The sequence below is a fragment of the Hypanus sabinus genome, chromosome 14, assembly GCF_030144855.1.
Source record: "Hypanus sabinus isolate sHypSab1 chromosome 14, sHypSab1.hap1, whole genome shotgun sequence".
Classification (NCBI taxonomy): Eukaryota; Metazoa; Chordata; class Chondrichthyes; order Myliobatiformes; family Dasyatidae; genus Hypanus; species Hypanus sabinus.
Genome location: NC_082719.1, coordinates 8,259,717 through 8,331,805, shown reverse-complemented (window position 1 = coordinate 8,331,805; position 72,089 = coordinate 8,259,717). Strand labels below are relative to the sequence as shown.

The 72,089-nt window shown below is 40.3% G+C and overlaps 1 protein-coding gene across 5 annotated transcripts; it reads right to left on the bottom strand.

Moving 5' to 3' along the window:
• Window positions 1-28,450: 28,450 nt before the first annotated feature.
• On the bottom strand, window positions 28,451-53,062 carry LOC132404546 (TNFAIP3-interacting protein 1-like). Of its 5 annotated transcripts, none has more exons than XM_059988746.1 (11): window positions 52,531-53,062; window positions 48,593-48,694; window positions 46,687-46,752; window positions 45,531-45,653; window positions 44,830-44,958; window positions 42,481-42,606; window positions 41,683-41,808; window positions 41,467-41,541; window positions 37,505-37,672; window positions 32,190-32,268; window positions 28,451-30,659 (listed from the first exon to the last, which is right to left on the bottom strand). In XM_059988746.1, exons 1-11 carry the CDS (start codon window positions 52,534-52,536, stop codon window positions 30,628-30,630), a joined length of 1,032 nt encoding a protein of 343 aa, XP_059844729.1. In that variant the 5' UTR covers window positions 52,537-53,062; the 3' UTR covers window positions 28,451-30,627. The 5 variants fall into 5 exon arrangements, with proteins under 5 accessions (XP_059844729.1, XP_059844727.1, XP_059844726.1 ...); XM_059988744.1 differs by lacking the exon at window positions 52,531-53,062 and adding an exon at window positions 52,217-52,395; XM_059988743.1 differs by lacking the exon at window positions 52,531-53,062 and adding an exon at window positions 50,224-52,155.
• Between the last annotated feature and the right edge of the window lie 19,027 nt (window positions 53,063-72,089).

The window sequence follows — 72,089 nt, the reverse complement described above, 5'->3', positions numbered from 1 at the left end:
GGGGACATTCATCCAGAATGACCACTCACCCAGGGATTGCCAGGGCCCTCGAGTGGTGGCCCAGAATGACAAAGGAAGCTCGACAGCACATGCAGGCATGTGTGCATCCAGAACCAGGAGCCCCATACCTGACCTCAAGGGTTTCTTCACCTCCTATTTGTTTCAGACAGACCATGGGTGCACATCTCCATGGACCTTGTCATGGGTCTTCTTCCTTCCATGGTAATTGTGGATCAATTTTTAAAGGTCTGTGTTAGGGAATTTCCTTTTCCACACAAGACTCAGACCCAGGTACTTGTTAGGAGACTCTTTATTTACGTGACTTGGAGAACTGTCTCTCCGGAGAGCAATGACTCCGCTTATGACCTCTTTTATGGCTAATCCTAGCAGGAATGGATTGTTCGACATTTCCATATTAGGTATTGTCCCAAGCAAGCAAGAGGGAAAAGCCTCGTGGTGTGCAGCTGCAAGCTAGAAGCCGATGCCACGTAATCTGAGGTCTAGAACAACAGGGGAGAGGGCAGCTCCACCATTTTCTGCTGATCCAGGCCTTAGGCAATACAGACACACAGTTCTGTAGTCCCACAAAAGGTACTTACCTGACCCAGTTTAACAAAGTCCTCCACAGCCTGCAAATTCAACACCTTGGACCGACTATTATCTGCGGCAGAGACGGCCGAAATTGTCCTGCACCAGGTCTCCAGGATCTACAGTCTTCTGTTAGATGTTGAGTCAGATCACAGTCTACAATTCACATCCCATTTCTGGAGGGCATGTTTCAAACTGATCGGGGCAACAGTGAGTATTCCTCTGGTTTTCACTGACAGCCCAACAGCCAGATGGAGCGGGAAACCAAGGTATGGAACCTACCCTAAGATGCCTGGCCTCTAAACAACCAAATGAATGCAGCAACAATTTGATGTCGCCCACAACACTTTATGGCATTCGGTGCACAGGATGCTCCCTTTCCAATGCCAATTTGGGTATTGTGCTCACTCTTCCCTGAACAAGAGGCCAAGTTTGTGCTTCCTGAGGCCGAAGATCTCATCTGACACTGCAAGGAGAGATGGTCTAGGGCAAGGGTAGATTGTGTTAGCTTCTACCCTGAAGGCTGAAGTAAAGGCTAACGACAAGGGAAGACTGAGACCAGTTTTGCAGCCTGGGCAACAAGTCTGGCTGTCAACTCAGAATTTCTCTCTCTGAGTGGAGTCCAGGAAATGGTGCCCAAGTTCATTGGACCCTTCAAGATTCTCAGGAAAGTAAACCTGGTGGCTTACACCGTGCAGCTTCCCAAGACCCTCAAGATCAATCCCACTTTCCATATTTCCAAGTGAAAGCCTGTGAACACCAGCCCTTTAGTCACACCACCAACGGTTCCATCATCACCTGAGTTTGTCGATGGGGAACAGGTTTTCACCGTGAGAAGAATTTTGGACTTCAGAATGTTTGGCAGGTCCTGGTGGACTGGGAGGGATTTGGACCCAAGCAACGGTGTTGGGTTCCTGAAAGGGACATCTTGGATCTGACTCTCATCCATGACTAAAATCATCGTCTCTCCGAGCTTCCAGGGCTGTCAGGAGTCAGCCATAGGGTAGGGGTTGTGTACGACACGCATGCCAGCTTCCGGGTTTAGACACTTTAACTCCCCGGTGTATGGAGAGTTGGCGTGGTCTTTTTACTAACTCAGGACAGTCCTTCTAACTGGCAATCATGTTTTGGGCACCAAGAACAGAGTATTTAAAGAGCACCTGAACTGAAGTTCAGTATTCAATCATAAGCCCTACAAGTGATTTTGCCTAGTGTTTGCTCAACTCTCGATCCAGTTTGATACTGAGTTTCGATCCTTGCTTTGGATACTGCAGCGGCTGGGTCCAGACCATCCTCATCAAAGACTCTCAGCTCACAAAGGAGACACGGCAAAAGTCATACTTCATTAGGAGTTTGAGAGGAATTATTACGTCATCAAAGACATTCACGAGTTTCTACAGCTGTGTGTTGGAGACCGTTCTCACTGGTTACATCACCGTCTGGTCTGGAGCGGCCACTGGAAAAGCTTCAGAAATCTGGAAGCTCAGCCAGCTCCATCAGAAGCTCACACCTCCCCAGCATCCAGGACACCTTCAAAAGGTGATGCCTCAAAAATGTGGCATCGATCATTAAAGACTCCCATCACCCCGGATAAGCCCTCTTCTCATTGCTACCATCAAGGAGGAAGTACAGGAAAATGAAGCCATACACACAATGTTTCAGGAACAGCTTTTTCCCTTCTGCCATTTTCTGAATGGAAAATGAACACTACCTTTTCTTTCTGCACTACCTAGTTAATTTATTTATATAGTAATTCATAGCTTTTACTATCATGTATTGCAACACACTGATGCCACAAAACAACAAATTTCCACAACATATGCCAGTTATATTGAACCTGACTCTGATTCTGATCTGATTATGATTCTGGCATTCCCATTAAAATAATAGTTGAGAAATGAAACATAAATATATTAAACATCTCTAAATATTGTTTGCACTATTTCTCCAAATTAATGTTTTGTTTACACTGAATTCTCAATCAAAAGTAGCTGATTGGCACATATATTTTAATCTGGAAAAGCGTCAGATGCTATGATTTATGAAGATGGAAAGCATACACTTTTACTAGTGAACACATAGTATTAAACTATAAAGGCCACAGCAGAACATTTCTGCCACCTGTCTAGATAGAGCTATTACAGAGTTATCGTGGGAACTTAATATTATGGTATTGTGGAACTTAATACCTATGGTATTAGGATTTCTACTTAGAAATGATGACAGGGAAGTTGCTGCTAAAATTAGAATACATTATAATGGTTAGATATGTCCTCCAATGTGCAAATGCAATTGGGAAATCTCAACAAGCAGTCCAAATAAATGAAAGTGACAAGTGTGGTGATATCATGTGCAATGATGTGCCAGTACAGGATTGGACAGAGCACTGAGCATGCACCGGATTACTAGAATGTTCCAGCACGTGGCTAGCTTAAGACGTGTTTGTTTATTAAGCAAATACATTGAAAAATATTTTGTAGATCAAAATCTGATTATTTTAATTTAATACTTACTAACAAGTTTGTTGTATGAAATAGTACCAAATTTTATGCTTTTATTAAGGTAATTTATTTTATGATAACAGATCATTGTTTGTGCATCTTTCATGGTTTTCTTTAATTAGTAAAACAATGACACTGTTTTTATTTTGGTGACTTTACTAAGATATCTCCTTTTTCTGAAGATTTCATATAATTTACAAGGTGAGGCACTGGACAACTTCAAGTAGCTGTGACACACAAGATATAATTTGCTAAATATCATCACTAGATTAATGGGGAAAACCTTTAACAAGCAGTTGTTAAAGCACGATAACACAAGAAGAATATCTCTTTCATGGAGTGATGACAATTACATTCCCATTTATTTTGTTGATGTAAGTTGAGGTTACCCACATCAAGTGCTTCCATTATATAGAAATAGAGCAGCCCGCTCAAACACACATACTGTACATCATTTAGCTGTTTGAAAAAAGGAATAGAAGACTGTTACTCTTCACAGACTAAAAGCTGTTCTTGTTCAATAGATTGCCGTAAATATGGTCACTGGTTTGTGCACTGTAAACATCAAACATCTTCATATTTTTACAGCTATTGAGCAAAATATCCAGGATAACATCACAGGTTTAAGACTTGTTGAGCTACAAACACACCTAGTGTCAAATTCTCTGCAATTGATTTTTGTGTTGAATCAGTTAGACCTGCAAGTCGGATGGTGCTGAAGAAATGTATCTACAGATTCAGCCTGGTCTTGGTACTGCCCACTCACCAGCCTTTCAGCAGAGACTCAGTTTCCTGTTTACAACAACATGTTTTTATTACCCAGTGACTCAGTGTCTAGCCCCCGCTTAATCTCTTCTTTGACAGATTATAACATACCAGTCTTGAATTAAGTAGAGAGGAAGTTGTGTTATGGTTTGCAGTTTGAAACCAGCCTTTTGCATAGCCCAGAACCATCTCAGTGTTATGATTCCATATAATTATTTTTCAGCAAGGAACAGGCGGCCAGCTGATGTGGGCAATAATGAAACAGTTCTTTATTTTATTGCCACTCCTTTGGATAAGAGTACAAAAGAAATGAAAGCAGGTCTAGACATGAGATGCCCTTTAGCTTACGGAGACAATAACGAGAAATAAAGGCTGGATCAGGCCATTTGGCCCCTCTTTCTGCCATTCTGTAGGATCATGATGGATATTTTACCACAGTACCACTTTTCTTTTTTTAACCCTATGTTCCTACTATTCAAAGAAGCCTACTTGGTGATTGGGTCTTCCGATGTCCACTCGAGGGGAGAATTCCAGAAATGCATTTTGTATTCCAAAGAAATTTATAATTTCTTGTCATGTAGTCCTAGGTGGCTGCCCCTTTAATTTTGGGAAGTGACCCCTGATTGCAGACATGAGAAGCATCAGTCCAGTATTTATTCTGTTGAGCTATATATGAATTACATAGGGATCAATGAGAAGACGTACAAGGCCGGACTGCTTAATCTCTCTTCCTCGGACAATTCTGCAATCCTCCCCCAACCCCCAGCACCATTCTCATGATGACGAGTGAATGACTCAGAACGAATAGCCGGCCAAATGGCAAGCTGCAGCAGTTGTTTCCTCAAACAGGTGATAACTGATTTTGGTCATATAATAACTGTTTTGTTTTAACTGAGTGCTGTCCTTAATCTCTGTAATTAGCCATGAATCTTTTGATTCCCCAAAAAAATTGTGCACTCAGTGGCCACTTTGTTAAGTACCTGCTATACCCATAAAGTATGATTGTGGTCTTCTACTGCTGTAGCCCATCCACTTCAAGGTTCGACATGTGTGTTCAGAGATGCTGGTCTGCACACCACTGTTGTTACATGTGGTTATTTGAGTTATTGTTATTCTGTCAGCTTGAACCATTCTGCCATTTTCCTCTGGCCTCTCTCATTAACAAGGCATTTGCACCCTGAGAACGGATGCTCACTGCATTTGCTTTTGGTTTTCTGCACTTTTCGCTGTAAACTGTGGTGCATGAAAATCTTAGATCAGCAGTTTCTAAGATACTCAAACCATCCTGTTTGGCACTGACAATCACTTCACGGTCAATGTCACTTTGATCACATTTCTTTCCCATTCTGATGCTTGGCCTGAACAACGACTGCATCTCTTGACTATGTCTGCATGCTTTTATGCATTGAGTTGCTGCCAATATTTGCATTAATGAGCAGGTGTACAGGTGTACCTAATAAAGTGGCCACTAAGTACAGTTTCCAACCAAGTGAAATATTTTAGTGGTTGCATTATCTATTTACTCACTGCACATAACCTAATTTCTCAACATCATTTACCCTAATGATCCATCACAGTTTTGCAGTTGTTCTTACTGAAATTGAAGGCACCATTTTCCAGCAGACTTGTGTTCTTTCTGAACTATACTGATTTTGACTCTTCCGCAGGTCTTGGGTTTTTTGAAGATGCATTTTCTTAAATAAACATCTTATCCATTTGAGTCCCTAAGAAGCTATAGACCTCTGGAAAGTGATTTGGATTATTTTATGAAATCGTATGTAAAGAAAACAACTGATTCGCCTGTTGATCCACTTTCAGGGTTGGAGACTAATACATTTAGAAATAAGAAATTATCGATTTTAATTAAAAACTTCTTTCATTATATCTTTATTCTTTCATTCATCTTCATGAATATTGCTGGAATCAAATTCCCAGATTTTGAAAGAATGTGTTTTGAATGGAATAATGTGTAATGTGAAGCAATGATCTTTTTACAGGTGGTATCAATTAATTTATGATTTTGAACTCCAGAACAGGCTTTTGTTCCTGTTATTACCCTGTGCTTGTAAATCCACAGGCATATACTCTAGTTGGAACAGTCCAGGTTTGAGTTAATTCTCTTTATTGTGTCACTATTTCAACTAAATATCAATAAAACCCCGTTTTGAATATAATGGAAATGAGCATCTTTGTGTATGGGGAAGAACAATTGAGAATGATTACTTGTCAATATTGCAGCGCTAGATTAGGGCATTTCCCAGACAGGTAAATTGTTGTTGTTTTTCTACAACAATTTCTATTAGGGTGGGAAAAACACAAGCAGCTTACTTGCAGAATGGTGCCAGAAATCATTCTAAAAGGAGACATTTCTCCTTGAGGAGCTTTTGACCTTGGCGCTTGCTGGAAACAAACACTTGGAAAAATGCACAAGGGAACCATTGGCAAGTGAAATATTCTCCATTACATATTGTCAGCATACTTCCTCAAAGTTCCTGTTTTATTGCCCAATGTTTGAATTAACAAATTTACCTAGTATTGTTCAGTTTTCAAGTTACCAGCTTTTCTCCATTTCAGTCCTTGATCTACTTTCCTTGAGCATGTATTGAAGACAGAATTAGTTATGGTGGAAGCATACCCTGAAATGCCAATAATTCCATTCTGGACCGCCAGCATGCCTCTTCACAGGTCTCGCCGAATCTGGCATTGTTTAGAAAGGTGAAAGTCCTGAACTTTCCAGCTGTTTTCCCAGGTATTTTGCTGACAGCTTTTTGATGTTGGACCTCTCTTGGAGTAACAAACAATTAGTCTTCATACCAGAACGCCATGTCATTCTTTCCAGTGGAGTGGAGTAGCTGAACGGGACATAGTAACTGTTAAGTATTTAGCAGACTTTCTATTAATTGAGTTTACTTTAATATTTTTTATTGTGTAAATGTGTTTGCAGTTTAATCCTTAGTATGTTAGTTTTGTTCCTTTTTAACAAGACTGTGGATGAATACATTTAGGGTGTACTGGAATTTCTTGAAGTTTTAAACGTGACGGAAGATGTATCATTGGCTCCATCGTTGACTCCTGTCAAAAGTCCCCAGGACCTCCAGTGAGTTGGGCCAGAGAAGTACTGTACCCAAAGCCTACATGCCTCTCGGCCTAACTACACTTTGATGAATGCCTCCTGATAGCAGGGAGTCAATTCCATCATCCAAGAAAAGTAATAGGGGTAATGCTGGGAATTATAGTTCAATCAGTCTTACATCAGTGGTGGGCAAACTATTGGAGAGGATGCTTAGAGGCAGAATTTGTTAGCATTTAGTGACACATTGTCGTATTAGGGACGGTCACCATGACATTGTAAGCGGCAGGTCATGCCTCACAAAGATTATTGTGTTTTTTGAGGAGGTGACAAAACAAATTGATGAAGGTAGAGGGATGGGTGTAGTGTATATGGATTTTAGTAAGGTGCGTGACTAGGCTCCCCATAGTAGGTTCAGCCAGAAAGACATGAGACATGTGCATGGCTGCATGGATTCAGAATTGGCTTTCCCATAGAAGACAGAGTGTGGTAGTTGATGGGGCACATTCTGCCTGGAGGTTGGTGACTAGAGGTGTTCTGCAGTGATCTGTTCTTTGTGATCAGTTTTTTGTGATTTTGTAAATAACACGGATTAGGAAGTGGAGGGCTGTGTTAATAAGCTAAGATTCAGATTTGTATTTATTTATGATATAAACAGTGAAAGTTACAGTGAAATACATGAGTTGTATGAAGAGCCAACATACCCAAGGATATGCCTGGGGGCAACCCACAAGTGCTGCCTCACATTCTGCTGCCAATGTAGCATGACTACAATGTTCAGCAGAACAACACGAGCAGCAGCAACAACAACAGTAACAAAACAAGACAGTTACAGCTATTCTTTCCCACATTCCCACCCACTCACTCACATAGACAGGTGTCCAATCCCAGGAAAGGCAGCCTCCAGGCCTCTAATCCCAGGACAGGTCACCTCCAGGCCTCCAATCTCAAGATTGGCCACCACCAGGCATCCATTCCTAGGTTAAACTGCCACCAGGCCTTCAATCCCAGTTCAGGCCACCTTTGGACCTTTAATTTCAGTCAGGCCACCTCCAGGCCACCAATCACAGGTCAGGCACTGCCTCTGGGCCTCCAATCCCAGGACAGGCCACCTCCAGGCCTTCAATCCCAGGTCAGGCCACCTCTGGGCATCCTATCCCAGGTCAGACAATCTCTGGACTCCTAATCCCAGGGCAAGCTACTCTAGGCCTCCAATCCCAGGACAGGCCACCTCCAGGCCTTCAATCCCAGGTCAGGCCACCTCTGGGCATCCTATCCCAGGTCAGACAATCTAATCCCAGGGCAAGCTACTCTAGGCTTCCAATCCCAGGACAGGCCACTTCCAGGCCTTCAATCCCAGGTCAGGCCACCTCTGGACTCCTAATCCCAGGGCAAGCTACTCTAGGCCTCCAATCCCAGGACAGGCTACCTCTTGGGCCTCTAATCCCAAGGAAGACTGCCTCCAGGCCTCCAGTGCTTGCCCCTGGACTCTCAGACTTACAGACATTGGGCCTCCAAACTCCAGTCTCTGGCGCTACCTCGCAGACTTGCAGACCTCTGGATAAGGTGATCCAGAGGCTTTGACCTTAGTGCCTCCACCTCTGGACTCACTGAGCTCTAGACTTTGACCTTTAGCTTTGCCCTCTGGACTTCTCTGATCTCTGGGTATTGACCCCAGGACTGCTGATCATAGTATTCACCTCTGAGCCTCGATTCCGGAACTCGCTGACCACAGCTTTTACCTTCAGGCCTCGACTTCTAGAATCACATGGATCTCTGACTCTGGTGGCTGTGGGGGTGTTGGGATAGTCACCAGCTCTTGTGACTTTGGCCTGTACAAACCTCTGATCTTGGACTCACTGATTTGGGGATCGCTGATCTTTGTAGGGCCTGCAGACTCGGCCTCCAGGATCCACTCTGGACACTGAACATCGGTTCCTACCCTGACTCTTCACTTACTACCCCTGACCTCTAACCCTTCCTCATCCCTGTTTTTATACCCTAACCTGACCCCCAACTCCCCACACTGGTGCAAATACTGTCACTACAAGCCTCGAAAACAATGAAGTCTAAGCCATGACATCGACAGACCGATGCAGCTCTGTGCCATCTGTACCTGAACACCACTCCTGCCCCACCTCTCCTCTAACTCTCTCTTATCTCTGTCCTATCCCCAAAAGCATTGCCACAAACCTAAAAAATCAACCAAGTCTGAGCCTCAATATCGACGGACTTGGTGCCATCTTGACCGGAAGCTTGCCAGAGGGTTGGAGGTGCAGAGGGTTGCCGTGGGCTACAACAGGATATAGACAGGTTGCAAACTGAACTCAATCTAGAGAAGTGTGATTGATACACTTTGGAAGGTCCATCCTGAATGTAGTGTGCAGTGTTAATGTCAGGATTCGTAACTGTGTGGGGGAGCAGAGCAACAAAGGGTCTCTTTCTGTGCTGTAGAACTCTAAATCTGACACTCAAATAGTACGTCATTCTTAAAGCAATGATTGCAAATTCAGTAGCAATATCCCCAAAACTTTTCCTAGTTAACTCCAAATATACACACTTTCTGTGCGTTGTTGGATTGTATACTGTTTTAAGACTGTTCATTACACACGCACACACACAAAATGTATTTGTATTTCATGTGTACTAAAGATAATGTGTCACATTCTCTTCAACTTTTCAAAAGTAAATCAAGTCACACCATTTGTTGAAACAGTAACTATGATTGCATTCCAATGTACAAGAAAAAGCACTGGGGAGATTAGTATATGTCAGATGCAATTTCCAGGACACAGGAGAGTGAACTACAGAAAATAAATTGCACAAGACTGACTCCATTAGGCACACATGGGAGCGAGATCTCTTTGTGCCTGTCTAAAGGAAAGGTGTGAGAAGTTATACGATTGTCAGCTTATTCAATTTCCACCTGCAATAAAATCCTAGAAGTCCGAAGTGAGGTCATTTTCCAAGCACACTATCCCCTGCACTACACTCAGTTTACATTTTGGCTCATTCTGAAAAAAGATATGATAAGAAACTAAACATGCCTGTGTGTTTGCATTCTCAATCTGACCTAAAATTCATCACGATCAGACTCTGGCATTTTTAACACTACTACCTCCATCGATCTAATTCCTTTTATCATGGGCCTTTTGTGGAAGGGGATTCCTGATCTCTCACAAAATAAACTTTCCACATTTGTGCTGTGTGTGTGGTCCAGATGTCCCTGTTGTTTCAGTTGAAATACATGGAGGCTAGGCTTCACTGTTGGCATTGGTAGTGAATAAACACTTAATGAATGCATTTTAAACAACTGAGTCGAGGCTGCTGTGAAAATGCAGTGGAATGATGCCATTAAGTGCATTAAACGATCATCTACCATTATTGACAATAGCATTTTCTGGTCCATATTAAGTTCACAAGCTTCTCCTTTCCAGAAAAGTGCTTCTTGAAATCTCTCCAAATCACTCTGCATTGCCTCGTTTAAACATCTCCTTGATCAGGCTGTGGTATTTGTAGCTGATACTGGCATTTACTGATGAGAATATTCCACTAGACATCGATGTTTCCACAAAGTATTTTCCTGGGAAGGCTGTAGCCTCTGAATTTGATCTTAATCATGGCCAATTACGGAGCACGTTTTACTCTAACCCTGAATCGAGAGAAATGTCAAACTGATGGCAGATTCAATGTCACTGCTTTATGCTGTTTTACATTGTCCCACCTCTGGAACAACTTTATTTTACTGTTTGCTTAAACTTTCCAGCGACAGAAAGACTTTTCAGAATGATAACGACTTTTATTATTTGTGATAAAAACAGAAAATTCTGACAACACTCAGATCAGACAGGATCTGTGGAAAGATAACATTTCTGATTGAAGACCCCTGGTTCTGACGCAGAAATGAGAAGATTATGTCTCTTTCCACAATGTTTGTATCATTTTCCATTTTTCATTTTTAGAATTTTTTATTGGTATTTTTTTATATTTTTATATATATTTTATATTATATTTTTTTTATCTTCCACAGCTATAAAATGATATAAAACTTCAATAAATTAATATGTATACAGTTAATAAAGCTGAAGAAAAAAAAGCTGATCATAATATCATTTTCCATTTTTGTTTTGAATTTCCTGCAAATAGTTTTGTTTAATATTTTCTGTCTTCCTTTTTTGTGTTTGAGGCAGTTTCACAATTTCATTGGCATTAACTCATTACTGCAAAGAAGGTAGTTTTCCAATACTATGAGGGGTGATTGATAAGTTTGTGGCCTAAGGTAGAAGGAGTGAATTTTAGAAAACCTAGCACATTTATTTTTCAACATAGTCCCTCCTGCATGTACACACTTAGTCCAGTGGTCGTGGAGCATATGGATCTTCGACCTCCAGGAAGTGTCCACAGATGGGTGATTGTTAAGTTCTTGGCCTAAGGTAGAAGGAGATGAGTTATACAGCTCTCGGTACATGCACATGTAGGTCAACTCTTCAAGTGATTATGCAGAAAGTTTGAAGTTTGAAGTTGCCCTCTTTTGGAAGAGGACAGCGAGGCTTGAGAGGAAGTGCGACGGCGGCCATTTTCAAATTGTCCAATTGCTTCTCAGATCGGAGTTCTGAGAGGCGGGACTGCGCAGGCGCGTGAAGGAGGCCCAGGAAGGAGGGAAGATATATAAAGAACGCCGCCTTAAGAAGCGGGCAGCTTCGTTTGCGGGCAGCGGAGTGAGCCGGGAGCAGAGTATAGGGCTTGGGCTCAGAGGGCTTAGGCGGAAGAGGGTACAGTAGGCTTATCTTTTAGTTCTTGTATTTTCAGTTATTTGGGAGGTATGAGTGTGAGGGCAGCTTGTTGTTCTCGGTGTCGGATGTGGGAGATCCTGGAGTCTCTGAGCCTCCCGGACGTCCACATCTGTGCCAGGTGCGCCGAACTGCAGCTCCTGAGGGACCGAGTTAGGGAACGAGCTGCAGCTCGATGACCTTCGCCTGGTCAGGGAGAGTGAGATGATAGAGAGGAGTTACAGGCAGGTGGTCACTCCGTGACCACGGGAGGCAGATAGGTGGGTTACAGTCAGGAAGAGGCAGGTACTAGAGAGTACCCCAGTGGCTGTACCCCTTGACAATAAGTACTCATGTTTGAGTACTGTTGGGGGGGACAGCCTACCTGGTGGGAGTGACAGTGGCCGAGCCTCCGGCACAGAGGACGGCCCTGTAGCTCAGAAGGGTAGGGTTAGAAGAAAGAGGACCATAGTAATAGGGGACTCAATAGTCAGGGGCTCAGACAGGCGTTTCTGTGGAGGTGACCAGGAGTCCCGGATGGTAATTTGCCTCCCTGGTGCCAGGGTTCGGGACGTTTCTGATCGCGTCCAAGATATCCTGAAGTGGGAGGGTGAAGAGCCAGAGGTCGTGGTACATGTAGGTACCAATGACATAGGAAGGAAAGGGGAAGAGGTCCTGAAACGAGAGTATAGGGAGTTAGGAAGGCAGTTAAGAAGAAGGACCGCAAAGGTAGTAATCTCGGGATTACTGCCTGTGCCACGCGACAGTGAGAGTAGGAATGGAATTAGGTGGATGATGAATGCATGGCTGTGGGATTGGAGCAGGGGGCAGGGATTCAAGTTTCTGGATCATTGGGACCTCTTCTGGGGCAGGAGTGACCTGTTCAAGAAGGACGGGTTACACTTGAATCGTGGGGGGACCAATATCCTAGCGGGGAGGTTTGCTAGGGCTACAGGGCGGACTTTAAACTAGTAAGATGGGGGGGCGGGAGACTATTTGAGGAGACTATGGGAGAGGAGGTTAGTTCACCAGTGGAGCAAGTAAATAGACAGTGTGTGAGGGAGGAAAGGCAGGTGATGGAGAAGGGATGCACTCAGCCCGAAGATGTAGGGGAGAAGAAAGAAAAGGATAATAAATTTGAATGCATTGTTAGGGATGGAAAGAGAGGAGGAGATGGAGAGTATCTTAAATGTATCTATTTTAATGCTAGGAGCATTGTAAGAAAGGTGGATGAGCTTAAAGCGTGGATTGATACCTGGAATTATGATGTTGTAGCTATTAGTGAAACATGGTTGCAGGAAGGGTGTGATTGGCAACTAAATATTCCTGGATTTAGTTGCTTCAGGTGTGATAGAGTAGGAGGGGCCAGAGGAGGAGGTGTTGCATTGCTTGTCCGAGAAAATCTTATGGTGGTGCTTCGGAAGGATAGATTAGAGAGCTCCTCTAGGGAGACCATTTGGGTGGAATTGAAGAATGGGAAAGGTGCAGTAACACTGATAGGAGTGTATTATAGGCCACCTAATGGGGCGCGTGAGTTGGAAGAGCAAATGTGTAAGGAGATAGCAGATATTTGTAGTAAACACAAGGTGGTGATTGTGGGAGATTTTAATTTTCCACATGTAGACTGGGAAGCTCATTCTGTAAAAGGGCTGGATGGTTTAGAGTTTGTGAAATGTGTGCAGGATAGTTTTTTGCAACAATACATAGAAGTACCGACTAGAGATGGGGCAGTGTTGGATCTCCTGTTAGGGAATGCGATAGGTCAGCTGACAGATGTATGTGTTGGGGAGCACTTCGGGTCCAGTGATCACAATAGCATTAGCTTCAATATAATTATGGAGAAGGACAGGACTGGACCTAGGGTTGAGATTTTTGATTGGAGAAAGGCTAACTTTGAGGGGATGCGAAGGGATTTAGAGAGAGTGGATTGGGTCAAGTTGTTTTATGGGAAGGATGTAATAGAGAAATGGAGGTCATTTAAGGGTGAAATTATGAGGGTACAGAATCTTTATGTTCCTGTTAGGGTGAAAGGAAAGGTTAAAGGTTTGAGAGCACCATGGTTTTCAAGGGATATTAGAAATTTGGTTCAGAAAAAGAGGGATGTCTACAACAGATATAGGCAGCGTGGAGTAAAGGAATTGCTCGAGGAATATAAAGAATGTAAAAGGAATCTTAAGAAAGAGATTAGAAAAGCTAAAAGAAGATATGAGGTTGGTTTGGCAAATAAGGTGAAAGTAAATCCAAAAGGTTTCTACAGTTATATTAAAAGCAAGAGGATAGTGAGGGATAAAATTGGCCCCTTAGAGAATCAGAGGGGTCAGCTATGTGTGGAACCGAAGGAGATGGGAGAGATTTTGAATGATTTCTTCTCTTCGGTATTCACTAAGGAGAAGGATATTGAATTGTCTAAGGTGTGGGAAACAAGTAAGGAAGTTATGGAACCTATGACAATTAAAGAGGTGGAGGTACTGGCGCTTTTAAGAAATTTAAAAGTGGATAAATCTCCGGGTCCTGACAGGATATTCCCCAGGACCTTGAGAGAAGTTTGTGTAGAAATAGCAGGAGCTCTGATGGAGATCTTTAATATGTCATTAGAAACGGGGATTGTGCCGGAGGATTGGCTTATTGCTCATGTGGTTCCATTGTTTAAAAAGGGTTCTAGAAGGAAGCCTAGCAATTATAGACCTGTCAGTTTGACATCAGTGGTGGGTAAATTAATGGAAAGTATTCTTAGAAATAGTATTTATAATTATCTGGATAGACGGGATCTGATTAGAAGTAGCCAGCATGGATTTGTGCGTGGAAGGTCATGTTTGACAAACCTTATTGAATTTTTTGAAGAAGTTACGAGGAATGTTGACGAGGGTAAGGCAGTGGATGTAGTCTATATGGACTTCAGCAAAGCCTTTGACAAAGTTCCACATGGAAGGTTAGTTAAGAAGGCTCAGTCGTTAGGTATTAATGCTGGAGTAATAAAATGGATTGAACAGTGGCTAGATGGGAGATGCCAGAGAGTAGTGGTGGATAATTGTTTATCGGGATGGAGGCCGGTGACTAGCGGGGTGCCTCAGGGATCTGTTTTGGGCCCAATGTTGTTTGTAATATACATAAATGATCTGGATGATGGGGTGGTAAATTGGATTAGTAAGTATGCCGATGATACTAAGGTAGGAGGTGTTGTGGATAATGAGGTGGATTTTCAAAGCTTGCAGGGAGATTTATGCCAGTTAGAAGAATGGGCTGAACGTTGTCAGATGGAGTTTAATGCTGAGAAGTCTGAGGTTCTACATTTTGGCAGGAATAATCCAAATAGAACATACAGAGTAAATGGTAGGGCATTGAGGAATGCAGAGGAACAGAGAGATCTAGGAATAACTGTGCATAGTTCCCTGAAAGTGGAGTCTCATGTAGATAGGGTGGTGAAGAGGGCTTTTGGAATGCTGGCCTTTATAAATCAAAGCATTGAGTACAGAAGTTGGGATGTAATGCTAAAGTTGTACAAGGCATTGGTAAGGCCAAATTTGGAATATTGTGTGCAGTTCTGGTCACCGAATTATAGGAAAGATATCAATAAATTAGAGAGAGTGCAGAGACGATTTACTAGGATGTTACCTGGGTTTCAGCAATTAAGTTACAGAGAAAGGTTGAACAAGTTAGGTCTCTATTCATTGGAGCGTAGAAGGTTGAGGGGGATTTGATCGAGGTATTTAAAATTTTGAGAGGGATAGATAGAGTTGACGTGAACAGGCTGTTTCCATTGAGAGTAGGGGAGATTCAAACTAGAGGACATGATTTGAGAGTTAGGGGGCAGAAGTTTAAGGGAAACACGAGGGGGTATTTCTTTACTCAAAGAGTGATAGCTGTGTGGAATGAGCTTCCTGTAGAAGTAGTAGAGGCCAGTTCAGTTGTGTCATTTAAGGTAAAATTGGATAGGTATATGGACAGGAAAGGAGTGGAGGGTTATGGGCTGAGTGCGGGTAGGTGGGACTAGGTGAGATTAAGGGTTCGGCATGGACTAGGAGGGCCAAGATGGCCTGCTTCCGTGCTGTGATTGTTATATGGTTATATGGTTAATAACTCATCTCCTTCTACCTTAGGCCACAAATTTATCAATCACCCCTGCTGTGGACAATTTCTGGAGGTCCAAGGTCTGTATGCTCCATGATCTCTGGACTAAGTGTGTAAATGTAGGAGGGGACTATGTTGAAAAATTAATGTGCTAGGTTTTCTAAAATTGACCCCTTCTACCTTAGGCCACGAACTTATCAATCACCACTCGTATATCTGCTGGTCCAGCAGTAGTAGGCAATGGAAACAGGGTCTTTGCTGAATTAGTTTTCTTTAGGCCATTTCTTTCTTTCAACAGCCATATAATCAACTGCAAAGCCTGCCTAAATGTTGAGACTTGTTTATAGGCTGGCAAATATCACAGAATAGGTTTTGAAAATCTGTTCTACAAGCTTTTTAGTGTACTTCTATATGTAATCTTGACTGCTGTGCAGTGGAATAATGTTATGAGGATAAATAGAACCTTCTCCACAGATCTTACAAACACTTCTTCAGGGGTTAAAGTGAATTATGTTTCCTATACTGAAACCACACCTATATAACATTATTCAATTTGGGAATAAGATGACTGCAAGCAGAATAAAAGTTCTCTAGCATGGTTTGCAGTGCAATACTTCTCTTTTCAGGTCTTTGATTCACAAAATCCTGGAATTCAAACAATCTTTCCAGGTGAAGCAGGAATTCACTTTCATTTCTTCCATTCTAGTGCACTACATTAGATGTTTACAGTGAGCTATCCTCTGCACTGGATGTTTACAGTGAGCTATCCTCTACACTAGATGTTTACAGTGAACTATCCTCTAAACTGGATGTTTACAGTGAGCTATACTCTACACTAGATGTTTATAGTGAACTATTCTCTACACTGGATGTTTTCAGTGAGCTATCCTCTACACTGGATGTTTACAGTGAGCTATCCACTGCACTGGATGTTTACAGTGAGCTATCCTCTACACTGGATGTTTACAGTGAGCTATCCTCTACATTTGATGTTTACTGTGAACGATCCTCTACACTAGATGTTTACAGTGAACTATCCTCTACATTTGACGTTTACAGTGAACTATCCTCTACATTGGATGTTTACAGTGAGCTATGCACTACACTGGATGTTTACAGTGAGCTATCCTCTACACTGGATGTTTACAGTGAACTATCCTCTACATTCGATGTTTACAGTGAACGATCCTCCACACTGGATGTTTACAGTGAACTATCCTCTACACTAGATGTACACAGTGAGCTATCCTCTACACTCGATGTTTACAGTGAATTATCCTCTACACTGGATGTTTACAGTGTGCTATACTCTACACTAGATGTTTACAGTGAACTATCCTCTACACTGGATGTTTACAGTGCTATCCTCTACACTGGATGTTTACAGTGAACGATCCTCTACACTGGATGTTTACAGTGAGCTATCCTCTACACTGGATGTTTACTGTGTGCTATCCTCTACATTTGATGTTTACAGTGAACTATCCTCGACTGGATATTTACAGTGTGCTATCCTCTACATTCAATGTTTACAGTGAACGATCCTCCACACTGGATGTTTACAGTGAACTATCCTGTACATTAGATGTTTACAGTGAACTATCCTCTACACTGGATGTTTACAGTGAGCTATCCTCTACATTCGATGTTTACAGTGAACGATCCTCTACACTGGATGTTTACAGTGAATGATCCTCCACACTGGATGTTTACAGTGAGCTATCCTCTACTCTGGATGCTTACAGTGAGCTATCCTCTACACTAGATGTTTACAGTGAGCTATCCTCTACACTGAATGTTTACAGTGAGCTATCCTCTACATTCGATGTTTACGATTAACTATCCTCTACACTGGATGTTTACAGTGAGCTATCCTCTACATTCAATGTTTACAGTGAACGATCCTCTACATTCAATGTTTACAGTGTGCTATCCTCTACATTCAATGTTTACAGTGAACTATCCTCTACACTGAATGTTTACAGTGTGCTATCCTCTACATTCAATGTTTACAGTGAACAATCCTCTACATTCAATGTTTACAGTGAACTATCCTCTACACTGGATGTTTACAGTGAGCTATCCTCTACATTCAACGTTTACAGTGAACTATCCTCTACATTCAATGTTTACAGTGAACTATCCTCTACTCTGGATGTTTACAGTGAGCTATCCTCTACACTAGATGTTTACAGTGAGCTATCCTCTACATTCAATGTTTACAGTGAACTATCCTCTACATTCAATGTTTACAGTGAACTATCCTCTACATTCGATGTTTACAGTGAACTATCCTCTACACTGAATGTTTACAGTGTGCTATCCTCTACATTCAATGTTTACAGTGTGCTATCCTCTACATTCAATGTTTACAGTGAACTATCCTCTACATTCAATGTTTACAGTGTGCTATCCTCTACATTCAATGTTTACAGTGAACTATCCTCTACATTCAATGTTTACAGTGAACTATCCTCTACATTCAATGTTTACAGTGAACTATCCTCTACACTGAATGTTTACAGTGTGCTATCCTCTACATTCAATGTTTACAGTGTGCTATCCTCTACATTCAATGTTTACAGTGAACTATCCTCTACACTGAATGTTTACAGTGTGCTATCCTCTACATTCAATGTTTACAGTGAACTATCCTCTACATTCAATGTTTACAGTGTGCTATCCTCTACATTCAATGTTTACAGTGAACTATCCTCTACATTCAATGTTTACAGTGTGCTATCCTCTACATTCAATGTTTACAGTGAACTATCCTCTACATTCAATGTTTACAGTGAACTATCCTCTACATTCAATGTTTACAGTGTGCTATCCTCTACATTCAATGTTTACAGTGAACTATCCTCTACACTGAATGTTTACAGTGTGCTATCCTCTACATTCAATGTTTACAGTGAACTATCCTCTACATTCAATGTTTACAGTGTGCTATCCTCTACATTCAATGTTTACAGTGAACTATCCTCTACACTGAATGTTTACAGTGTGCTATTCTCTACATTCAATGTTTACAGTGAACTATCCTCTACATTCAATGTTTACAGTGTGCTATCCTCTACATTCAATGTTTACAGTGAACTATCCTCTACACTGGATGTTTACAGTGTGCTATCCTCTAAATTCAACGTTTACAGTGAACTACCCTCTACATTCAATGTTTACAGTGTGCTATCCTCTACATTCAATGTTTACAGTGAACAATCCTCCACACTGGATGTTTACAGTAAACTATCCTCTACATTCGATGTTTACAATGATCTATCCTCTACACTGGATGTTTACAGTGAGCTATCATCTACACTAGATGTTCACAGTGAGCTATCCTCTACACTAGATGTTTACAATGAACTATCCTCTACACTAGATGTTTACAGTGAACTAGCCTCTACACTGGATGTTTACAGTGAGCTATCCTCTACACTGGATGTTTACGGCGAACGATCCTCCACACTGGATGTTCACAGTGAGCTATCCTCTACACTTGATGTTTACAGTGAACTATCCTCTGCACTGGATGTTTACAGTGTGCTGTCCTCTCCAATGGAGAAAACAATGTAGAGATGGTAAACACTTTAAGGAGCACCTGTATTTAGTCTGAATATTGAATTTTACAGGTTAAAGTGATTTGAAATTGTTCTCTACCTGTCAACTTCCTGTGATATTGATTCAACCTGATTTTTCCTTTCTATTTCTTTCTTGTTGGGAATGGAAGACATGCCCAGTCTGACCTACCAGGCATGTTTTTTTGCTTTGCATTTCAAACTTCCACAGTTCTTTGTCAATGTTCTGACATCTATGTTCTCACTAGCTGCTCCCATTCCCTCACTCATTAACAGATAACCTTGTTTAATGTTTATCTCTTTGATCATCCTGGTTTTACCCATTCTCCCTGCGGTGTAATAAGCTTCCTTATTGAGAAATTGAGAAAACATTATTAGAAATGTGCAATTTCTCATCTGCATTTTCCTATCACCCTGTGAAATTTATTTGGAATTTTTTTTTTGCTGTCAGCATTTCAGGGGCTTGTGTTCTTTTCTTGCTTTATGGAGACCTAATTAGTGACCAGATTACATCATTATATTGTGGCAAATAGTATTCACACAGTATGAAAAGAAATTCTTCAAAGCGGGTGAGATTGAACTCTTTTATGCCCACGGATTTCACAGAAGTAATAATAGATTCCAAATAAGTTAATATTGTAGACACAAATGAAAGTGCCCCATTTATGCAGCTGGAAGTGTAATGGTGCCAGGGAAGCAGGAAGCAATGCCCAAACGAACTTGTCTCTTCCCTACAAAATATATATATTTTACCTGGTGCCACTATGAGAAACTGGATACTTGGCAGTCTCACAGCAGCAAGTGACTTCATTTGTCTCTTCACTTCAATCTCTAAACAGGGACCCAATGAAGCCTTGCAAGATCTAACAGAATCTGAGCTCTCCCCTACAGATGGAAGAACAAAGCTTGGGTTGTTTATCTTTACAGCCCTCCCTTTGTTTGCTGCATCCTTTGAATGTAAAACTCCCTTTTAGTTTGCTCTGATTGTGCCTGAAGGAGAAGGGGTAGAGCAGGTGTCTGCCTGCTTGAAAACAGCAACAGTTGGAACCACCAACAGATTTAGCCCACTCTCTCTTGCTTCAAAAAACAATAGCAATCACACAGGTGTTCTACTAAAATTATAAACACTTCTCATTCTCCAGTTATATGTCAGGCTTAAGATTTTGTTCCTTTCATTATCTATATCAAAAGAAAAACCAACATAACACATGTGATATCTCAGACTCAGAATAGGGAATCGGCAATTTAGGACTGAGTTGAAGAGAATCTTCATGTGGAGGGTGGTGAATTGATGGAATTCCCTGTCCTAGAGAGCTGCTGAGATTGAGATTGATATATTTCCGGATATTAAAGGAATTAAAGGATATGTGAATAGTTTGGAAAGGTGGCATTAAGATTAAAAAATGCAGCCAAGACCCTGATGAATGGCAGAGCAGACTGGAAGGGCCAGACGGCCTGCTCATGCTTCTAGTTCTTACACTTCTTTATTTTTATTTCACTATCCTTTGTGCTGAAAGTGCTTTCTGACATTACTTTGCTCAGTCTCAAACTAACTTTAAGCTGCAATGAACGCATGTACACTATCCGGCTATTTTTCTTTTTTTGCTCTCTTATCGACTACCTATTTAATTTATGTATGTGTATATATAAAATCCTGAGCCCGAGATCTCCGTCAGTCAAGCTGACCCTGGATATTGTGTCCTAGCTGTCTAGGCATGCAAGCCTGGGTAGTACTATATGGAGAGCAAGCCCATGCAGCAAGCTTCCTCTCTCCACGTATCTGATGAACCCAAAGAAACACCAGAGACCCAAACAGTTTGGGACCAGCATCATCACAGCAGTTGTCAGTCAACACTGAACTCAATGTAGGACTGAAGCCTTCCCCGTGAATGGGCAGAGCTGCAAGGCAGCAGAGGTCAGAGGTCAGAGGTCAGAGTTTTCCTTCTCCTGGTTGAGCTGACAACCATGGCTGATGAGTCCCATTTGCCCGAAGAAACTGGTTTTAAGGCGCAAGTAACCCGCCTTTGCCCCTTCTCTTGTCAGTAAAAACTTTGTAGAGATCTGTTTTCACTTTGACATAATAGTCTTTTTCTGCTGATCAGCGTCAAAAGAAAAACAAATCAAATCCACTGTGATTCAATAAAACATGAAAACTTCCACGAGGCGGAGGATATGAATACTTTTCATAGGCACTGCCCCAAGAAGGTGACACCTGCCATTAAGGACCCTCACCACTGGGGACATGCCCTTTTCTTGTTGTTACTGTCAGGGAGGAGGTACAGGAACCTGAAGATTTGCATTCGACAGTTTAGAAACAGCTTCTTTCCCTCTGCCATCAGACTTTTGAATGGTCAATGAGCTAATGAAGATTTTATAATTCATAGCAATTATACATACTTGCATTGCACTTCTGCTACAAAACAATGTATTTCATGTCAAATACGGCAGTGATAATTAATAAATCTGATTCTGATTCTGGATCCAACGGCGTCAAAACAGAATTGTTAAACTATAGCTACCTTTCTTGTTTTCTGTCAACATCGCATTAGTCTTTTCTCCCTGCCCACCTTCTGCACTTGGACGCAGTGATCTCTCACTGTTGACACTTTCCCCTTGTAAACATCCTATCAATCTCCCACAGCTTCTCTCTTCACCTTTGAAAAATATATCCTGCTCCACACTTCTGAAGGCTAGTGGATTGCTTAACTGAATGCTGAACTGAATTCCACGTGCCACAGTTTCATCCAGTCACATAACATTATTTTGCAACTCTTTGCCCTTGTCATTACCACCTACTGTCGTCGAACTTGGTGTTGCTATTCAATTTACAAACGCAACTCTCTGCTCTTCATGCCAATCATTAATAAAGATTGTGAACAGCTGAGGCCATGATATAGACCTCTGGGGGATACTGCTTGCTACAATCTGGTAAATTGATCATGTGCCCACAGTTGGAGATGACAGGTCTGATGTATGAAGAGAGACTGGGTCAATTGGGCTTACATTTATAAGAGTTTAGGAGAGTGAGAGGGGCATTCATAGAAATCGACAAAATTCTAACAGAGCAGGAGAGATTAAATGGTGGAAGGATATTCCCCATGCTGGCAAATCCAAAACATGGATTACAATCCAACGGTTTAGGGCAGAGATGAGGCAAAATTTCTTCTCTCAGAGAGTGGTTAAACTGTAAAATTCTATGCCATAGAAAGCAGTGGAAGCCTAATCATTAAATATATATTTAAGTAGTTATATATTAGGAGATGGTGGGTTCAAGTGATATGGGAATAATGCCACAACAGATCATCATATCTGAATCATCCAGGGATATGGAGATAAGCATATCTGGCATATAAGGGATATTGGAATGAAGCCACAACAAACCATTGGATGGTTGTCGATGATCATTTGGAATGTTGGAGTAAGCACAATCGACTGAATGGTCAACACTTGCTCCTCTTTTCTGTTTCAGTATTAAATATGCAAATAGGTGATGAGTACATCTCGTTAGAATGATTCATGTGACATAAGAACGAAGAGTTCACATAACCTGAGGCTTCTGGTGTCTGGCAATGAATGTTTAAAGCAGTTCTCTTTGACTCTACAATAATTGCACATGGACCACTTGCAAATAATCTACTTTAAAACAAAAAGACTGCAGGTTCTGGAGAATTTGAAAGAACAGCAGAAAATTCCAAAAAAAAACCTCAGTTATTTTCAGCAGATCTGGTAGTATATGTGCAGAGAGAATTTTAAGAAGATGCACATTGAATGCAGAGGAACAAAGTAATGCTTTTAATAGAAGCTCTTTTAAGAACCTGCTGAGCATGGAAGTTGAATACTCTATAGTTGGAAAGGTAAAAAAAAAGGCAGCTGAGATGCTTGGACACAGAAATAGGTAAACCTGTAGCTAGCAGACAGAAGAGAGACAGAAAATGGCGGAAAACTGGAGAAAAGCCAGAATTGAACAGTGCATGGAAGGCATCAGTACAGCAACATCAGTGTTTACTGTAAGTGGGGAATGAGACAACATACATACTGACAGCCTAAAGATTTATCATTGACGTTGAGAGTTTTTTATGGCATAATTGGAATGAATGAAAATCATCTTCATTTAAAATGATATAATGGCTAGGGAGAATTAGGCTGGCAAATTGCAGGCACACAATACCACCATATGAGAATGCAAAACCGTTAAGACAATCACGAGGACATCATATTCTTATTGTGAGAAGAGAAAAGCTTAGATGCTAAAGATGGAACACAAATCTGAAGGCAGAAACTTTGTGTACTGGTCAGGTTAAATATTCCATGCCAGCATGTACTGTCTGTAAACACTGCAGAACAAAACCATCAGATACTTTCCTACAAATGTAGCAGTGTAATCCACGAACAGTTTAGAAAGCCCAGGAAGATCAGAAAGTCAACAATAAATTTATATTCTTTATTTGCTCTCATTTCAAAATGATTTGATACTTGACATCTGTAATTATGCAAACAGCAGAATGTCCAATCAAGAAGTTGTGATTGATTCTTTTAACACATAATGTACTTGAAGATTTTTTTGTCATATTACAGACCAGAATTCAGGCAAAACTGTTTGAGTGCTGTAAAACTGTATCAACAAACAGTCCCTGTGTGTTGTTCAGTCTCTGACACTCCAGCTGACGTTATAATGGTTATAAAATAGGCCAAAGTCAGCATGGTTTCCTCTAAGTGGAAATCTTGCCTGACAAATCTGTTGGAATTCTTTGAGGAAATACCAAGTGGATGTTATGTACTTGAATTTAAAGAAGGGCTGTGACAAGGTGCCATACATGAGACTACTTAACAAGATAAGAGTCCAGGAAAGATACTAGCTTGGATAGAAGATTGCCTGACTGGCAGGAGGCAGAAAGTGGGAATAAAGGGTTGGCTATTGGTGACTAATGAGGGTCAGTATTGGGACCACTTCTCTTCACATTATATGTCACCTATTCGGATGATGAGATTTGTAGTTTTGTGGCCAGGGTTCCGGACAATACAAAGATCAATGGAGAAGCAGATAGTGTTGAGGAAGCTGAGATATGGGGAAGGACTTTGACAGATTAAAAGAATGGGCAAAGAAATGGCAGATAGAATATACAGTAAGGAACTATATGGCCATGCACTTTGGTAGAAGGAATAAAGGCATAGACTATTTTCTAAATCGGGAGACAATTTAAAAATCAGAGGTGCAAAGGGACTTGGGAGTCCTTGTGTGGGATTCCCTAAAGATTAACTTGCAGGTTGAGTCAGTGGTGAGGAAAGCAAATGCAATGTTATTTATTTTGAGAGGACAAGAGTAAAAAAGCAAGGATTTAATGCTGAGGTTTTATAAGGCATTGGTCAGACCACGCTTGGTGTATTGTGAGCAGTTTTGGGCTCCTTATCCAAGAAAGAAGGTGCTGGCTTTGACAACAGTCCGGAGAAGTTTCTCAAGAATCATTCCAGGAATGAAGGGTTAATATATGAGACAAGTTTCATGGCTGCAGCCTGCACCCACTGCTGCTTAGGAGAGTGAAATAGATCTCATTGAAACCTATCAAATATTGAAAAGGCTAAATAGAGTGGCTGTGGAGAGGATGTTTTCTATAGTGGGTGAGTTTAGGACCAAAGGGCACAGCTTCAGAATACAGGGATGTCTATTTTAAACAAAATGAGGAGGAACTTCTTCAGCAAGAAGGTGGTGTATCTGTGGAATTCATTGCCATGGGTGGCTGTGGAGACCAAATCATTGAGTATATCTAGAGAGGAGATTGATTGATTCTTGATGAGTCAGGGCATCAGAGGTTTTGGGTAGAAGGCAGGAGAATGATGTTGAGAGGGGTAATAAATCAGCCACGATGGAATAGCAGAGCAGAGTCAAATGGCCAAATGGCCTAATTCTGCTCCTATGTCTTATGAACATGATGTTATAAAGTCATATAGCAAAGGAACAGCGCCTTTGGTGTCCAAATCCACGCCAATCATCTATACTGTAACCCTGCACTAATCCCATTTCCATCAATTGCAAATTCTGACACACACCCATACATTAGGGGCAATTTACACCAACTAACTAACCTAGCAGTTCACATGTCTTTGTGATGTGGGAAGAAGGCAGAGCACACAGAGGAGATGCACCATCAGTAGACGAGTGTGTACTGTACGCTCTATATAAGCAGCACCAGAGGTCGGAGTTGAACATGAGCTGTGAGAAAGTAGCTCTACACATTGTTTCACTGTGCCACATGCACACATTTGGAAAGACAAGTTTCTGAGATGACGAGATGAAATATGAGTCAGCATTCATTTTGTTTCCTATTCTGGTACATTCTACCACAGGATCCCCCAGCAGAGCTGCTGATGTATTAGACACTCACATTTATTACAGCCCATCCTGGGAAAGGGAGGAGGGACAGCAGCTCAAATATAATAAAAATCTTGATTTGAATCCTAACAACTCAATGGGAATGCAAAAAGATTATCTCCTCAAGAAACCCATGCAAACCGAAAACAATAACATGTGCACGTGTGGTGTTGTCGTTATTTTTCAATAAAGTGTTAGCATATGTTCTGAAGCTCTTACCATTTCCCAGAATGTATTTACTGGCTCTAGAATGCCGATCAGTTCACAATACACTACGACGCACATTTATCGTCACGTTCTGTGCTAACACCTAATCAATTCCCTCTATGTGCAAACAGATTGTCACCAATTCCATGTATTCTCACCTTTGTTAATTTGCTCTTATGTGAAATTATGCCAAATGCTTACTAGGACCAGACACACTTTGTAATCCCTGCTTACTCAAAAAATTCAAAATCTTCCTTCAAAACATTTTCTATTCATAAATACAATTTACGGCTTTTATAAGCTAAGGCCTTCAGTACTTTGCTCTCCATGAGATAGTTTGAGACATGTCAAAGGTCTGCATAATAATCACTTAGGTGCTGAAACGTAGTTATTCTTAATTGACATTCTGTGAAAAGATTTTAACACATTAAAATCACTCATTCCAACGTACACAAAACACACAAGTAATAGATGTAAGTATGAGAGATGACCCCGGCAGTGAATTGCTATTGCAGAAAATGGTACCTCTTTAAAATACAGGATTTTACCATCTGTAATCAACTGCTAAATAGAGAAAGTGTGCACAGTATGATGATTGTGCTGATATATAGTATTATGTGATCATGAATTCAATTGCATTCTCCTTTTGATTCCAAATTTCAAACTCAACAAGACTGGGAAATAAAACGTGCTTTATTTACCTGGAGGAGGCAGAGGATGTGATTCTTATGGATCTTATTACTTTGCTATCTGAACTTTCCTGTGTAAACCATGATTCAATAAAGCTGCAGATATCCCTTCAATTAATCTGGAAAAATCCTATGGAAATTCACGCCTGTATCTGACAACATTCCACAGGCTCTGGTTGAGTAAGACCAAGATCATATCCCTTTGCCTGAAGTAGCAGTTGCACAATACCACCAGTCTCACTGCCTGCTGAAAGACAATGGAACAGTGGTATTAAAAGTGTTGCTTCCTTGCAGTTACCTTTCCTATCAATGGTTAAGTACTGAAATCTACTTTTGCTTCAGCAGCATTTCATGTAAAAAAAAGGTGACTGTTCTTGTGAGGTGATGAAACAATCCAATTATGAACAGATAATAAACTAGCCTGAACAATGAACATCCCCACTCCCTTTATGACGACTCCAAAATGTTCATTGCAAGAAGAAAGCCTAAATGATCAGACCCCTTTTGCCAGTTTAATGTCTCTTGGTTACAGGATTTATTTGCCCCATTTCCATTCCCGTATTATCTTGTTTCACGCATTACTATACCTTCTAACATTTATTCTCAATCTTCTTTGCTTCATCTCAGCACAATTCCTCGCTGAATCTCAAATTATTCATTCATCCCATAGAACTTCTACAATAAAAAACTGTATTCTGTCCTCTGTAGCGGCAATGTAAGGTGCAACTCAAAACTGGCCCCTCAGCATCATGATAGCTGTACACAGCGCATCTAGAGCAGTGACACTTACTTAGATTTCATTTATCAAACTTCACTAAATGTAAGTGAAGTCCTTGTTCTTAATTACCGTTAATATTTCAAATTAATTTACATAATTGGAGTGGTGTTTTAAATGCATTTTAGCCTTCAATCAGATGAGGTCTTCTGGTGGTGCCAGCTGGCGGCAGGCCATCGTGGTGGTCTATGGGCACAGCCCTAGCCTCCACCATCTTTAGACTAGTCACTGTTCCCGTTCTGTCTCACAGAACACCAACAGCACTGAGGCCTGCAAGTACGGTCATGAGTATTCTGTGAGAAATGGATTCAAGATGCGGCTGCATCTAGCTTAATCTAACCAATTCTTCATGTTCAGTTATCTGCTTTCTTTCAGTTTGTTAATGCACTAAGTGTTATTCATGATGACTAACTCGAAACAAAATAAGCAACAGAGTGAGACCACCCACTTCTTTCCCGATTAGTAACAGTATTAAAGATCAGAAGGCTGGAGTTGGTAAATTAGAAGCAAACATAAATAACATCGTTTTGATTCCTAACAAAAACATTAACCCATTTGTGCCATAAATTAATCCCTTTTTAATGGAATTTTGTTGCTGTTCGTTTTCCATGCCAAACAGTGTGAACTTCAGCACCTTGTTTGAACAGAAGGACAGAAACTCTGCCATTGGATATACATAAAATACTTTCCCTCCCAAATTGTAATGAATTTGCTCACTCATTTATTTTTAACTGGTTTAAAGCTTTCCTTAAACCACATTAATAAGAAACTCATACATAACAGATGTTTAATAAAGGAAATTTGATAAATATAGGGTGTGGGAAAAACAAGGAATATGAAACTAATGGGGTGTTCTTTCCCAGTGTGATGGGCTGAATTAATGGCACAATAACTCAATGATTATCACACAGGACCAGAAAAAGCAATTCAACATCTCTGTTCCATGGCTGTTATTTTTACAACTTGTATTGACGTTAGATTACACTAATTATCTCTAAACCTGGAGAAATATGTGATTGTGTTTATGAATAGATTTTCCTTTGTTACTTTCCAAATAACCACACAAAGAGTCAGGTTAAATTTCCTTTTTTATCCAAAAACATTTGATTTAACAGTCACAATATGTTACAAAGGGTTCTACATTTAATATTTACACAAACGTTTCATCAAAATAATAACAGGCAGATACAAAATATTGACACAGCAATAGTCATCCTATAAGCAAATGAAAATTAAATGTTTTCATGCACCAGTATCCATAATGAATACTAAGATCATTTTTTCTGATTTACGTATGTTTGGAAATATAAAACTAAGTTTTCAATCTCAGGACTGGCAATGGAATTATGTCTCTAATTTGTGTGTAATTACATAGATCTCAGTTATTTGTCTGCAGAAACTCCCCTGATGTTACGGGAGAATTTGCTACAGTTTCAGTTGCTTATGCTCCTTAAAGAGAAAAACTGGCTGTTTTAGGAACAATATTAATCCCATTACTCCCATCCCCAACTCAGACAGTACTACTTAATACCCTTTTTGAATGGAGAATTATACATCTCAGGTGGAGAATCATCAACAGTGAAAAGGTGTGATTAGTTTTTACCTCAAATTTACTGTACACAAAATGATAGTGGTGCAAAAAAAAGAAAATAAATCTGGGTAGCCACAGGTTTAAGGGATTTATTATCCACACTACTTCTCCCACTGGGAGGCACTACTTCAAGGTATTTTAAACATTTTGATATGGCCAACTTAAATATCCCAGCCATATCTCCAGTTCATGTAAAATTTAGGAAAAACAAACATTTAGCACCTGAGACATGCAATACAGAACAAATCAGTATTCAAACAAGAGCAGTGTTTTTGAGTACAGTCCCATGCCCCTCAAAAAAATCTAAAAAAAATAACATAATGAACAGATTTACTTGCAGATCATATTGCAGACAATTGGAACAGGTGTTTCGTACTCAGCCAAGTCCTGCAAATATTGAGATGACTGGCCAGTTAATCTTGTCTAGCTGCTGTTAGTCTCAGCAGAGACAATGGCCTACACACCAACTAACGTTTGAGAAGCAACTAGGTCACTGACCACTAGAACTAGAAATCAGTTGAGACATCCAAAGAATTTCATGATCAACAATATTGCATCATGGCAACACAGAGACAAAGCTGTTACCTCACAGTCCCAGTGACCCTGGTTTAATTCCAAACTCCAGCGCTGTCTGAGTAGTTTGTACGTTTTCTCTGAAATCACATGGATTTCCCCTAGATGTAGAGCTTTCCTTCCCCATACTAAAGATGTGAGAGTTGGTAAGTTAATTGGTCATTCTAACTGAAACCTACTGTATAAATGGCAGAATCTAGGGACGTTGATGGAAACATGGGGAGAGGGGGTATAAAGCAGGATTTCTACGTGATTAATATACAGTATATGGCTGCTTGAGGTCTCAGGCTCAAAGGGCCTGTGTCCATGCTGGACCATTCTATGATTCTACGTAGTCCTTCACCCTTGTGATAGCTGAAGTTTTGTGCTGAATTGTTAGAAAGGGCACAACAACAACAACAACATCATTCCTGCGGTACCTGCAGCAATGCAAAGCTTTGTGATCCTCTCCACAATAATTCAAGAAAGCTAGAATTGATACTGAGCCAAAGGAGGAAACGTTTTGATGGGTGACCACAGAGAATCACGTAAGACATCCATTGAGGCGAGGAACCCAGAAGATAATGAGAAGGAATTTCAGAGCTCAGAGCTTACAGAGCTAAAGACACAACTACAACCTGAAGTAGCTTAACAAAATGTAAAACAAGAAATGTGCAAATTAAGTTCAGTGCTTTCATCCTCCATAGATTTCTGCTTCTTTATTTAAAGATTAGCTTTATTTGTCACATGTTCATTGAAACATACAATGAAATGTGTTGTCTGCATCAAGGACATGCTGGGCACCCTTCAAGGTTGCTTGCCTTAATATGTCTGAATATAGCTGCATGCCAAACTTTCTCTTACAATGCTCATAAAAGACCATGGGGTTTTTAGTACATTGAACTGCAAATATAAACTATTACTGTTGTTGAAACAATCAACGGAGGCAAGCTTCTGTATTGTTCTTTAACGTGTTTCTCTTAGAAGAAGCCAACAATGTGCATGAACTGAGGGCAACTGCATCAGAGCAATGATTCGCAAAGACCTAGTGTTGTTTTAAAATATTGACAAACAGTCACAGCAATGATTTTATTCTGCATGTTGCTATTCTGGATTTCTTTTTGCTGAGGTATCATCTGCAAATAAATGTAGAAAATTTGTTATTAATTGAAAACTATTTTCAAATTTTATTTGCTACTGTTTGATTTTAGGCTTTGCAATGAATGTCATTACTGGTATTATCTAAATGCTCTGCGCATTCACAAGCATCTTAAAAATGAAAATGTGGGGATGACTTAGTGGACTGCAACACTTGAGCATGTAGACATTACGAAAGAGGATGTGCCGGAGCTTTTGAAAAGCATCAAGTTAGATAAGTCACTGGGTCTGGATGAAATATACCCCAGGCTACCGTGGGAAGCAAGGGAGGAGATTGCTGAGACTCTGGCGATGATCTTTGCATCATCAATAGGGACGGAAGAAGTACCAGAGGATTAGAGGGTTGCAAATGTTGTTCCTTTGCTCAAGAAAAGGAATAAAGATAACCTTTAGGAAATCTTACTTCAGTAGTGGGTAAGTTTTTGGAGAAGATCCTGGGAGGCAGGATTTATGAGCATTTGGAGAGACATAGTCTGATTAGAGATACACTGCATGGCTTTGTCAAGGGCAGGTCATGCCTTCTGAGCCTGATTGAATTCTTTAAGGATGTAACAAAACACATCGATGAAGGTAGAGCAGTGGATGTAGTGTATATGGATTTCAGTAAGGCACTTGATAAGGTTCTCCATGCAAGGCTCATTCAGAAAATAAGCATGGGATCCAAATGTGAAGTGGTTCATTTTGGTATGTCAAATTTGGAGACAGAATTTAATGTTAATGGTAAGACTCTTGGCAGTGTGGAGGATCAGAGGGATCTTGGACTGCGCAGGTTGCCAGTGTTGTTAAGAAGGTGTATGGTGTGTTGGCCTTCAACAACTGTGGGATAGAGTTCAACAGCCAATAGGTAATGTTGTAGCTATACAAGACTTTAGTTAGATCCCCCTTGAAGTACTGTATTCAGTTCTGGTCACCTCACTACAGGAACGATGTAGATACTGTAAAGAGAGTACAGAGGAGATATTGAAGGATATTGTCTGGATTGGAGAGCATGCTTTATGAGAATAAGTTGAGTGAACTTGGCCTTCTCTCCTTGGAGCGATAGAAGATGAGAGGTGACCTGATAGAGGTGTATAAATGAAGAGAGGCATTGATCATGTGGATAGCCAGGATTGAAAGGTACTTGGAAGCAGGTATGGGGGGGATGTCAGAGGTAAGTATTTCCACACAGAGAGTGGTGGGTGTGTGGAATGCATTGCCAGCAGTGGTGGTGGGAGTGGATACAATCGGGTCTTTTAAGACACTCTTAGATAGGTACTAGAGCTTAGAAAAACAGAGGACTATGAGGTAGAGAAATTCTAGGCAGTTTATGGAGTAGGTTACATGGTTGGCACAACATTGTGGGCCAAAGGGCCTGTAATGTGCTGCAGATTTCTATGTCCTATGAAAGTACTGACACAAAAGAATGTTTGATTGATACATGGGTTTGAATTTATACGCCTGTACCATTATCCAAAGAATAGCAAGAATTTTGTTTTAATGTAATCATGCAGCACTGGTCAAATTCTTACCTTTTGGTCTGCAGTCTTGACTATTTTGCTGACCTGATGAGGGCTGATTGGTGTATGGAACATACCAAGAATATTCTGGCTGCAAGTTAAACAAAAATCACAAAATTGCTGCAAGTATATTGAACACCTAATGAAAGTGAAAAGACAGTCTTGCGTTCTCTGGTCCAGATGCAGAGGATAGTTCCGATGTTAATGGTAAGTAATGCAAAGATACACTTTTAAACTCATCTGATCCACATAATCTTGTTTGACTATACCACAGCAACAAATGTCTCTTTTGCAAAGTTGTTCTTGATGGAAAAGGCAAATTAAAACTTTACTTTGAACTGAGTACATAATGGCAAAAATGGGGAAAAGTGATAAATGCACAATGATGCCAAGATTCCAGGATTAGACTTTGCAACATTCTGATTTCCAAGCACTTTTATGAAGATATGTACTTAAAATTTTAAATTCAAAGCCATCTTATTTCAGACATTACTCTTGTAATTTTCAGAGAACCTATAGTGGGGGACTGATCATGAATGGGAATGCCAAGCCAGCAGTAATGAACTGTGGAAGTAATTTAAACATCTTCCTTGCTAGGGAAGTGGACACAAGAAACACACTCTTGGCAACTTTAAGGCAGGCAGAATGGAGCAGATATTTGTCTTGGCAAAAGAAAAACTGATGAGCTGTTAAACCGTTTTTCCAGATAATTTTTTTTTTAAAACAGTCGTATGAAATGGGAGACCAATTTGTTACTGCAGATTTGGCATTATTAAACAAAATCATATTCAGTTCTTGGTCTTTGTATTAATTGGCTCTATTTTATAGTATGATATCTCATGTGTTTCCTGCACTGCTCCAGAGCCAGTTCTTTGATATTTCCATTAACCTGTGAAACCACATTAAAAATTTAAAGCTTTATTAAAAACTTACCCAACTAAAATAAATTAGACCCAATGATATATCCTTTGAATCAATGGTATTTTTGCAACAGAAGGAAGCAATTCAGGCCATCGTTTAATGTTGGTTATCCATAAACTAACTCATGGTTCAAAGTCCTACAAGTTACGGTTCTTCAGGAACTTAAGTTGGCACCTTTTAAATATAGTTTCTGCACTCTTTCAAGTAGTGATTTACAGACCTCCACCACTCACTATATGAAATAGTTTTTTTCCCCTCAAATCTCTGCTAATCCTTCTACCAATTAACTGAAATCTATGGCAACTAGTTAGGAAATACACTACAGCTTCTCATCATTATATAAACTTAATTAAATTTCTATCCAGCGTTCTCTATTTCAAAGGAAACATTTCTACGCCTACCAATTTTTTTTCAAAGCTAAAGTTCTCCAGTCTTGGCAACATCCTTGTAAATTTCTTCTGCATATTCTCTAGATCCATCACATCCTTCTTAGATTTTGACTACTCCAGGTGCAGTACTTTATATAGATCTATTGTGACCTCTCTTGCTCCTCCATTCAATACCTCAAAATCTACCAATAAATCTTTCATGCAGTTATTAAACTATCTTTTCTACCAATTCTCCTACCTTCAGGGTTCAAGTATACACACCCTTTGTCTTCTACATTTCTTTACGTTCTACATAATTTTTTGTGGATCCTTTTAGATTTTTACCCCTTCCCAAACACATTACTTTGCCTTTTTTTGGATGGAATCATTATTTACAACCCGCCCAAGCCACCAATCTGCCCCACAGTTTCCTCACTGATGCTGATTCCACTAATTTCAACACCATCAACGAATTAAACCTGTATAATTGATAAATATGACAAAAAGCAAGTCCTCACACTGAGCACTGCATTATCCCGCCGCACATTCTCTCCTGTTTTCACTTTCAGGAGTGATCTGCCAATCTGGACTTTGTTAAACACCTTGCTATGTAAACCTCATCATAAGCATTTCAAACACATTGCTATTTGCTCAGATGTTGTAATTAAACAGATAAACATTATGAACATGAGGAAGTCTGCAGATGCTAAGCAACACACACAAAATGCTGGAGGAACTCAGCAGGTCAGGCAGCCTCTATGGAAATGAGTAAACAGTCGATGTGTCGGACCAAGACCCTTCTTCAGGAATGAGAAGAAAGCAGAAATATGCCAGCATAGAAGGGTAGGGGGAGGGAGGGAGGCCAGCTGAAAGGTGATAGGTGAAGCCAGATGGGTGGGAAATATAAAGGGCTGCAGAAGATGGAATTTGATAGGAAAGGAGACTGGACCATAGGAAAAAGGAAAGCAGGGGACCTGGGGGAAGTGATAGGCAGGTGAGAAGAGGTAAAAGGCCAGAATGGGGAATAGAGAAAAAGGGGGGTGGGAAGGAAAAATTAGACACAACTTGTCTTAACAAATCAAAGCAAACTGTCCTTGATTAACTACTGCCTTTCAAAAAGCTGATTTATACCATGTTTTCAAACTTTTCCCAACAATTTGCCCAGCATTGATGTCAAATTGGTTGGCCTATAATTATGTACAATGTCCCTTTATAAACAAAAGTCTCACACAGCCAGACACCAGCTGATGAACCAGTCCCTATCAGAAACTGTGGATCTATTTACTGTAAATATGTGGGTAATACAGTGAACACCAATGGCACAATGGGGCAAAACTCTGTCCTGAAATGTAGCATCAAACACTGTGACAGTAAACTGACAGCCTGCCACAGTGAATCATAAAACAGGATGTCAATTCACCAGAGCCTATTCTGTTTTGCTGTCTGAGACACATTTTCGCCCCACTGCAGCTTGCTTGAAATCTATTTCAAGCTTATTGTGATTTCCCACCCTCGAGTAAACCCCATGCTCTTCTATGAACACGCTGGCCTGCTCAGGCCACATCCTCATTATGGTTTAATGTGGTCAGCAAAAGAAGCTTAAATTGGACTGACTGCAAAAGTAACTTCACATTAATGAATTCAGGTTTGATGTTAAAGAAACAGCTTTTCCCTCTGCACTGTCAGATTTCTATATGTCCATGAACACTTTTTTTACACTATTTAGTTTTATAATGTACAGTCGGCCCTCCTTATCTGTGGATTCCGTATGTGCGGATTCAACCAACCGTGGATCGGGAATACACGGAAGTTCTCTCTCCAGCACTCGTTGCTTGAGCATGTACAGACTATTTTTTCTTGTCATTATTTCCTAAACAATACAGTATAACAACTATTTACATAGCATTTACTTTGTATTAGGTGTTATAAGTAATCTGGAAATGACTTAAAAATACAGGCAGTCCCCGGGTTATGAATGAGTTCCGTTCCTGAGTCCGTCTTTAGGCCAGATTTGAAGTCGGAACAGGTACATCTGGTATTATTTAGCGTCAGTTAGTCATACGTTTTTCTCAGTATATAGTACATATTTTACCTTTCTATGCATATAAAACACTTAAGAAACATACGTATTTCAATAATTTCATCACTGCGTTGTTTAGTAATAACTGTAGCTTTCAGCAGAGCAGGGCCTTTCACATTCTCCATTAAAATTGTTCCGAACATTGATCGACTGTAGCCTAGCGCTTTTCCAATGACCAATGGCATTTCACCTCTTTCCGATCGCTTTATTACTTCCACCTTATTTTCAATCGCGATCGTGATTATTTTCATGAACAGAAACACTGCGGGTTCAGGTCCTAATGTCCACCGCACGGAGACGTGTTAAATAAAGTCTGGGGTTCCGCTGGGTCCTAAAGACCACCGCACTGAGACATGTTAAATAAGGGATTTGTGCATCCCGTGAATTTTGGTATCCGCCGGGGGGGGGGGGGGGGGGGGGCGGTCCTGGAACCAATCCTGCGCGGATGAGGGCCGACTGTATTGCTATTTTATGCCTTTGCATCATACTGCTGCCATAAAACACATAGAATCATTGAAATCTACAGGCCCTTCAGCCCATAATGTTGTAACCTACTCTTGAAACTGCCTAGAATTACACTACCACATAGCCCTCTAATTTTCTAAGCTCTATGTAACTTTCTAAGAGTCTCTTAAAAGACTCTCTAATGTCATTTAAGGCAGAAATCATAAATTTTATCCTGATAAGTAGTACAGTAGAACAATGTGACACGGAAGGAAGTAATTTCACTTTTTGTTTATTCCTGCTCTTACATAAAAATAAGTGAAATTCAATCATGTTTATCAATAGCAAGCTGTGTAATTTTCACCACTGCTGCATGAGGAACCGAGGCTGAGGCTGAGGCTGCACTGAGCTTCGTGTCTATGGACCCATTTCATTCTGAATGCTGCTGTATACTTTTCATCATTTGCACAATCTGTGCTATCTTTCTCTCTGCACCCTGGGTGTTTGTTGGTCTTTTTCCAAAATGGGCTTCTTGTTTAGTGGCTGCCTGTTAGGAGCTGAATCTCAAAAGTCATATCAAATATACATACTTTGATAATAAATGTACTTTTAACTTTATGGAAAAACAGGTGTTCTTTGGAAAAACAGTTTATTTGCAGTTGAAGAGAAAGAGAAAGATAGAGTAAAACAGAGAAGAGGATGTTCAATTTAAAGTTCTTGCCTTTGACTACTTAAACAAGTCATAATTCTGTGTTGTATTTGTTCCTAAGTGGGAACGTCCGTATCTGGTTTCTCATCATAATCAAGTATGGGGAGTCATAGATGAAAGCAAACCCTCTCATCGGTGACATTACCTGCACAACAAGGAAGAGGAGGAGGTCTCGAGAGAAGTGAGAATCTTATGTTTTTCTTTTCTGTAGAGCAAGGGATATATTTACATAGATACGGGCATGAGTACTTTTAAAAATGCACTCAGTGGCCACTTCATTAGGTCCACCCGTTCATTAATGCAAATAACAAATCAATCAATCACGCGGCAGCAACTCAATGCATAGAAGCGTGCAGACATGGTCAAGAGGTTCACTTGTTCAGAATGTGGAAGAGATGTGATCCAGGTGACTGTGAGTTTCTCAGAAACTGCTGATCTCCCAGGATCTTCCCAGACAACAGTCCCGAGAGTTTACAGAGAATGGTGCAAAAAAGAACCAAGAGTCATCCAGTGAACGACAGTTCTATGGACAAAAATGCCTTGTTAATGAAAGAGGAGATTCATGCTGACAGTAACTCCAGCAACCACACATTACAACAGTAGAAGAGCATATCTAAATAAACAACACGTCAAACTCTGCAGTGGACGGGTTACAGCAGCAGAAGACCACACCCGGTTCCACTCCTGTACCAAACAAAGTGCCCACTGACTCTACTTCCCTCTTTTATCTTCTCTTTAAGTTAGAAATTACTTTAATATATTCTTTTACATTTTACAGTGTGGTACAAAATTAATGACTACTCACCATAGGCTGCTGATAACCTCTGTTTGCTGTCTGTGCAGTTAGAATTGCTGGGCCTGGATAGTGGACGGGAATTCCAAAAGGGGCATGTCCATAATTAACGCATGGTGCACAGGGTGCATAAGTAACTGGCAGGCAAGGGGCGGCAGATGACTGGGAAAACTCCCTGGCCTGTGAGGAAGACATAAAACGCAATAATGATCTACTCGGTCATTGTGTCTTCATTAATGCTCGTCTTAAGCCATTGTCATGTATTGTGTCTTCAATTTTCTACTTTAAGAACCAGAAAGCAGAAGAACTTTTATCATTTAAAACCATCGTTGTTCCTCTGAGCACACCACAGCTGGACCTAAAGCCAACCCTTACAAGTAGTTCAGCTGCTCGCTTCAGTTTTTACATGTTAACTCTGCATTTGTATCTCCCGAGGAGATTTCAGCCCTTCATTCAGAGATGGAAAAACTCACAAAACGCAACTGAGCAGAAATAGCTTTTCACCTGTTTATTGCATTGAATTACTGTTGTGCTTAGCATTAGTACCCAATCAGAGGATTCCATTAAAACAACAGGATTTGGAATGATTACCTTTGAACAATAGTTAGGGTGGTATTTTGCATTAACTTGATGGTTCTGCCCAGCCACAGCCTTCAGAGCTCACAGAAACTGCTTCTCTGAAACACGGGAAACAGGTCCCAGACTTGGACTTCCCTCCATGGCAGTGGCACAACAAGCTAGCGTAGAGATGAGTGAAAGTGACGGCGAGGGCACACACGAGCCTCGTGCTGCGAGTGACTGCAGTCCACCGTGAATCGTGGCCCCATTGCAGCATCTCTGTCTCACTGCCTGCTGCTCCGACGGCATTCAGGGAAGCAATGGAGATCCTCCCTCTGTCCATCTGTGCTTGGCCATCTTCGCACCACCACACTCCGATGTAGAAGGATTCTTCATTGCTGTTTTTGTAACAGTGTTGTTTGACCAGTCAGGGTTGTCAGCCCTGAGCTGAACCCCTGAACCTGGAGGACCGGTGGACCACTCTTAGTCTGGCCTTCACTCTTTGACCTGTTTGCATGGATGACCCCTACAAAGAGCCAAAGCATAAAGCCAGCATAACTCTCTGGGCCACTGAGGCACGCAATCCTGCAATCCACGAAAAGGCTGTGGTCTTCTATACTGTGAATTATTTTGAAAGATCTTGAGTCCCAACTTGCTGCAAGTAGGTGCACCTTTTAAACACAGGCACATGCAAGTAACAGCACAGCTGGAACCCTTTATTTCAAATCTACTGGGTGGGGGGCATGTTCCTTGTTTTATTGAGGGTTAAAAAAAGTTGTGTAATGTGTATTGCTGTTTTAATTTCTTCCAACAGAGCAACGGTGAGAATAATTCACATTGATTATGCCAACTCTTCATTAATAACTGGAAAAATATTAAGTGAATGATACCAGTTAGTGCCATTTTCCTAGTAATCAGTTCTTTGACTGGAAACTGTTGATGTATGTACAAAACAGCTTGTACGTTTGATTCAAACATAAAATGTAGCACCAAGTCTAACTTATCAGCAAATAATGCAATGTGGGCAAGATATTAATGCAATTCACTTGACTGCAAACTGGTGCATCGAATGCCAAACAAAAAGAAGGAAGTCAGGCTAAACTGCTCTGATTTGCTGGGTGCATGGAGTTCAGTACTGGCCACTGGATCTCTGAGTGTCAAATCTCCAGAGAGCATCTATTCCAAAATGATGCCATGACTAAGTACATTCAGTTATGTGGATTTCTCTCTCGAAAGTGACTTGATAGATCAATTAAACCATAATTGGCAATCCAAAACAAAGGAAACCGGAAGATTCACCATATATCTGCTCCTGTGTTAAAGTTATTTAACAGTGGACTTCTGAGGTCTAGCACAAGTGTGGTGGAATTGAACTTGACAAGGATATACAGAATGCAATAGGAGACTACATGAGGAAGATTATGAGAAAACTCCAACAGATTCTGAAGGAATTTAAGCTTCAATAACTCTACTTGAATCCTTTAAAATGATAAACTTTTTCTCCTTTCACATTTCCTTTGAATCTACTTTTTTTAAAAAAAGGAACTAAAATAGGAGATGAGATTTGGATGCAAAAATATTAACTTGGATGGTTTTAATATACATCATCATTCTTACCAAATACAGGGGTTTAGTCTGTATGAAATCGGAGTACAGACTCACTGTCTCGCTCCTGACTTTATTTGGCTTGTTGCCATTCTGACTGGGGCCTTTAGTTCCAAAGCCAAAGCTTTTTGCTAAAAACAAAGCAATCTGACCAGTGTGCAGGGATTTTGAACAAGTTTCAGAAGGGACTGAGGCATTATTTGATGTTCTTCCTGGCACCACAAAAATCAAAAGTACTGCTGCTTGTCTCTTTGCTCATCCACCCTCATTACATCTCCCACACAATTTGAAAAAGCTTAGAGAAATTCCACCCCAGAGAAAAAGCTTAGGAATTCCACCCCAGAGAAATTGCCAGATTACACGAGTTTCTTGCCTCCACCCCATCTCAACGCCACTGCCTTATCTGTCTGCGATTCCAAAGGACATGAATACTGGAGCTCCTTGAAAGCTATCAGTCTCCAAGTGGCACACACAAAATGCTGGTGGAGCGCAGCAGGTCAGGCAGCATCTATAGGGAGAAGAGCTGTTGATGCTTCAGACAGAGACCCTTCATCAGGACTCACTGAAAAGAAAGATATCTTTCCTTTCAGTTAGTCCTGACGAAGGGTCTCGGCCCAAAATGTCGACAGCGCTTCTCCTTATAGATGCTGCCTGGCCTGCTGTGTTCCAACAGCATTTTGTGTGTGTTGCTTGAATTTCCAGCATCTGCAGATTTCCTTGAGTCTTCAAGTGGTATAATCCTGCTGACACTGCCGAAGGATACTCTAGGCTGACACATTTGAGCCTGCAATATTTTAAGGTAGTGCTCATTATAAACAAAAATACTTGTAAGTGACCTACAGGTCAAGTACTCATTGGGAAAATTTCTGTCTTCTTTAAAGTAATGCCTGAAAGGGCAAGTATTTTGGTCTGCAGCAGAAAGAATGAAAGAAAGCAATGAATCAAAAAGACAGCATTACTGTGGATAGCAAAAAATGTTGAACACTTGGAAATGGAGCGGAAAACACTGTCAACTCGGGCTAGATGTGATAAGGAAACCTTTCCTTAGATTAATTTAATCTACTTCCTTACATCAGGATAAGATGTAGAGTCTTTCTAAATGAAAGATGGATATTTATATAGTGCCTTTTCAATATTAGAAATTCATCAGCAATAACACAATTACTTTTTTTTTAAAACAGTCTTTTCCTTGGAGATAATATGGGTTATCCTAACAACAAGTCACTCTATATTGCACACTCACAAACATTACTCACACACTTATGTCAGGTAGTCATTGGGAAAATTGCTGCCTTCTTTAAAGTAATGTCTGGAAGGGCAAGTATTTTGGTCTGGCTCCTCATATGATAAGCTTTTTAATCCCAGATTTTTATTCTGGGATTTTCCCCAAATTCACAACAGATTAGGGAAAAACTTCTGGTTGTGTTTGTGTGGTATCTGGACACAACACATATAGTCAAATTCATTTTCAAATTCAGATCCATGCACACAATTTCACATTTTCTTGTGAAATGACAAGTTAACAAAGCATAATAATTTACACCACAATTGACCGAAACAAAATATAAATCTGTTTAAAAAGGACATTTAAGAAACTCTTGAATTGGCACGTGGATGATAGAAAATGGAGGGAAAAGTGAGACTGATTTTAGAGTAGGTTGAAGATCAGCTCTACATCATGAGTTGAAGGTATGTTGTAATGTTCTATGTTCTAACGGATAACGTCTCATTGACTTATGTAAAATGATGTCGGGAGAAGTTCCCTATGATATATATATATATATATATTTAAAAAACAGTACGTTCTTTACCTGCTTCTTTAATTTCTTCCCCAGTAAGTCCTTTTCTTTTCTTTCCTTTAAAAAATCTTCTTCGTAAGTCTTCAGCTGTAAGACAAATAAAGAAAATTTATTTTGCGAACAGCTCATCACATGAACAAATGAATAAAGCACCAGTGGAACCTGAAGCAGCTATGTATATGAGTAGCTGATGTCAATGAAACAAACTCAGTGGAGAAGGGTGATTACCCGTGTGTTAAGTAATGTGAGTTTTGTTTGCAGCTGCTCAATTTTTTTCTTCAGTTCTTCTTTTTCTTCATTCATTCTTTCCCGATCACACCTTTCTCTGTGGAAGTCTTCTTCAAATATCTGCACCTTTAACAGAACCATAATTGTTTTAAAAGCCTATGAGTATAACTTACATTAATCTTACCTGATCAATAATTTTGTTTTTATACAGAATAAATAATGCAGTTACCAACATCACTTTCCTAAGGTAACTTAAGATGGAAATGAATTGCAAACAGCATAAAAAAAGTTCCAATTAGACACAAGGAGACGAGAGGCCTGAATCAGGGCCAGGATATTAATAACATCAAATCTAAACAGAATACTACTCTGAATAAGCTGCAATAATTTTAACACATAGCCAAAGATATTGGTGAACTAAATATTTAAAGTACATTAAGACAATAAAGATGGTCTTAAAATAAAGTTGTATTTCTGAGATTTCCATCCACTCTTCAATAATAAAAATAGCTACACACATACAGAGAAAAATGAACCAATATCTTTTCGTTCGATGTACGGATATGTTGCAGTTATGTAGCAGTTTTAATAAAATTAAATGCCCCAGAATAGAGATTTTGGAAATGAAAGGTCTGAAGTCATAGATACATTGAAATCAAAGTGAAAATTTCTAAAATAAATAAAAATACTTGAAAATTAAATCAAACAAAGGAGTGAAGCTCTCTAAAATGTAAGTTTGCAGTGATTAGTACTGAACATGGTTATTTCTAGCCTAATTTTCAATGAAGTATGTGTTACCTGTTGCTTTAGCACCTCAATCTGTGTTGTCAGTTCTTCAGGGCGAGGTTTTCCTGTTGTCTCTCTTCTATCAAAACTGTGCGGCTTGCAAAAAGTATTATGCTCTCTTAAAGCTTCAGACAAAGCCTGCAACAAAAGTATTTTCCAATGAGTCTCAAAAGCTTTGTCTAAGCTTCATTTTTACCTAGATCTGGCATGAGTAAATATGGGTCAGGACCTTCAATGTACTGATTAGGGTGGTACACCAGGATGGAGTTTCATGGACTTGAGTTATTGCATCCCCATCTGGAGCCTTTGCCTACAGCTTTGCATTCTGCTTAGCTGATTATTTGTAAGTTACAGTACTGTTCGGAGAAAATTCCACAGGCTTGGCAGTGAAATCTCCAGCCAAGTAGTAACCACAATATCAGCAACCTGGAAAAACTGCCAATGAGAGCCATTTTAATACATATGCACCAGCTATAACAACCAAGAAAAAAGATTTGACAACTGTGGAGCACCTCTGCCAACCCTTGAAATATAACACAGAGGGGAGGGGTAATGGGAACTTGGTTAAAACACATTTGTTTTTGGAAGTATATCCTTCATCAGCAGGAATGAAGTGCTAATGAAGAGTCTACTTCTGACACTGACAGAACTCCTTTATTTGCAGAATTTATAAAAGTTCAAAGTAAATTTGTTATCAAAGTTCTCTATCTTCTCAGCTTCCTGGAAGTGCTACAACTTGGCAATAGCAACGAGGCTTATGACCCTATTTGTTTTTACACTCATAATCTGTGTCTGACATAAAAAAGTGTAATGATTCTTCAAAAAAATGTTTGTTTCTTTCCGCAATCAGCACAGAAGATTTAGGTTTAATCTAGTGTACCAGGAAAGTAATCTTCACTGCAATGCTTAGAAGGTCAAGGAGTTGCCCCTAAATATGTTCCATGTATTCAAAACTTCAACCATAAATCTTCAAAACAGTACTTCAACTCTCCTCTGTGAATTTCTATGTTGTGTGAAACAGCAGGAGACTGATATTTAAATATAAACTGGTGGACATAATCCAGTAATGTAGGACACATCTGTTTCTAAGGGTTGGGATTATTGTATTGAGTCAGTTACCAAATTGATTGATTTGTACAATTTATTATTTCACTTTTCCATATGTTTTTGTCATATAGTTAAAAATGCTCTCATTGTGATTTTGGCCCTTCAAATGTTTTTGCTAAGTGGTATAGTCACCTTTTTTTTTCCTCCTCTGTATTTAGTTTGTCAGTTCCATAGGTCTCCTTAATTAGTCCCTGTTCCTTCCCTCAAGAGGCACTGTTCCCATGTTAAGGCAGGTTTGGCAATCTTTTGAGTTTCTTTCTCCCTTTTTCCCCATTTAAGGAAGAATATCTCCACTTAGACTTTACTTTAAAGGCAATAGGAAACTAAGAAATCAATTTAGCACAGCCAGAGTGAAAGAGAAAGCATATTTATTTATTTAGAGATAGATACTGTGCGGAACAGATCCACTGGGCCCAATGAAATGCTCCACCCAGCAAGCTGCCTATTTATCCCTAGCTTAATCACAGGACAATTTACAACGACCTACTAGCTGACTATAGGAGGAAATCAGAGCACCTGGAGGAAACCCACAAGCTCGTGAAGATCATACAAAATTTCTTGCTGAGGACGCTGCAAATTGAACTCTGAAGCCTCAAGTTGTAAAAGTTTTGCACTATGTAATGTTACACACACACACACACACACACAATGACCAAGTTATTGAGAAAAGACATCTGCACAAACACTTGAATCAGCAAGTCAGCGTATAATCATATAGACCAAGTTTTGGTGTATGGGAGATGATGTTTCTGTAGGTAGCTACCTGCTTTTGTACCTGGCTCCATGACTTGAGATTTGCTCCCAACAGAGCAATTTCTGTTCCAATACTTTGTATGAAAATGTAATGCTCTCATGTACTTCATACCATATGAAAGTAATATACGGCACCTAACCTGGTGTTTTCTGTCGACAGAAGCCTGTTATTCATTTTATCTATTGGCAAATTAAAATATAAAACTATGACATTTTGAAAATCATAAGAGAAGCCAGCATTATGTTACTACTAAGACCATGACAGACAAAATCTATCCAGTTAAGGTTTGCTAAAATGGAATGTTAATGCCCTCATGCTTCAGCACCTTTCTAGTTTAGGAGCAGAGAGAGCTGCATTTTTAAAAAATTGGCAAATTATTTTGTCATTGCAGATGTGGGAAATAAATCTCCTGGTTGATGAGAGACCAATTTGTTTGTGTAGTTATTGCCCCGGGCTACAGATGAACATGTGGATACAAACAAAGTAACAACTTTACAAACCTTATTCAAATAAGCAATTTCATGCTCATAATATTCCTTCTGTTTGCTTGTTGAAGAGTGACATTGTTTTAAATGCTTGTTTTCTTCTTCAGCTTCAAGCAATCTTGCATTTAGTGCCTGTTTTTCTTCCTTAAAAAAGGGAAGGAAAAATGTAAGTAATATGAAAGACCAGATTTGTGGAAACCAGTTCAACCAACTCCAATTCCACTTATTGAGATGAACATACTGTATACTAGTTGCATCACTGCAATAGCCTGGGAATTCAATAACATTCAAACATTCCAGTAGAAGGACTTTTTAAGGATAAAGATTAGCTTTATTTGTCACATGTACATCGAAACATCAAAACATACAGTGAAATACATTGCTTTCCATCAACGACCAACACAGACCAAGATGTGGTGTGGGAAGCCCGCAAGTGTTGCCATGCTTCCAGTGCCATGTCCATATATTACAAACCCTAACTTGTACATCTTTGGAATATGGGAGGAAACTGGACTCCCCAGAGGAATCCCATGAGGTCACTTGGAGAACATACACACTCATACACATACGCACAGTCAGCAGCACAAACTGATCCCCAATCTGACAGCTGGAACTATAAAGCGTTTCATTAACTGCTATGCTACTGTGTCATCCATAACTTGTTCATTGCTAATTACATTTTATTTGTTTTCAAGCCAATAATAGCAAAGACATACTTCTGCTGTTTCAAGTCTGGTTTTAGCCAGCAGCAGCTTCTTATCGAAATCCCTCTGCTTCTGGTCCAGTTCCTTCTCCAGGGTACTCAGAGACTGCTGATATTTGATTAACCTTTCCTTCAACTGTGGAATACAAGAGATAATGCAGGATCTATGATAAACTGTGATATTATGAAATATTCAATATTCAAATATTCAATAGCATGCATTAAGTTGCATAAATATCCGTACATGCTATTGAATTCATCTTGGCAAAACAATTAACAGAGAGAGAATAGAGTTCAAACAAAAGATACATATATTTACTAAGTGCTTTTTTTTATTTCCCCTGCCTTGTTATTCTTTCAGCACCAAACAGCATCTTCAACCAAATTAATACACCAAAGGCCTGATTATTGGATAGAAAAGATGTAATTTTGTCATAATCCACTAGGGGGTGTTTGAGCACAATTTAGCATTAAATTAATACCATTATGAGTTGGGACTTATCCAAATGCGTGTTAGAAAAGATGCTAAATAAAAATGAAAATAAAGCAGTTGTATTAATTTAATGCAAAAATGTTGTATAAAGCTTTAAAGCTTTTCTGGATTTATGTGTTATCGTATATATTTGTTAGCAGATGCTTGTGAGTGAAAGGGAAGCTGACAAGTGGCAGGATTTTAAGGGGGAGTTATCGAGTTCAGAGCTAGCATTTTCCCAGTTAGGGTGAAAAGCAAAGATGGCAAGATTAGGGTTTGACCTGCAGGAAATAGAAACATAGAGCAGGTATTGAGGAAGTCTCATGAGAAATATAGTAGGTGAGAACTTAAGAAATTAGGAGAGGAAATGAGGCCATGAAATATCCTTGGTTAGTATGATCAAAGAGAATCTGAGATATTTTGTAAGTAGATCAGGAGAAAGAATGGATGCCCCTGGGAATAAAAACAGGCAATCTATGTGTAGTGTCAGGAAATGTGATTGGAGTCCAAAATGAATACATCTCATCCTATTCACCAAGGGAGGAAGCGTTAGATGTTACGGGACACATAAAGGTTGATAAACCCCAAGGGCCATACGAGAACTAATCCAGGTTGCAATGGGAAGCTAGGAAAGAGGTAGCTGTGGTTATTTTAATAAATTACTGGAACTGAAAGTTGAGAGATTGCCGTGTTTTACCTTTTGTTCATACAATGCCTTCATATTCCTGAACTCACGATCCCATTGTTTGTTTATCTCCAAAAGCTATAACAATAAATTTAGAATCCAAATTAAAGACACATTGCAGAATACATAGACTAAAAGGCTAATCACTTGAAATTTTAATATTTTGGAATGCACTACTCCATGGACATACAAAAATCATAAAAAAGGAGGGAACAACTCTGGAATTTCAGAAACTTGGAAGAATTCATTCCAATACAGGACATACCATCACAAAGCACTTCATCCCCTTACTCCCCTTTAATATTCTAATAGGCTTCGCAACATTCTGGCCAAACATCGGTCTCTCACAAACCAAGTTCCAAAACATGCTTCCAAGCAGGACCCTGAGCATCCCATCTGTAACTCCCCATCAACTCCCCAGACTGACCTCTCATTTCCATAATGAACCTCAGTGGGAGTTTGATGCACAACACTTTGTCCTTTGACTGAGTACTTTATAGACTTGCTGAGTCAACAAAGAATTCTGCAATTTCAGTTCACAATTCTTCCATTTTATTTTCAGGCAACGGAGGTCATAGCTTCCACTCAATATTGCAATCCCTCTCAGATCTCTAGATCAATCCCTCTCAGATCTCTAGATCAATCCCTCTCAGATCTCTGCATCATTCCCTCTCAGATCTCTGCATCATTCCCTCTCAGATCTCTGCATCATTCCCTCTCAGATCTCTGCATCATTCCCTCTCAGATCTCTGCATCATTCCCTCTCAGATCTCTGCATCATTCCCTCTCAGATCTCTGCATCATTCCCTCTCAGATCTCTAGATCATTCTCTCTCAGATCTCTAGATCATTCCCTCTCAGATCTCTAGATCATTCCCTCTCAGATCTCTAGATCAATCCCTCTCAGATCTCTAGACCAATCCCTCTCAGATCTCTAGACCAATCCCTCTCAGATCTCTAGACCAATCCCTCTCAGATCTCTAGATCATTCCCTCTCAGATCTCTAGATCATTCCCTCTCAGATCTCTAGATCATTCCCTCTCAGATCTCTAGATCATTCCCTCTCAGATCTCTAGATCAATCCTTACTTTTTATTAACCTATTTTACATGCCATCTCTTTTGCTCTTTACTTGGCACATCACATTTTCCTGCTCCTTTTCTTGCTTAAAACCTCTTACAATCCTAATATTTTCTCATTCTAATGAATGGTCACTCATCCGAAACATTATCTCTATTTCTATCTCTACAGACATCGCCTGGCAGAGATACATAAAAATTTCTAAGTCATTGATTGGGTAGATAATCAAAATCTTTTTTCCAAGGTAAGGGTATCAAAAACAAGAAAGAGTTGGTTTAAGGTGAGAGAAAAGTGTTTCAAAGGAATTCAGGAAAAGTAAATAGAATGTTTTCAAATACAGTATTTCCAGGATTTTTAACTGCAATGGTTATAGCACATCATCGCAAAATAAATATTTCTTCAGCTTAATTCCAACCAGCAGAATCTAACTCCCAGTTGTTTCACCCTGGACAAGATTTCAAAACTAAGTCAAAACTTAGACAAACTAGTTATTCTTTAGATTTAAAAAGTTTCTACCAACTCTTAAACAATGTTACCACATCATATTGACAAAGGCCTGCTCAATCTTATGCTCTCTCCACTCCCTACTACAAATTATGATCATAACTTAAACTATCCCTGACTGAAACCTATCTATTTGTCTAGTTCCTTACATCACTTCAAATTCATCCCTAAAGTTCCTTTCTCAATAATTAGCCCTTAGTTTCATTATCTTTGTTTTGACATTGACTTTTGTCAGATTCCTCAAGTACAAAATGCTTTGGCAAGCTTTCATTGTGAAATCATCTATGGAATTATAACCAAAAAAGGCAAACTATGACAGTTTCAAAATTAAGATACCTCTTTTTTCTGATTTTCCAAAGTCTGAATCTGTCTTTCAAATGCCTCCATTTCATTTGAAGAAGGCTCCCCCTTGTTTTCGATTTCCATTCCAGTTATATTCTATGAAGGAAAAAAATGGAAAAGATTTTTAATTCTCTTATTTCTGTCTGATGCTTTTCTCTTCTATTCAACTGCCTCCATTTGACATAAATTTACAATCCACGTCAAATGCTGGTAACATTCAGAATCCAAACTGGGTTTACTTGTAGATAAGAATGAAAATATTTTTACTTAATTGAGAGCAAAGTTTAGTTATAAATAAGTTTTCGAGAAAATCAGTCCTCTGACAAATTCAGTGAGGCTTCCATACTCTTTTGAGTTTCCAGTTCATTCATTTGATACTTTGCTCAAATACTACTACCAGAGGAAGTGACTTGGAACATTTATGGTGCCTATGAATATTATTAGCTTATTTATGTATATTAATTTAATTTGTTCCCATTAACAGGCTCATTAATTCACACAGTAATTATTTTTAAAATAATAAGGAATATTAATGTTCAATGATACAAAAACCTCAAACCTCAGTTAACAGGTCACAAGCTTGGCACTCACTGCAAATACAGCCTTACCTCCTGTCTCCTCCATGGTCATTCCACACCATCACTTCCACCCTTATAGTTACTTGTTCCATAATGCGATACTTAAATCTGACCGACCACCAACTTAGCAATGCCTTGCAGCTGCTGTAACTTCTCCAAGGAGTTGTCTCCTCCTTTGACCCATTCCATCAGAGTAAAGACATCTCCTACATTATTGGCCCTAAAAATATTACTAAAAATATTGAAAAACATGGTCTCTTTGCCACCTCTTTTCATCTAAACATTGCAGACCTCACTCAGTTTATTGATTTTTTTTATTCTGCCAACCCCACAGCCCACTATAGCACATAATTCCTATTTCACCATCACTGACAAAGCTCTCAGCCATTTCAGCCTAGTCTCCACTGGATTGTCGCACTTCTCAACTACTTCTCCTCTCCATTTTTCTGTGGAAATCAAAGGTACTAAGGGAATTCAGGGTGGGCTTGTTAATGAAATAATTCCTGTCATTTTGCTTAGAAGAAATTAACAAGTAGAGAGCAGACAATGACAAAGAAGCTCAACTTTCACAATTTCTGTTCAATTTCTATTCAATTACAATTTCTGTCTGTACAAAAAAAAATCCAGTATTATTTTGATGTTACAGTCATCTAGGCATGAATTACAGACCCTTTCAGGCCAGATGTACAAACTGCTGTGCATCTTGCAAAGTTAAACAACTCTACCTGTTCAATATGAACTCTCATCTCCCTTTCTTCAGTCGAAGCTCTTTGCTTATTTAAGTGTTGGCCTTTTCAAAGCAAAGATGAAAACCGTGTATTCCCACTTCCGACTGGTAAATATAGTCCTCTGATTCAAATCTGTCTTCAATCCCAGGCTTTTAAACCATCCCAGTCCCTTTTGTCATATTTCGAGCCACACCAAATTACACAAAGGCATTTCAACATTTTTTGATGACGGCTGATGTGAAACAGAACTGGGCTTCCCGATATGTTGCAAATCACTAATGTCTCCCTCCAATGAGTAAGACACTAAATCAAGCAGTACCTGGAAGTGGAACGGCCTGTGAAACTGGCCAGTGGCGGACGAGGAAGGACCAACAAAATCACTGCACCAACCAAACATGAGCTCCTGAAAGAATGTAATAGGTGTTCCGCATTTTGTCTCTGTTACAGAATGAAACCCTCCTCGTTCGAAATCGATCATCACCGTCAGTGTAAAGCAGCCAGACGCGCCTCTTGCTTCTGAATAGAACTGGAGAAACTAGTATAGCTTGTCCTGGTTTAAGTAGATCCGAGATCGAGCTCAATGTCAGGTGCCATCACCAACACTCGGAGGAGTCAGGAAATTACCTGACAATTATTTCTGTATGGTCGCAGGAGAGTGGGATGTCTGAATGTACACCCTGCCTCATAAAACGTAGTTTTAGAATTTACAGCGGAGGACTTGTGTTTTAATTGCTGCTTGCACGTGACCCTGTTTATTTAGAGCCACATAGATACAATTATCAACACAGAGCCTCCTCGCTGGGTGGAGGTAATGAGTCGAGATTCGGCCGCACACGTCAGCGTAATTGCTTAACTGCGAACCTTATGCTCCCGTTATTAAACTCCATGAGCCCTCTAGGCTTCAATCCGATGTATAGAACACTCATTAAATACAGTTCGATTTTAATGCACACGAACGTCTTGCATCATACGCAATGACTAACAAGTTAGTTACTTGTGGAGTAATCTGGAAATTCCACTGTTTCACACCATTTCTGATTTTTTTTTATATACACAGGCCAGCAAGATTTCACTGTCGGTTTGCACAACAGCGCTGAAGTTGCTTTAACATTATGCCTGCTCCTCCATTGAAATGACGTTCTTACTTATATAATCAATCGCTACTATTATCAGAATAGCCATCATCTTGCATGATGTAGCGCCTGTGGGGGAGAAGGGTTGGAATTGATGTCTGTGCGGCTACGATAGCACGTCGCGGCATCTCGAGGTCGGAAAGTTAATTCCCTCCAGTCCCGTGAAAAACTTGAAGGCACGAGCCAATCTGAGGGTAACATCAAATCAGCAATCTAGCTGGAAAAGCGTTCAGCCGCTTGAATTTTGATGAAAACTCCGCAGGCCGCCAGACTCATAGTGCTCTCAACGTCACCGTCTCTTCTGCCGTAGCTCCTCTTTTATTTCGAATCTATATTTTGTCTTTGATCGTAGATTTTATTCAAAATTCGAAAAATTAAAAACTCTACAGAAATACGACCCAAAAGCAGGAAAATGTTGGAAGCACGCAGCAGCATTCGTGGAAAGAGAAACAGTTAAATTTTCAGATCCGTGACTTTTCATCAAGTCAGAACTATATCAAACTTGTTTAGAAAATCCTTCACAAATGGAATTATCAATAGGCTTCTTTTAATTAACATGAATTCTGCTTTCATGAAGCAGTGGGCGCTCCTGTTACTCTAACCTTTTTCAGAGACTAACATTCAGATTTTTAGAAGAGCAGTCCATTATTTGCCATTTTGACTTCTGCCTCCAGATACACAGAGGCCCTGTTAGTGCTGTCATGAAAGGTCTTTCTAATGTTGTTTACAGCAGCAAATGATAATTCAAATCAAGATCCCACCCCTGGCCACACCTTCCCTTGTGGTTCTGCTGTACAACTGAGAGCAGGCCAGGCGGTGTTCCCTTCACGATACGGTATGGTCCTGATTCCCTATGTCTCCAATCTCCAGAAAATCTTTACACGTTCACGGGAGCCCGCAGAAGCACCAGCCGAAAACGAAACGGAAAGCCAGCTTCTCGCTGCTGAGTTCGGCTCTCCGGCGTGTAAACAGAACCGCCGGCACCTATTACACGCGTTTCTCTTTATCACAGATACAAGCACTGCCTGGTTACCCGAAGATTAGCTTTATTTGTGACATGTACAGCGAAACGCGACGTCTTGCGTCAATAACCAACACAGTCCAGGGATTGTGCTGGAGACAGCTTGCAAGTGTCGATACGCTTCCGGCGCCAATACAGCACACAAACACCTCACTAACCTTCACTATGCCTTTGTAAACATTGGAGAAAACCGGAGCGCCCTGAGGAAACACACGGTCACAAAAACAGGCAGCGGCGGGGATTGAACCCCGACTGGAGATGACTGGCGCCGCGATGCTGACAGCGACGGGAGCGCTGCTATGGGCAGTTCGCATCCCCTCGGAGCCTGTGTCAAACAGTTTTTACGCACATATACAGATCCACACCCACCCCAAGCTGCCTGCGACCGGTTCAGCGCGGTAACTGACATCATTATCTTCCTTAAAATTACGCGAAAAATAAACCGCGCTAACGCGGTAACTTGATGGCTTACCGACATTGGGAGATTCAGCAATATCTCCCAGCTTCTAATGTTGCTCGGTCAGACCCCATCGTATGAGTTGCACACGGTGCACACAAAATGACAGGTACGAAGGTGTTGTTGCTGCCCTCTAACGGAGCCTGACTGACGGCCTTGGCATCAGCTGGCAATCTGGTGCCAGGATGCGAAGCGGTGCCACCCACTTACGGGGGTCGGTATCCGCCCAAGCGGCCTCTGCCCTCGCACTCACTTCGGCCCGGCTTCCTGCCGTCTTTACCACACTCGTCTTCGCGATTTCAAGCCTACACTCTGCCGGTGTTGTATCTGGCTGGGTCCTCAAACAGTGATGTGCATGGTATGTGTTCCTGATTTCCTCCCACAGAGGAGGGAAACGTGCTAGGCCATTCAGCAATGCTCCTTCGCCTTGGAGGTCTCTGTATAAGTACAAAAATAGCACTTTCCTTTATCTCAGACTTAGCCTCCCAAACTTCAGTCAGGTATTAACTCAACGTGGGCCCATACAGGATTTCCACACTACACAGAAGGCAACCATTTGGCCCATCAAGTCCAGGCCATCTCACAGAATAATCCCATTCCCTACTCCTAGCTGCTGAACCTACCCATAATCTCATAAACTGATTAGAAAAAAATGTACAAAAATATTGATACAAATAATCAGATAACCATCTCTACACCACGTAGTCTTCTCTCCAGGGAAATTCCTCATGCCAGGTCAGTTTTGCAGCAATCTAATATTTTAGCTTGTCTTAAAGTTCAAACCAATTACTGTATGGTATTATGGCATGCTGGGAACAGCAAACAAAATATGGGAAATTTTCCCACCCTTACTAAAAGAAGGGAAGATGTTTTATGGCATTAGGAAGAATGCCAAAGTAAATATTCTCATCTTTTATTTAATTACTGGGACATAATTCATTTGTTACAACCCAAATGTGGGAACTGCTGTGCTGTAACATTACGGCAAGAACTGTTAGGATGGAATACATTTTCCTGCTCCAGGCCGCAAAACTACCGAACTGTCTGCCATCCCCAGGTCTCAGTACGTATGAAGCGGCAGTAGCGTTAATACTGTTCACTTTTTAAACTTGTACTGTAAATGCACTTTATTGCTTGTTCATTTATTTGATGTAATATTAATTTATATGATTCAGTATATACTGTGTTGGGCACCTTGGTCAGATGAGATGTTGTGTACCGTTGAATGACGATGAATTTGAACTTGAAAATGAGAGTGGAAAGAACTCCCATTTTGTGCTTGCAGACTGGCAGCAAGCCATGTGACATTTGGTGAGGCATACAGCAGCTTGTGGCACAAGGCTTCTGACGGGCACATTCCGACACCTCCACCTGAGATGCACCATGTTACAAGCTGGTTGATGTGGGGAGAAACACACTGGCCATTAGAGGCAGCCTCTCAGACTTCCCTGCCGAATTCTAACATCTGGATGTACCTTGAGGATAAAGCTGAAGGTTATTGGCTGTGGAGGCTGTAAAGGAGTAATGGTGATCTGATGCTTAGGCATTCAGATCTTGTGAGCTGGAAGAGGTCAAAGGATTGGAAAAATTGGAGGAGGGCGCCCTATGTGTTAAGGCAGTGTTAGCTTTATCCATTTCTCACTGAATAACACAAAGGCAAACCACAACATGATCCTTTCTAACCCTTCTAGTTTTCTCTCCCTGGAAGTTTGACTATAGGGCTGTTTTGAGAAAGAACAACTGGGAAAAAAGGAGTGAGTCACCAGCAAGCAGTTGCATGTAGAGCCAGCAATCAAGCCCACAAGAATGTCACCACCCAACGTGATACACGCTGTTGAAGCTTGGAAATACCAATGAGCTCAAGATGAGATGTGTGCACATCCAGTTACACCATCGGCCTGATGCTTCTTTTCGCGACTGTGAAATATGCTTCTCTTTAGCTGCAAATTGGGCACAGAGTCCATATTAAATCTGCAGTGGAAGCCCAAGTCCAGGAGTACTTCCTGGTCACCGAGTTGTGAGGATCAACACACTTTGAAATGGAACCCTTAGCTTTATGCCACCCACCGATCTTATATGTCAATGATTTGGATGACAGAAGTGATACCTTGTGTTTTCACACAACACAAAGATAGGTGGAAGGGCAGGTAGTGTTGAGGGAGCAGGGAGTCTGTCGTGGACTCAGACAAATTAGGAAAATTGCTAAATGCTTGGCAGATGGAATACAGCGCAAGGAAGTGTGTGGTCATGCACTTTGGTAGAAGGAATAAAGGCGTAGACTGTTTTCTAAACGGAAAGAATTCAAAAATCAGATGTGCAGATGAGCTTGGGAGTGAATGTGCAGGATTACCTAAAGGTTAACTTGCAGGTTGAGTTGGTGGTAAGGAAGAAAATGCAATGTTATCATTCATTTTGAGAGGACTAGGATACAAGAACAAGAATATAATGCTGAGACTTTATAAGGCATCTGTCAGACTGCACTTGGAGAACTGTAAGCAGATTTGGGCCCCTTATCTAAGAAAGGGTGTGCTGGGTTCAGAGAAAGCCCAGAGGAGGGTCACAAGAATGATCCTGGGAATGAAACGGTTAATATATAGCTCTGGGCTTGTACTCGCTGGAGTTTGGAAGAATGGGGGGGGGGGGGTTCTCACTGACACCCATCAAATACTGAAAGGCCTAGATAGAGTGGACATGGAGAGGATGTTTCCAATTGTGGGGGAGTCTCAGCCCATGGAGCACAGCTACAGAATAGAAGAACAGCCCTTTGTGACAGAGAAGAGGAGGAATTTATTTAGCCGGAGGGTGGTGAATCGATATGGAATTCATTGCTACATTCAGCTGTGGAGGCCTTGTGGAGGCATTGGGTATATTTAAAGTAGAGGTTGATAGGTTCATGATTATTAAGGGTGTCAAAGGTTACAGGAAGTTGGCAGGAAAATGGAGTTGAGACAGATAATAAATCAGGCATGAACAGAGCAGACTCTATGGGTGCATTTAAATGGACTAGCACTTTGAATAGAAAAGGTTGGTGAGGATAAGCACTTTATTTTCTTTATTTCATATTAATTATTCTAATTTACACCAGGTAACTTCTGAACAAGTTCATTGTTGTTTTCACTTACATGGTTTGTGACTGTTTAGATATATTCATTCATCATGTTTGCTCTGGCCATCGCTCTCTGTCTGAGCCAAGTCATGGCTCACGGACTGCTCCACATGGCAGCTGTGCAGCAAAGCCTGGCAATCGTAGGAGCTGCACAGATGCAAATGCTAAGTGCGTCTGCAGCAATACTGTACGGCTGCATTAGTGGCACAGGCTGGACCTAGCAAACTCTGGCTCAGTATAATGTTGACCTGCTGACTTTGCCATTGGACCACATCTCTCACCTGCCTGTGCTTGCTGCCTTTGGATACAAACACCAAGTGAGTTGACCCTTTGTACCAGAGAACTGTCAGATGTGGAGTGGGAGTGTTTGTGTGACATTAGGCCTCAGTTGACAGTCCCTAAGGCCCTGCACTCCGAGCATCCGGCTGGTCTTTGATTGCTCACATTTTAAAAATATCTCTGACAGACAAATACATTGAAAATCTGTTTGAATACATTTTAAATATTAAAGACACATTAAAGAACACATAATTAAGGATGATAAGAGAAGTCAAATACTTATTTGTACTTACTTTTTTCCACACTAGGTGGTGGTCCTGTTCAAATAGAAAGGGGCTGTTATTCATACACCTACGTTTGTGGGGCAAAGTTGAGGGTCCAGACATAAGGTGATTCTGAGCCCTCTCATTTGCTCAGTGGTGAATGCAATGGCAAAGAGGACACGCAGTTCTGACAACTAGCTTGTCTCTGAGCTGTGACTGGTACAGAATTGATAGCCAGCGATTAGCGCACTCTTACCCTTTATTATTTGCAATTGATTTTCTAGTCAAGAAAATTCTCATGAAAAAAACAAGAAAACTGAAGGAGGATCTGCCTCCTGAAAACATAGCACATTGTCCTGAAGTTATTACAACCCTCCCGGCATTTGGAGGTAGCAGGTGTCCTAGTAAAACATGTGATTGGGTAAGATATTAGCTGTTGTACAAGGAACAAGTATGAACAGGTCTAGGCCTGTTTTGCTATGGTATGCCACATTCACATCCGTTTTGCAGTGAGGGAGTTGGGCCCTTTACATATTACTGCTCTTTACAGTCACCGCTTTCCACTTCACAGTTAATAATAGTGGCTTAAGTGGAGCTGAGTACCACTATAATGTCCCAAAAGATGTGTATTGCTATTCTGTTACTCTTTCACAGCAAAAACTCAAATGAACCATACCATGTTGCAAGCTATTAACAGGGAAGAGATGAAAGGGCCTTTTTCCAGCATTGCTGGCCTGAAAAACAGGAAGCCAACAACTAAATATATCAAGTGTTATGCGGACCACCCTGATGTGTAGATGTGGAGCCCCCCTTGCAGAGCACCTCACTCTGTCTACAATGACCATCTTGAGAATCGAGTTGCATACCATTTTAAATATCCTTACCATTCTTACACTGAACTGTCTGCGCTCATCTTTCCCCATAGCTATGGAGAGGCCAAACACAAGCTGGAAGAACAACATTTCATTTTCTTTGTGGGTAGCTTAAAACCAAGTGGTATGAACATTAAATTTTCCACTTACAGTTGAACCACTTCTCCAACACACATTTATTTGCCCATAGAGTTTTCTTCTCCCATTGTTTACTTCTGCCATCACTGCACTATCCCGCCCCCCCCCCCTCACTTGGTTTCACCTGCCCATTGTTTACGCTCCAACTGGTTCCGCCAATTACCTATTAGCCTCTATCCCAAACCCTCATACTGCCAATCCACTACACTTTCAGTCCAAGTGCAGGCCATCATCCCAAAGCATTCACAGGTGCCGTTTGACCCACCGAGTTCTGTCTTTACCCACCTGTTGCAATATTCAGAGGGGGTAGAGCTGGTCTTGACAAAGTCTCCTCCATGCCTGGAGCAGACTTCAGATTTTTAAATATGTGTATCAGGGTCATGCATACAATACAGTGCTTCGACTGTGAGTTTTCAGGTACAAACCATCAGGGCATGAGCTGTGCAGTCCTGTCCTTTCACATTAAAGGTTCAGCGGCCTAACCAATTGCCCTTGAAGTTTGTGCTGGAATCACTCAATAAAAAAAGACCATTTTCTTCCTATTTATGTTTCTGACATCCCTAAAGTGGTCCATTCCTGCTGCTTTTTCATCCAAGTTCTTACTAGGGCCTGTTTTTTTAATCCCTTACCTCAGGCCTATATGCCAGTCGGTTAGCACTGGAGCTGACCAAACTTATTCCTGGCCCAGAATCAATGAGGTGGTGCAAGACTATGAGGTGGTATCCTAATGAGGCTTTAGGCCTTCTGTTGGCACAATCAATGGACAGAGAACTACTCCTACAACACTTAACTCTGAGTTAAAGATCATAGCTTGAGTCTTTGTTATTAGAGTCTTACCTCTACTCCCCCCACAAACACCCCATCAATTCCTAACACCACCCCCCCCCAAATCCTCTCCACTATCTAAAAAAATATTTATTGAGATACAGTGTGGAGTAGGCCCCTCCAGCCCTTTTATCCCAACAATCCCCTAATTTAATCCTGGCCTAATCATGGAACAATTTACAATGCCCAATTAACCTACCAATTGGTACTTCCTTGGACTGTGGGAGGAAATCAGAGCACCTGGAAGAAACCCATGCGGTCATGGGGAGACCGTACAAGCTCCTTATAGGCAGAGGTGGGAATTGAACCCAGGTCATTGGTACTATAAAGTATTGTGCTAACCACTATGTTATTGTTCTGTCCTACAAGACATCTGCGAGACATAGCAGATAAATGCCTCTCCAACAACACAAAAGAAACAAAGCAGCTTGAATGAAAAGTTGAAAAAAATGCAGATCTGGGTATTTTAAGCACCTTCTGTTTATATTTTCTAAAGCAGTTTAAATATATGTTTGTGGCACTTAGAACCTGCACTGTGACAATTTTTTTCTTTCACAGCATCTCCTAAGCATTCCAATTTAACCAGCTAGAAGGACAAGGACAATGGAATACAACCAGCTTTTTCACCCACATGTGGTTCCTAATTATATTGTTGTTTCTGAACAAAAGCTCTGCAGTGCTCTGCAAGTTGCTTCACCGTGAGGATGACAACGCTACAAAAATGGTACCCCCCCCCCATCCCACCACCACCACCACCACTATGTTCTTAGGACTGACCACTGTACACATTCATGTTGCATGCTAGAATTAACAAAGACAAAATTATCCTCAAACTCAGAACTTTGGCTAAGTAGAAAAGAGAAAAAATATCCAGTCCTGGATGCTCATGAAGTAGAAAAAAATTCTTCTTTACATACCAAGTCAACAATATTTTCAAATCATAAACACGAGAATTCTGCAAAGCAACACACACAAAAGGCTGGAGGAACTCAGCAGGTCAGGTAGCGTCGATGGAAATTTACAAAGAGTTGATGTTTCGGGTTGTGACCCTTTTTCAGGACCTTTTTCAAGTGTTGGCTTCTACCTGATTTCACAGATCAAATGACACTGGAAGTCTTATATCATCTCTTTCATGAACACAGTGGTTACACCATAATGGGAATTGCACACTCTACGGGCAGTCCACAATTTCATGAAATGAAGTTGAGACTGGCCTTTTAGTTTGCTTCCACTGCTCATTCCTGGTGGTGCTACTAAATAATCGCCTACTCACTGCAATAAATATATACAATATCAAAGAAAAATGCAGATGCTGAAAACCTGAAGCAAAAAGAGAAAAGTTGTAAATACTCAGTGGCTCAGATCACATCTGTGGAAAGAGAAAAAACTGGAAACTGATGTGTTCTGGTACAGTTTTCTGAACTGAAATGTTAACTTTGTTTCTCTTTCTATAGTGGCAGCCTTACGAGCTGAGCATTTCCAGCATTTATGCGTAGAATAGAAACTGTTAGCAAACATAATTTAAAGCTTAGGTGTTTAAGGGTTGTGTTATGTGACAAGCTGCTCTTTTTGTGCTGCAAAACATTTTAGAGCTGTAGAAAAGTACAGTAAGAAACCATTGTAAGGTTATACCTACTGCAGTGCCCTTGGCAGTTTGAATTAGCCACACTGATGCAGCAACTCAGAGGGGGATAGTGACACACTCACCTGCTGGGTTGAAGGATACTCTTCATCTGTATTTGCCCTCTGGTGCCTGGAGGCAATTTCAAATTGCTCTCCCATAGTTTTGTTCACCTTCTCCTTCCAATTGTATGCGTCAGTACTTACATTCACAGTTGTGCACCTGCTTAACGTAAAGGTGAGAGTACATTTAGAGCGTCCAGTTGCTCCTGCTTTTACCAGACACAGCTGGCTTGCAACTCTGACTTCAACAGCAAAAGTGCTGTGATGAAGTTCACAGAGGTTGTGTTAGGTTATATCTGTGATGCAATCTCTTTTGTGGCTTTTACACAAATTAGCAGATCCAATTTCCTCCTTTACCACTCCACGACATTACGATTTACTGCTTGTTTTTCCATCCATGCTATCAATGACTTCCCCTCAAACATTTACTGAAATGCCAGGAGGTTTCATCTTAGGTCTTTACTTATTCCTCATTTACTTATTACCTCTAATGTGTTAACACAACAGTTAGCGTGACATCATTACAGCTTAAGGCATCAGAGTTCAGAGTTCAATTCCCATGTCATCTGTAAGGAGTCCTCCCTGAGGAGTGCATGGATTTGCTCTGGGCCCTCCAGTATCCTCCCACAGTCTAAAGACATACAGTTAGTAGGTTAATTGGTCATTGTAAAATGTCATGAGAAGCGTTACAGTTATTAATATTCCCAGCCTTTTCTTTGCGCCCAGTGATCTAATTTAGACCCTGCCATAATCTACTGGCATCCCTCTGGTTAGCCTGGGCTTCCAACTTGGCTCAATATTGCCTCTTGGCACCCTTAATGGCTTTCTGGAGTTCACGCCTGGATTCCATGTAGCGACTGGTATCCCCGGACCTAAAAGCCACAGTTCTGGCCTTCAAAAGGGACTGGACCTCATAATTCACCCAAGGTTTCCGGTTAGGGAATACCCGGATCGTCTTGCGAGAGACACAGTCTTCTGTGCATTTCCAGATAAAGTCCGTGACAGCTGAGGCATACTCATCGAGGTTAGCTGCTGAGTCCTTGAATACTAACCAGTCCACCTATTCAAAGCAGTTACGGAGGACCTCATCCGTTTCCTCTGTCCAACGCGACCCCACTTTTGACACCGTGACCTCCCGCTTCAGTTTCTGTTTGTAAACCGGGAGGAGGAGTATGGCCTGATGGTCCGATCTTTGCAAATTCCCCTAAGCCTACAGCCCATTATGAAATCCTGACCTACCTTCAATTCTTATTTTCTTTTCTTATTCATTGATAATCCTGTTATTCATTTTCTTTAATAAATAAAGAGCAATTTATAGAGTTGCTAAATGGATAAATACATTGCACTACACTGGATAATTAATAATCAGATAAATAACAAATTTCACAATATATACCAGTGATATGAAGCCTGATTCTGAACTAAGTAAAAGTTATGGCTTTCTCTGAAGGAGCTATGGTCACTATCATTATTGATCACTATGGTCACTATAGTCACTATTATTCTGCACTAAGTAGGGGTATGGCTTTCTCTGAAGGAGCTATGGCCACTATTATTTTCTTCAAATTTCTTTAAATGCATTGGGATCTATAAACTGTAAACAAAGGCATAATTTGTTTCTGTAGCAAGCATGTCCTAAATTCCCATAGTATGATGAAATCTACCATTTTTATGTGACCAACTCAAAAGCAAAAAAAAATCTATTAATTTGAAATCCACAGAAATAGCCTGGAGTTTATTTTGAATGATTTCTTCTCTTCGGTATTCACTAAGGAGAAGGATATTAAATTGTGTAAGGTGTGGGAAACAAGTAACGAAGTTATGGAACCTATGACAATTAAAGAGGTGGAAGTACTGGCGCTTTTAAGAAATTTAAAAGTGGATAAATCTCTGGGTCCTGACAGGATATTCCCCAGGACCTTGAGGGAAGTTTGTGTAGAGATAGCAGGAGCTCTGACAGAGATCTTTCAGATGTCATTAGAAACGGGGATTGTGCCGGAGGATTGGCGTATTGCTCATGTGGTTCCATTGTTTAAAAAGGGTTCTAGAAGTAAGCCTAGCAATTATAGACCTGTCAGTTTGACATCAGTGGTGGGTAAATTAATGGAAAGTATTCTTAGAGATAGTATTTATAATTATCTGGATAGACAGGATCTGATTAGGAGTAGCCAGCATGGATTTGTGCGTGGAAGGTCATGTTTGACAAACCTTATTGAATTTTTTGAAGAAGTTACGAGGAATGTTGACAAGGGTAAGGCAGTGGATGTAGTCTATATGGACTTCAGCAAGGCCTTTGATAAATTTCCACATGGAAGGTTAGTTAAGAAGGTTCAGTCGTTAGGTATTAATGCTGGAGAAATAAAATGGATTCAACAGTGGCTAGATGGGAGATGCCAGAGAGTAGTGGTGGATAATTGTTTATCGGGATGGAGGCCAGTGACTAGCGGGGTGCCTCAGGGATTTGTTTTGGGCCCAATGTTGTTTGTAATATACATAAATGATCTGGATGATGGGGTGGTAAATTGGATTAGTAAGTATGCCGATGATACTAAGGCAGGAGGTGTTGTGGATAATGAGGTGGGTTTTCAAAGCTTGCAGGGAGATTTATGCCAGTTAGAAGAATGGGCTGAACATTGGTAGATGGAGTTTAATGCTGAGAGGTGTGAGGTTCTACATTTTGGCAGGAATAATCCAAAAATAGAACATACAGGGTAAATGGTAGGGCATTGAGGAATGCAGTGGAACAGAGAGATCTAGGAATAACAGTGCATAGTTCCCTGAAAGTGGAGTGTCATGTAGATAGGGTGGTGAAGAAGGCTTTTGGAACGTTGGCCTTTATAAATCAGAGCATTGAGTACAGAAGTTGGGATGTAATGTTAAAATTGTACAAGGCATTGGTAAGGCCAAATTTGGAATATTGTGTACAGTTCTGGTCACCGAATTATAGGAAAGATATCAATAAATTAGAGAGAGTGCAGAGACGATTTACTAGGATGTTACCTGGGTTTCAGCACAAGCTACAGAGAAAGGTTGAACAAGTTAGGTCTCTATTCATTGGAGCGTAGAAGGTTGAGGGGGGATTTGATCGAGGTATTTAAAATTTTGAGAGGGATGGATAGAGTTGACGTGAATAGGCTGTTTCCATTGAGAGCAGGGGAGATTCAAACGAGAGGACATGATTTGAGAGTTAGGGGGCAGAAGTTTAAGGGAAACACGAGGGGGTATTTCTTTACTCAGAGAGTGATAGCTGTGTGGAATGAGCTTCCTGTAGAAGTAGTAGAGGCCAGTTCATTTGTGTCACTTAAGGTAAAATTGGATAGGTATATGGACAGGAAAGGAGTGGAGGGTTATGGGCTGAGTGCGGGTAGGTGGGACTAGGTGAGATTAAGAGTTCGGCACGGACTAGGAGGGCCAAGATGGCCTGTTTCCATGCTGTGATTGTTATATGGTTACATAAGAGCTAATTACAACTAAAGCATACTGGACTTACATTTGTAACGATTATTGTCAGTAGCAAACAGGATGATATGCAAATATATTGATAACAGTTATTTCAGAAAGCAATTGCTTATATACTGGTGCTTTCTATAATAGCTCACTAGGAGAACAAAATGAGCTATGTCACTCCCAAGTGCGTTCACACAATGCTGTGGGCTGAATGCACTGCTTCTCTGCTCTACTATTCTATGTTCTAAGTAAATTTGAGTCTATGTTATTGGTCACATGATCACTCTGATTAGTGGCTGAGGGCAAAAGCTTTAGCATTTCCGCATTCTTTTTCACAAAATATTGAAGGTCTGCATTCCCAAAGCAAATCACTGCTATATTTCTAGATCATTACAAAGGTTGTTTTTTGTTGCATTAATAATGCTTCATGTTAATTAACTGAAAGAATTTGTATGGTTCATAAATTATATACTTCTATGGCTTTTGATTGACATCTTAATCTGAATTTCCCATTTTGCACACCCAAATTTCCAAACCTTTGTCCCCAAAATGATTCCACGTCCCACGCAGATGCTTGATAAGTAGGTTCTTATGCATTTCATCTGCCAGTGAAATTTCTGTCTGTCCTGAATTATGCCATTTAACAGCTCCATGCTGAGTTTTTTTTCTACTAATTTGTATACTATAATTTGTATCCTTTTTAAGTTAACCCCATTAACAGAGCTTCCATTATTCCAAACAGGTATCTGACAAAATGCACAAAGCCCATCATACAGGAATTAGTCAGAAATTACATTTTGCCACATTTTCTCAGCTTCTTCAAGGCGTACAGTAAAGTCAGTAGTAGGGATAAGACTTCTAACCAAACGTTCTACGTTGAAGGCAAGCAACACTCATTAAACAGCAGTAGCTGATCCAACTACATATCAAAGGTCAAACCACTTAGCACGATTGCATCTACGTGTTGGGCACACCTGATAGGGTAACGCCTAGGAATTTAAAGCTTCCAACTCTGTTCACTGCCGTTCCCCAAATGTAGACTGAAATACACTGAGGTGAAGCTGTGGGGCCATTTGGTAATATTGAAGAGGGACTTGCAATATATCTGTGCATTGGATGTTCCTCATAAGCCTTCTGTATCAAAACTTTCTGTCACTCAAACCCTTGACAAAATATTCTGTATTTTTTTTTCCTTACATAAAGAGCTAATTTTTATTCTAGATCGTGTTTTTTTCTGCTTTATGAATTCTGTAAAGGTAATTTCCATTGCCCAAACTGCAGTAGGGCGGGTGTACACTGTAGCTGCTGGGACACTGAACAATTATAAGTGTCTCTTTTTAAACACAGAGGTTTACAGAATTGACTGCATATCTGTCAACAAGATCTAAGCGCATGTTTACTTGCTGCAGGACAGTAGGACCTGTGTGTAGGTGTCTATCTGTGAGGAACTGCAGGAGATGACTAGGTAGAAAGGAAAAGTGTATATTGAGGATTGAACCACTTGTTACCAGTAATAGATTCCTTCCTTGGGGGTTAAGTTACAGGATCAATAGCTAGAGTTCTGGACAACTGATTCAGAGCCCTGATCATGAATTCTACTAAATAATTATATTACCATATAGAGATTTTCAATTTAATTAATTAAATAAACCATGAATACTGAGGAAAACTAGCAAAAGTATCATGAAGCCACTGGATTGGTGTAAAAAAAATCTAATTTTATTAAAGGAATTCAACCATTTTTGTGTGATATACCAGCCTCGCCTTCATGTGGCTCCAGATCCACCAAGGTGATTTACTCTTAATTGTCCCCTCAGTTCAAGAGTAATTTGTGATAGACAATAAATATAACGTCCACATTCTACCAAAGTAAAGCACTCACGTCTGTGCCACACGTACTAATCAGTGCCAATTATCAGTCCATCTCGAATGAGGGTGGGTGGCTTCTCCAAAGGCTAGTGGTTCACAAGATTCTCTCTGCTGTTGACTCTGGCACTCCTAGGTTCTGCTGCTGATTTCCTGTGAAAGGTGACTCGACTATGAAGAAGCCCACACCACCATTTCTAGTTCATCCTGCCTACAGAAAGGATCTTGAAGAAATGACAAAAATGTCAATGTAATCCATTTATTTTGTGCTTTGCCATGCCTCTTCCATAATAGTAACACTCCCTTGAACATCAGGTCCAGTGTGTTTGAATCATTTGCCAACCTACACACCACAGTGCCCAGTTGAAGTAGGTCAGTAAGTTGCATCTTTTGGTCTTTAACCTGATAGCACATTCACTTATCTTTTCAAAGGTTCAAATTATATGTTTTATCGAAGTAGGTGTGGAGTATTCCAGCTGATTGCGGCACATACCAAGTCTGTAACTCACAAAAATCTGAGCAGACTGGACTAACACGTCACCTTAAAATTTTTCAATATCCTTATAAGAGACCTCACCCTTGTTATGCAATGCTAATAAACCCATTATGATTTCATTTGTCTCTCTCCCTGTGACTAACACTCTTTAATGTTGCTTTGTTCTGTGTCCTCCCTCAGCACCTCAGTTAATGCCATCTGCCTTCAGCAATATCTCCGCGTTCTACATACGCAACAGATGGGTGTCACCTCTCAGATGTTTCTTGTTCACCAACATATTAGCCATGCCCATCACCTGCCATCACTGCCGCTCCATAAAGGTTTTCCTTATCTCTTCCCTCACACTTGATAATTCTTCATGTTACTTCCTTAGGAGCAATAGCCCAATTTTGTCACCAGGGTTACATCCATGGGTTGCTCTGCACTGGTGTTCAACAAGCAGCAAGATTAGAGCTTTTAACTAAATATCCTTTATTGAAATAAACACTACCCAAAGAACAGCAGTGTCTGATATAATAATGTACTAAAAGTCATGTCACTAGCACACTTGGTCCTTTTTTGCTCACTCAGTATACTATGTACACTTTTGACTATGATTTATTTTACATTAATTAGAGATAGTGTGGGACAGGCCCTTCCAGTGCAATGAGCCACTCTGCACAGCCACCCACCTATTTAATCCTAGCCTAAGCATAGCATGTCCACTTAACCTGCCCACTGGAACAGTATGTCTTTGGAGTGTGTGAGGAAGTCAGAGCATCTGGAGGAAACCCACAGGGAGAACATACAAATGTTCGAGGACTAGGCCAGAAGCTGCGGTGTTGCCAGCTTACAGCTGCCAGGAGAGAAACGATGGAGCCAGTGCCCTCCGGCAGGGGCAGTGTGGCATGGCATCCAGGTGGAGGATGGTGCTGCCCCCCAGTGTTCACTTGGCAGAAGACAAGCTGTACTGTGGTTGACTGCAGATCCTGCAGCATTCATGGCAGGACTATTTTTTTGTGTGGCTTTATCTTACTGATATCTTCATGTGTGCGCTATTTTGTATGTGCTCTGTGACTGTTAGTACTGTGTTTTGGATCTCGGCCACGAAGTAAAACCAACTCATTTGGATGTTCACATATGGTTGAATTGAATTGAGCTCCTGACATGTAGCCATTACTCTGTCCTGAGGCTTAAGTATAATGAGTACAATATAATAGCAATACTGCAACGACATTGCAAGCCTCTAGAGGATGATATCTCTCATGTTGAAGTACTATTTGTAGATTGCAATGTCGCAAGTATACACAAGCCTGAAGCATATATCATAAAGCAGAATGATGAGTGTTTTTTTTTAAAATGAGGCTTCCAACCTCACATATAGCCATTACAATATACATCATGCTTACATATTACAGGGCTTGAAACACAAATTCCTACAAATAGTCTCCAAACCAATGTGTTAAACTTTCTGCTAATTGGTATCTAATTTAAGGCCAATTTGTATCTTATAATAACTATCTAGAGATAAAGAATGGTGAATAGATTGCAGGAAAAAAACAATTGGGCATTCTACAGGAAATTATAAGAGTAACTAAGTCTGGATCAAGGATATGGAGAAAACCACATGGTATCATCTTGTTTTTGGATGCATCTGACTGGCACTGGTCACTTTGTTAACTGAGCACTTTGGTCATCTCAACTCTTCATCACCATTTCACCAACAATCACCCACAAATATTTCACCCATTTCTACCCCCAAAACCCAGAGGCTCCCCAGATGATTGTGCCTGGCATTCAAACCTCCCTCCAAAACTGATTTATCTTCAGTTATAAAGTGTTGGTGTTTGCTAATGAGAAAGCAGTTGGTTGCATTTCTGGTGAAGAGGCAAATACCGGGGAGTTGTAACTGAGTGAAAAGGAAAGACAGGGAAAGCATCTGTGTACTATGGGATGCAGGCACACACATCCACTTCCTGCCGCGATAAATTTAAAACGTTAAAACTCGGTGTCAAAACCCCTTTCAGCTTTATGTTTTAGCAGGCAGTTTAAATTTTTATTTCCAACTGCATGGAGGAACAGGCTTGATGGTTAACAGTACTGTGGGACTTTGAAACAATTAAAGGAATAATTATTGGAACAGCACAGCTTCTATGAATGTCATTAATAAAATACCATTTTCTGCTGCTACCTAATGCTCAAGTTCCAAAGAATATATAGTACCCAAAAGGGCTATTTTATGCTATCTCATTTCAGGGTAAGAAGCCGATTCTGCCTGATTTCAGTTTGACCATCTTGTGTCTTCTGGCACCAGGTGTTAAGTAAGCTCTGGCAGAAGGAGGGAAGCAGTCCTGAATCCCATTCAGTTATGAAGGCTGGTACAGTTTTAATTTCTGCCCCTGGCATCGTAAGTGCGCTAACCTTCCTCCAGGCTAAGACTGCTCTGGATGTGTTTCTAATTTTCTGTTCTCATACCTCAACTTATGACAAAAAAAATGAAGAAAATAAATTTACCATTAAATCCAGAAAGCACTCAGCATGTTAGGGAGCATCTCCAGGAAGGGAAACAGTTGATGTTTCATGTCTGGAACAGTGGAGAGGAAACTAGTGAGTTTTCAGTAGCAGAGGAGGTTGTTTGGGGGTGGTGTTGGCATATGGTTAGAACAAAGGTAGAACCAGATAATCTGATGTGGTAGATAAGCGGCAGTCAAGATCAGAATAAACTAATTTGTCTGTGTAATGTGTTGCAGTAATCCTCATTGTAACAGTGCAGCAGCCAGAAGCTCAGAGTCAGTCCTGCAAACTGAGCGTGGCTGTTCCACAAGGCAGTTTGCATTTGGTTTCTCCACTGTAGAGGAAGCCATCTTGTGAACACCAAATGTAGTACGCCTGATTGGAATTTAATTGGGTGTCACAGTGCCAGTGATCAAACGATTGGAGTTTAATTCCTGCCCTTATCTGGAAAGAGATTGAACGTTCACCCTGTGACCAGCTGGGGGTTCTCTGGTTGCTCCAGTTTCCTCCCACATTCCAGAAATACATACAAGGCCATAAGATATAGGAGCCATTGAGCCCATCGAGTAAGCTCCACCATTCCATCACAGCATACGAGGTCACAAATGCCAGTTTCTAGCTTTATTTCACTTTAAACATTTGCAAACAAAATATTTTTCCATCTATTTAGATCCTCTCCTATAGAACACTTGTTACCCATGTTCCAGTCCATATGGTTTTGCTCTTCTATCAGTGAAAATTAGAACCTCTTTGGCACAGTCTTATTAGTGACTGTTTCTGTCCTACCCAAGTGCACTCTCCCAGCTGGTTTTTGATACATGGCCCATTTTGGCTTTCCATAATGAAGCCCTTATTATCTGTGCATGTATCAGGATACACAAATTGAAAAAGAAATGTGTCGATTTATTTACTTTTTTTTCCATGCAACATTAGTATGGGTGAATTTTATTCCATATCTCAAATTTTTGGGTAGTGGTTTGTGAATTGTATAAGGGCAAATGTCCATTATGTAAGCACAGAGGTTATCTGTATTCTGTTGTTGATAAATATAATAAATGTGAACTGTCTGTGATAACAACTCAGAAGATACCATCTCCTAATTACTCTGAATTAAGTGAAGACAGAGCCATTGGCACTTTATCTAAATTGATATCTGGTCCTCTTGTTCCTGCATGGTCATACCAAAACCCCCACATGGGGCTGAAGGAGGGCTAGTTTAATGGGCTAATAGCCACAGTCTAGCAACGGTTTGCTGATCATCATTAAATTTGAGAAAGTGAATACAGTGTCATGGTCAGTAGTGGAAAATGGAACAATAACATTTATAATAAACAAGTGTAGCTGCTATCTAATGATAACTCTGGCTGCAAAAGGAGGAGGGTGGGGTATGGGGCTAGGAACCCCACCCTGTAAAAACACAGTGCTACAGAAATGCCAACAGAAGATCCACAGGCCTCGTCTCTGGGAGAGTAAGGATACACCAAGTTGGGCTACACCTGGAGACAACCTAAGAGTCTGGCCAGGATAGAGGACTCTTGTGAACTACTGTTGTCAGCCTACACCCCAGTTGGGGTAATGGGCTTAAACACCACCCCTACCCAATTGGAAGTGGTATACTGCACAGTCTAAATCTTTCATATGAATTAAAATTTGCTTTGTCATTTTCAGCTTGCAACCAAACTAGTTGTGAATAACTAACAACATTGACTGTGACAAGTGTTATATGTCGGTATTATTTTCTGTTAGCTGGAGGTAGGCTACTGGACTGTAGAAATAGCTGTATGATTCATTACAGCATCAGCAATCCTAGCTTTGCTAAAATAAAACTTATATCAGTAAAATATGATCAGATCTACGTGAACTCCATAGCCCAAAAGTTGGTACTAGACAAAATGCAGATATAAAGAAAATGAAGTTTTTTCATTTAATTGCAGTTTTGGAGTTTTTTCATTTAATTGCAATTTTGCTTCCAGGATCAACAAATTCACAGCTTCAATCACTTCAATCCAACAAATTAAACGAGTTCATTTTAGTTATCCTAGAGGCCTGTGGCACTCTTGGCAATGGGAACCCGTCAACTGTGCATTCATAGACATTCTGCCTCCCCGTGCAAGGCATGCACAGCTATTAAGATATCAAAAACTGAGCTTCCATCAATTGGATCTGTCATGTTGCTACCTGAGCATGTAACATTGCTGACTTGAATTTATATTCAACCTTAAAGATAACTCAGAATCAGCATTTCCCATGCTCTGCTCTCATTATCCAGTACTGGTATGGGATATAAAAGTATTACAGTAAAGTTCCTTTGAAAGAGAACGGGACAAAGATTTTCTTCAGAGAATTTTGCATAAAATCACAAATTTCAAAATAATCTTTACATTTCTATAAATTCAAAAGTTTATTAAGCATAAAGCAGATGCTCATTTCCCTTTACTAAAACTGAAATTTTACCCAGAAAGTTACCAGAGAGACTAATACTAAACTGTGGTGAAAATCATGCCAATAGCATTAACAAACTATTTTAAAACTGAAAATAAAATATACATGTTCATTTAAAAATATTTTAAAACAATATTAAGTATTTTTAATCAGAGGAAGATATTGTCTTATCAGAAGTCAGGTTGCATATCTGTAAGCCAGTATAAAGACTTCTGAGGGGATTTCCAGATCGGTGTGGTGTTTCCCCATGCAACTTATTTCCATGATGTAAAATGTTTTATTCTTATGGGAACAGTTAGTGCTGTCCCATGAGCTGTTACCCAACTAGAAATCACATTGATGGAGGGGAAGCAATGACCAGAGCTGTAGTACAAACTGTTCAGTCACCTAGTTTAACAGTGGAGCAAGTAAGCTTTATGACCACAGCAGCCATGTTCTCCAACTGATCTAACTGGCAATGTTAACCCAATTGAGTATTGATTAGAATGACTCAAATTATTGAAGTTTCCCTACTTACTTCAGTAATAATATAATTCGATTGAGTGTCACTGGAAAGTATATTATATTATTCACTGAAGGAGCATAATGTTACTATTCTTCTGTGCATGCTTTATTTAGTTTCAAGAATACATTAATCCAGATAGCAATTCACTTTTTCTCTCCATCTTAATTGACCCATAAGTGAAAATTGCTTGTAAGTTTGTTGAATCCATATTTTTTTGCTGAATATTAAAGCTCAATGTCTTAATTGTTTCAATCTATTGATGATCAGAAGAGTGATGTAACTTAATTTTATAATATAACTTTAACTAGACATCCATTAATGCTCTAATCTGAATACATGATTTGTCGTAAGCATTACCACAGGGCACAGGAGGCAGTGAAGAGGATACCATTCGTAAACTAGTATTTTCATTTTACAACCATTTACTTTTAGAAATATCAAAAGGAATAAATAGAAATCCTTTAACTAAATTTCAAATACCACTACTCTTCCCAAGCATTGTTTGCTTATCACGATTTGTTTGTCTAAAAGCTGGGAGGATTTGAATGCTTACAGGAAACATCCTCATTATTTTACACATTGAATGGTTTAATATATATAATGGCTATTTCTTTCATGAAGGAAATGGAAACAAGTTGTGCTGCAAGCTTTTGCACACATTTTGGCCATTGCTCTCTTCACTTATCACTTAACAGTAAGCACATTGGATTCTTTAGAAAGTGAGTACTGAAAATATTATTAATTCAGTCAGCCAAAATGCTACATCAGTTCTGTATCTGCCAAGGTTGGCCAAAGTAAAAGAAATGTTGTAATTATTCAAGAAAATCCTGATGTTTTGAGATTGATTCACGAACAAGAGAAAATCTGCAGATGCTGGAAATCCTTCTCTCTGTCTCTGCCACATCTGCTCTCAGGATGAAGCTTTTCATTCTAGAACAAAGGGGCTTCCCTTCCTCCACCATCAATGCTACCCTCAACCCTATCTCTTCCATTTCATGCACATCTGTTCTTACCTCATCCTCCCACCACCCTACCAGGGATAGGGTTCCTCTTGTCCTCACCTACCACCCTACCAGGGATAGGGTTCCACTTGTCCTCACCTACCACCCAACCAGGCTCCACGTCCACACATAATTCTCTAAATTAATCTCCAACGGGA

What these genes read in the sequence shown, in the direction of transcription:
- LOC132404546 (XM_059988743.1), bottom strand. Translation starts at nt 50,382, where the DNA reads ATGATCGATTTCGAACGAGGAGGGTTTCATTCTGTAACAGAGACAAAA. An exon ending in ACAGGCCGTTCCACTTCCAG is followed by an intron (nt 48,695 to 50,223) that starts GTACTGCTTGAT and finishes TTTCCTTCATAG; the next exon opens with AATATAACTGGAATGGAAAT. An exon ending in TTGAGGTGCTAAAGCAACAG is followed by an intron (nt 41,809 to 42,480) that starts GTAACACATACT and finishes GTTCTGTTAAAG; the next exon opens with GTGCAGATATTTGAAGAAGA.